General features: G+C 33.5%; 1 protein-coding gene and 1 pseudogene across 2 annotated transcripts; both read left to right on the top strand.

The window, feature by feature from the left end:
• Positions 1–21,711: 21,711 nt before the first annotated feature.
• Positions 21,712–36,548, top strand: LOC143228373 (alcohol dehydrogenase class-3-like; annotated as a pseudogene). The gene is made up of 9 exons (XR_013015322.1): positions 21,712–21,954; positions 23,298–23,353; positions 23,903–23,971; positions 24,404–24,624; positions 25,570–25,700; positions 26,256–26,391; positions 30,456–30,595; positions 34,398–34,497; positions 36,115–36,548. The product of XR_013015322.1 is annotated as an alcohol dehydrogenase class-3-like (transcript).
• Positions 36,549–66,623: 30,075 nt separating this feature from the next.
• On the top strand, positions 66,624–67,223 carry LOC143228374 (solute carrier family 35 member G1-like). Its single transcript, XM_076459640.1, has one exon. It carries the CDS (start codon positions 66,624–66,626, stop codon positions 67,221–67,223), a length of 600 nt encoding a protein of 199 aa, XP_076315755.1.
• Positions 67,224–72,089: the final 4,866 nt, after the last annotated feature.

The following is a 72,089-nucleotide window of genomic DNA, read 5'->3' on the forward strand; positions in this document are numbered from 1 at the left end:
AAAGATTTTGCATTAGTCCGCGAATGTCCGCGAAAAGATAAATTATCTTTTGTGTTGAATAACAATAAAGTGTATAATAAATGTTTACGTTTATCAGTCAGTGTCTTTTATCACATTAAACTCATAGTAATGATTCCTTCGTTGACCGAATACATATTTCTACTCCCAGAGTTCGTTGTCTCTTCGTTAAACGGACTGATGTAAATAGTCCATCACTTTACACGTATATGTTATATTGAACTTAAAGACCTTGTTGATAGCCACGTAAAATAAACAATTCCGAAGTGAAATACTATTAGACAGTTTTTCTACTGTGTATCAGTAGTTGGCCCGTAAAAAATGACGGGATTTACCAGTTTTATTGCATGAACGCACATACAAATACACACATTAATGAATGATACGACTTTTACGTTTGGTTAAAGTAACAGAATAAACATATATTAAAACTATGTGTTATGAATAACAAAATTCTAACAGTTTTGATTCTCATACAAATAGTACTTTCTTCATATAATTTGGAGGCCTGGCATGGCCTAACGCGTTAAGGCGTTCGCTTCCTGATCTAAAAGTCGCGGGTTCGCGCACGAATCGAACCAAACATGCGCGCCCTCCCAACCGTGGGAGCGTTATAATGTGAGGGTCAATCCCACTATTCGTTGGTAAAAGTATTGGCGGTGAGTTGTGATGACTAGCTGCATTCCCTCTAGTTGTACACTGCTAAATTAGGGATGGCTAGCACAGATAGCCCTCGAGTAGCTTTATGCGAAATTCCAAAACAAACAAACAAACAAAATTTCATTTAATTTGTTTTTTTAATTTTCGCTTTATTTAATGATATTTGTTGTGTTTATTTTTTTTCTGAAAACAATATTTAAAAGCACTATATTTTAGTGATATTTTTCAACGTTTTTAAGTCAATACAAGTTTCGGTTTTGTTAAATAGCTGTAATATGATGACATTTGTATCGTTTGATATGTTAAACTCGTTATGTGTTTTAAACAGCTTAATATAATTAAATGTAAAATAGAATAGACGAACATGGAATGCTAAATAATTTCTTAACAGAATATTACTATATTACTTACCCTCTTTGTCTGTGCGCAACCAGTATATTTCGGAATTTTTATTGTTACTGGTGTGGTAATTTAATGGTATCTCCCAAACGTAGCTGAAAAATTAAACATTTTGTGAAAACTAAAATGAAACTATTGTTATAATTTTGTTAGTTGTTTCGGTAATCATGAGTATTTCGCTATAAAGTACATTAAATAAAGTTTTATTTATTTTTGCCCAAAGCTTTTCAATGATTTTCCAATGACGTTGGACAAGTGTCATTGACGATGATGCTTCTGTCCTGCTTGACTGCATTTTTAGCTTTTCACGGGATATTGGCATTTTAAAATATCTTAATTTTTATTTGATTTTGGAGCATTATTTCGCTTTCTACTTTTCATAGGCTAACACTTTATTCTTTCTTAATCCCTTTTTTTGGTGCAGATATCCATATTGCTTTGCGCTTCTAAACTTCAACCAACCAGCACATAAGGATTACCTGTTCCTAGCTGTCCCTAATTTTAAACTTGCACACTAGAGAGAAAATAGCTAATAAACATAGCCTTCCACCATCTCTTGAATTACTCTTGTTTGATCGAATAGTTAAGTTTCATCATACATCTTACTGCAAATCGACAGCCCCAAAGCAAGATAAAAGGTTTTATGCAGTGACTGATCGCGAACCATGAAAACCCCAATCCACATCCAAGCACAGATACCAGTATGCCTAGTCTGGCTTTCTCTTTTTCTTTTTCTTTCAAGAGTAAGTGTCAAATATTTCAAAAGCATTTATTTTTGGTTTTTCCTTTAAATAGTTATAATATTTTGAGATTTTTAAATAAAAATTTTACTACACCTACCAAATGAAATAAGTAAAGATAAACTTATACCAATTACTTTGTACAAATAGGGTCGAAAGTGGTATAACGAATTTTCTTTTTTACACTGAGTGTAAATACAGACAAGGTGAATATATTTACATATTTTTGGCAAACACGTTTATTTTAATTTCAACAACAAGGAATAAATATTTTTGTCTTTGTTCGCTAATTACGTATGTTGTATATTTAATCATATTAGTAAAAACTGTGAAAGTTTCACTTAAGGTGTAAGAACCTCATCTTATTTAGCGATTGCCTAGTTGCTTAAGTACAGATGTTCGGTTTTCGGTGTAACAGATATAATCATAAACAATGACAAACAAGATATGTTTTTATGGTTAATTGTTAAAATGAATTTTTTTAAGTAGTCAAGAAAATAAATTATTCACTGATTTTCTTAAACGTTCTTCATAGAACATAACTGGTTTGTAGACCTATTCTTTCCCAAGCTTTATTTTGAACTTGAAAAAAGCTGTTTGGGTTCACGCACTGACTAGATGTTAGTGTATAGAAGCCCAAAGTTCTTGTAGAAAAAAAACAGTGACTAACGTGACGTCACGCTGTATCTAAAAGGTATTTTATATCCTGTGTACCGAAGATGGGTGATGTTTATTGCATTATCTACAATGAATGGACTATCTTAATTACCCTTCTTCGTAAACACGAAACACGGTAAATGAAACAACGCATCATTAAGTTAAGTCCTGTTACGTTACGTTATTTTGTACCGATAAATAACAAAGCAATATAATTTTAAAGTTAATATACCAGCTATTTTTGACAAAACTCTGTAAGTTTGGTGATTATAAAATCAATAACTGTATGAAAAATATAATTACCCAAAATAGCATAAAATAAAGCGTAATTAAAGGAACACAACCACTTAAAACTTCTCCATATTTCTTGTAAACTCAGGAATATTCGATCCCTTAAATTATATATGCAAAAACGGCTCGTTTGGGTTGAGAAAATATTTTACACAGAAGACCGAACAACGTTTCGACCTTCTTCGGTCATCGTCAGGTTCACAAGGAATGAGGTAACTGACCGGAAGCTGACCACATGTTTGAAAGGGGTTGTACAACTGAGTGTCGTACACCACAAATATACAGCATCCCAAAACCTCATAAACCAGATTGTCCATTACGACCAATAATGTTCACATATGAATCGTTTAGTTACAATCTTGGTAAATACATAGCATAGGCATTCTCCAAATATGTAACTTCAGCCAGCTCATTCATCAAAGACTCTTTTAATTTCAAGTCTAATCTAAATCAACTTAATCATAAAGCCTTAATGGTCAGTTTCGATGTTATATCCCTGTTTACAGAAGTTCCAACCACTGAAGCCTACACGATAGCCTTAGAACTCTATATCCGAGACCCTAACCCAACTATAGACATTCCCAGTATCCAATTAGCAACCCTCATAGAATTCACCACGATAGAGACAAACTTCATGTTCAAGAACCAAAACTATTTTCAAACAAATGGCCTAAGCATGGGCAACCCAGTATCACCAGTTCTAGCCAATATTTTTATGACACAAGTTGAAACACAAGCAATTAACACAGCATTACATCCACCACTATTCTGGTACAGATATGTGGATGACACGGTTGTGAGATCTTTACCTACAGAACACATATATAATTTTTTTTCAATCACATTAAATTTATACATCCCAACATTAACTTCACATCTGAACAGGAAGAAAGCAATCAAATATCATTTCTTAACCTCAAAATTACAAGAACCGACACACAATTCAAAACAGAAATCCACCGAAAAATCACCCATACTGGACTCTACATACCTTGGGACTCAACACACTAAGAAACAAAATAAACACAGCCATAAAATTATGCTCACCAGATAAAATTAGCGATGAATTAGACAAAATAAAACAATACTTCATCAACATCAATAAGTTTCCTCCACAAACCGTAGAAAACATTACACGCACACACCTAGACAGAAAGCAAAATCAACCAACGCTGTTTTCAGAACCCATATTGGTTGGCGAGAGGAGGTTGTTTGATTCGAGGAACCAAACAAGACGAACATTAACTATCATCTCTTAGGTCTTACAAATACAGCTCGTCAAAGCAATTGGACAGTAGTTTGAAGGAATCTTCAGATCCTCCACAGGCTTAGAGAAAGGTAGAACAATAACCTGGCGTCAGGCATCGGGAAAAACATTCTCCTCCCAGATCTGGTTAAAAACAATCAGAAGAATAGCATGAAAAGCAGGAGATAGATGGCGCAGCATTTCATAGTGTACATCATCAGGTCCATCCGATGTACTGCTAGACAGGTGTAGGGCCTGTTTGAGTTGTACAAGTGCAAAGGGAAAATTATAGTCATGGAGACAATCAACTTGAACGGAAAAGGAGGAGTGCTCTTCCAGATTCTTGATGGCTAACAAGGTGGATGAAGAAGCAGAAGTGCTAGATATTTAGAAAAAGCTTTCACCTCGAGTATCACTTACTCCTGGCCATCCGAGAGCAAGATCGAGAGGAGGACAAAATTATATTGCCCTCTGACTTTTCGAATCTTGTCCCATATGACTTTGAAACTGGTGGTAGAAGATATGCTAGTTGTGAACTTAATCCAAGATTCCTTCTGGCTTTGACGTCTTACCCACCGAGCATGTGCAAGGGCCTGCTAAAAAGTGTTGCGGTTTGAGAGTGTGAGATATCAAAGGAAAGTATCCCAGGCCCGTTTTTGAGCCTTCCGTGCCATATGACAGGTAGGATTCCACCACGGACGAAGTTATCGTGAAAAACGTGTCGAGGTTTTAGGAATACATTAAGCAATGCTTGTATAATACAGTCATTAACTGCTTCCACACAGACGTCTATTGATGGCTTACAGATGATGGATGGATCATGTTCTGCGAGAGCAGTGAAAGAGGGACAGCTTGCGTGATCCAGCTTCCCTGGGGACAAACGGGTCGAATGGTGTCAACCACAACAAGTCTCTCTCAAAATTATAGGAAAATGATTATTACCTCGTGAAATATTGTCAACCTTCCATGAAAAATCAGAGAATAGTGAAATGGAGCAGGATGAGAGATCAATAACAGTAAAGGACTGACTAGGTGCATAAATATAAGAAGAAGAACCGGTATTGAAAAGAGAAAGGTTGTGATGTCCATTAAAGTCCCTCAGGATTAAAAGGGGAGACGGCAACTGTTCAATGAGAGCATCAAGGTCTGATTGATCATAGGTCTCTCTAGGCGACAGGTAGAGATAATAAACAGTGATGGTATGACCCAAGAAAACACGGATGGCTACGGTCTCTAAGGGTGTGTCGAGTGGCAAAGACAGGGCGAGCGCATGCTGATCAACTAACAGTGCCACCCTTCCATGACTGTCGTTTCTGTACAAAGAAAACTGTCGATAGATGACTGTATTGACAAGTTTCAGAAATGTTTCCTATAAGGAAAGATAAACATGATGGTAGGAAGCAATCAGTGTTTTGATGTCATCCAGATTAGAGCGTAAACCTCGACAGTTCCATTGTATCAAGGTGTCCATTTTTACTTATATGTAGACGAATTGAGTGGGGAGTTATTCTGTTTACAATTACGTCTTTTTGCTTTACTGTCTTTATTCGAGGGAGGTCTATCGACCTTCATGGATCCTATTTTGGGTCGATTGGGCAGATCTTTGCTGTTGGAAGAGGATTCCGGTGTATGAGGACATGAACGAATGATCGTTTTGCATCTTAAGGTGGGAGAGAAGTTGTACCCCAGAAAAAGCCTGTATCCAGAACCAAAGGAAGTGGATCTTGGGATTTGTTGGAATGTATGGGTGTTGAAGTTGATTCATCACCTTTTATAACCATGGAGGTCGAAGACTTTTCATTTGTTTTGAGAACGATTCTTTTGGAGGCACAGAAAGATCTGTCTGCACTCCCACTGTAGTAGTGAAATGAAGTGCAGCAGCATACGTCCGAGATGAAGCGGTGGACAGCAACTTTCGAGCCTCAGGATAAGTAATGTTACGCATCTCTTTTTCTTCCAACCATTTAGGGCAAGAACGAAAGTAGGACAGGTGATAGCCATTGCAACTGACGCAATGAGGGTCCGTTTCACATCCATAGGGATATGATCCTTGCCACCACAACAAGCACACGTCAAAGAACCACGACATGATGTCTTTGAGTGACCAAACCGCTGACACTGGAAACATCGGAGAAGGTTTGTAATGTATGGCCATATCCTGCAATTAGGATAAACTGCCTTGATGGTGGCAGAAGGACGTGGTGATATAAATGTCAGAATTAGGATATTAGTCGGCATCATAATTTAATCTTTGCGAGTGGAGATATGCCTCACTGCATAAACTCCTTGAGTGGAAAAACCAGCGAGAATATCTAAGTCGGGGATGTTTTTCAAATCCTTCTCAACAATAACTCCTCGTGATGAATTCAAAGTAGTATGAGGTGTAAGCTCAATAGGTATATCCCCAATCGCCTTTGGATGCAAGAAGAGTTCATTTTGTTGAGATGTGGATGTTTCCACCAATATGTCATCAGATTGAAGCTTCTTTACTGATTTTGGAGAGCCAGCAAGTCCCTCTAGTCCATTCTGAATTACAAAGGGAGACATTTAACCTAAAGGTTTGTCTGAAAGAAAATGTAGGATAAGAAAATGAGGTACAACAGGCGTTACAGATGTTGAAGATTACTGCTCAGAATCTTCAAGATGTGGTCGTTTATCTATGAATTTTTTTCACTATTTTATTTAATTTTTATTTGGAAGATTCATAATAGAAAAGGAATATTTAGGTGCAATTATCCTACCCACCATGGAGCGAGCCCTACGAGGGGACGCACTATAATGCCAAACTAGGACACTGCAGCAACGCCAGGGTTTTGTAAACACTATACCGAAACACCAGCATCAGATACAATGTCCACAACTCCTGTTGAGAACATTCAACACTGGTACTTGATTGCCTCTAACCCAAGTGGACCAGCCGATTGACACAAGTAATTCAAGGCGAAAGTGATGTGTTAGGTCTGGACTCCACAACCACCACGATTCTCCCCTCCCCTTCACGGGTTGCCCTTCTGGGATGTCTAAATCCCAGAGGAGGTAAACTGAAAGAACAAAACCTTCCCTGGGAGGTCCCCTCACCACGTACAGAAATCCACACTGAAGGGCCTCTTTTTAGGATTCCACGTCGAATGAGGGAAGTAGGAACTGATTTTTTTTTCTGTTTTTATGGGCTTGGATTTCCTAAGTTAATCAAGAAGTTACATTCTAAAGAAATGTTGGTCAAAACATTTATGCCACAACACTTAAATTGATACCATTAAAGTTTATAAAGGTTTAACCTATTGAGGTTACCATGCCACATTGACTTTCTCACAACGAGTGATCAGTGAGATGGTTTTACTTAAAATCCCTGATTTGGAGAGTCTTACTGCTTTTCTCCTCAAAACCTGTTTGACATATTTTCACTCATATAGGTGAAATAATGCAACCTTCTACTGTTCTTATTCTAACATTTACACTTCCATGTCCACCTGCCATCAAGGTATGTTATCTCAACTATATGTTATAGATCTATATTCTTAATCTATTCCAATGTTTACAATGTGAGGGGATTGGGTACTCTAAGAATTATTTTCATGGTTTATTGATGTGTGCTTTATGATGTTTTGGTAGCAAATACTACGATAGTCATGAGTGTCAAATGGACCCACCGTGCATTAACTGTAATGGTTTTCACCCATCATACTTTCATTCTTGATCTAAATAAGTAAAGAATAATCAAATATAACAGTTACTGACTGTAAATAATATCTCCTATCCACAGTCATGTCTTCTGATTTACCTTAAACATATACTGTTGCATTCCACTCCACTAACGTGGTGAGGTCGAAGCAAATTTTTCTATATCTCCCTCAGAATATTTCCCTTGTCATGTTCAGTCTTCTTTACTCCATTGATTTAAGACTTTACAAGTCCATGTTTATGTTTCCTTCTTTTCCCAACGTAGCATCCAGCAACTACTCAGGATCCTCTCCATCAGTCCTGAGATGCAGAACTTTTATTTGATCATGCACTATTCACTGGAACATCCTTCATCTGGCACAGACTTGATCCACGCCCACTTCTCCTCCACCTAAATAATCTTGAACACTTGCATACAAAAGAACTGTCAAAGTTTTCATTCTAATTCACATGATATTAAAGCCTTTATAATTTTTTATTATCCTGTGAGTTTCTTCTTATAGAAAAAAATCCCATAGACTCATTGGTAATTTTCCTTAAAATGAGATAACAGATTGTATAGGACAATTTCATCTAGTTGTTGTGTTACTGGTTGAGTAGCATGCACTCACAATATTCATGGCATTCATTATACCACTGGAAGCACTTGCTATCCATATTTTTTGGGCCATACCATCACTGATTGTTCTCTTTACTTGTAACCTAGATGATCTTATTTAACAGTATTTAATCTTAATTCTTTATACTGGGAGATTTTAACGGACAAAATGTCCTATGAAAAGGATTGTTTTGTGGAGCACTTGCTTTCTCGCATCACACCCTCTCACTCTTTAATACTAGTTAATTTACTTATTTTTACCAATCAAGTGTCTCATTTAGTGGTCTGTCCACTTGTTCTCTTTCCGTTTTTCCTCGTATGTCTTGGAAAATGGAAACTGACCCATAACGTACTGGTCATTTCTGTCAGTAGTCTAGGAGAAGACAAGCTTTATGCCATGGTGGAAGTTAAACCAGAATGACTAGCTCTTCACACCTATCCCAAAACTAAATCCTGCTCTCTATAGTATTTCCATTATTAAAATCTGTTGGGAGAAAATTACAAATTGTATTGTCCAAATAGTTGTTTATTGATCCTCAATACTTTTGACTGTGAGTGACGACGATATTTTCATCATATTTTATCACAGGGTTTATCCCTGAAGTTGGACAGTATCATTGGTGATGGCGACATTGTTAGCCTCTTTCATTGTATTTTATTTTGGTGGTTAAACCTTTATTATCATATATTTAACTATCAACGTTATTTTTTGCCTTATCTTGCTGTTCGAGATAGCATCATAGAGTCCTGATATCTCGTCTGGATGGTTCACAGTTTGGACAATAGGGTGAGAAGTAATTATTGCATCAGTTTCCAATATTGGACGAATATCTTCTAACAAAAATTGATCCTCTTACAAATTTAGATATATAACAATAAGTATTAAAATATTTGCTTATAATAATAAAGCTTTTAGAGAATATATACAAGCATATCCAGAATTTTAAAATTATTAATGAAAATAAGCTAACATCCCATTTCACCAGTTTGGATCTAAAGCATGATTAAAACATAATAACGTTTGGAGAACAGTAGTCTATTGTATTATATTGTAAATCGTTGTCAACATAACTCCATAATACTTATCTTATATTAATTTTTTTTTAATTAAGCAGAATATGCAATGGTTTTTGGTTTTTAAACAAACTTTCAACAATTTTATTAGTGAATGCAAGTTACAGCTAAACTATTATTTATTTATAAACCTTAAGTTTTTCTAATCAATTTTTAAAACTATAACATACATGAGTGTTTTTAAGAGTTGGCATGAAAGACACATGATGTACAGGAGTGTTTATCAAAGATGACAACGTGAAAAGCACATTATGTACAGGAGTAGTTTACAAGCTGGCATGAAAAGCACATGATGTACAGGAATGTTTTATAGAGCTGATATGAAAGACACGTGGTGTACAAACTTACAATATTCTAGCTTGGCCTGGCAATATCAGTTCCTTTGTATTCAATATAACTAGAAAATCCTTCATTTAACCACAGGTCTGTCCACTATTCCATAGTTACTAGGTTACCAAACCACTGAAAAGATTGTAGTTTTATAAATATGTTTGTTATTGCTGCTGACCAGATAATAAAAATTTCAGTACACAATTATATTTGATTAATTATAGATAAATGGAGATATTTTTTGAATAAGAATACATATGTATATATATATACAATACTATAGTTTGAAACAGAGAATTAAAGACACTCACACAATCAAGAAAAAGGGCAAAAAATGATTACAATCAGACACACAGAGAAAGAGAATCAGATATTAAAGACAAACAAAGTTTATTATATCTTTAATTTGGATTGCAATCCATTTTTTATGACATATAAATTATAAAAAGAGCTTCATTTGGAATGTACTGTGACCCATCAGATAGAAAATTGTCCATATAACTTTTAACACCTAAATGTTAAGAATTAAGGAACTGTCTGTTGCAAAAAGTGGTTGCAAACAGCTTGACTAGCGACAAACAGGCCCATAATGCGACTGTCTATTTGTTAAAGGTAATAAAATAAAATTATAGCTCAAAGCAATAATAAATACATGAAAATCACTGCAACTAACAAACGATAAATTTTTGTGTACAAAACATTCGTATAACAGCACTTGCCAAACACAATATTTGCTCAACAAAGACTGAGAAACTCATCAATCCAAACGCCATCACCAGGTCACTTGAACAATGACATTTAAAACAGGATTCAATATCTATATGTGCGAAAATATGAAACCACAGTTTCTTTAATCATAAATGAATAAATGTGATCAGTTAATGTTTCTGAAATCTGAATTTAATGTGTAAAATAAAGCTCCGACATTTTAGAACAGTGTGATCTAAACAATAAACATAACTCTCCCATTGCACGGTAAAACTGACCATTGTTCTTGTTATATCCTGTCTGAAGAGTATCAGAACAGAAACAGTTGCTTCAAGTAAACACTATGAACCATTCCTTCAAAACTATGGGTCCATAATGCTAAAACTTGTCTTTTAGGCTAACAAAAACTAAGCGTTCAGTTCCAAGTTCAAAAAAATATTCGTCTTACTGTATATATTCTGGCTAGATACAATTAGCACAACCCTTACTGCCAGACACCCTTGACAATAGATATTTCTACTAGAATAATGAAAATTCCAGTTACGAACCATTAATTCTGTTTTACTATAAAAGTCCTTGTGAAATAGAATTAGCAACTAAAATAATAGTTATTAAAACAATACTATTGTGAACTGTACATTCTGTTTTAATATCAGATATCCCTGCTGGATGTCAGAAAAATCCTATTACAAATAACGTTCTGTTCTTAATATGATTATTCCCCAAAATCTGCTATTAAAAATATAATTTATATAAAGGATAGGAAAGAAGCAATACGTTGTGTTTTTCCAGAGCTTAAATAAGTAGACATATGTTAGGTCCTACCATGTGTGCTAATTCATGTGCGATAAACGCAACAATTCGTAACTGGTCGTGTGAAGAGTACTCTTGCAGACGATATAGGAGGTACTTCTCATTGAAAGTTATTAATCCCCAATTCTCCATACCACTTCTGATGTCAGGAAGAGCTATCATGTCTGTCATAGAAAAATCATGATTTCATTACTGTCTGGTTTCATATGCTCCCTAAAACAATTAAAAAGATTTCTTTATTATTGGTAGAGGATTTCCACTTCCAAATATGTTATTTTAAGTGTTAGATCGAATAATTGGGAATATTTAAAAACAGCATTTTAACAATTTGAATCATATTTTAAGCTTTTAACAATTACCTCGTATCACATGGAGAACAGATAACTTGTGACAAATGGAACACATAAACATAAGCCTATTATACCGATAAATAGGTGAAATAGCACTGGGATGTTGTGACAAAGATTTAATATTGTGTAATGAAAAACTCGTTGAAAGTAAGATTGATGGAAAAATGCAGAAGTGATCATAAAGCAATTTCTTATTATTAATCTTCCTACGAACGGATAACACAGATATTATATTTAAATAATTAATTAATATTATATATAAATAAGCATCATTGGATTCTATACATTTTCTGTAATTTTTGTGTACAACAAACATTTTGGAAAAACATAATTTGCACAAAAATCAATCTGAGCTGCAATCTATCATTTGATTTGCCAGTTTGAGTTATACAAGTTTGGGGAAATTCCAACCCTTATTAGTAATCTTGGACAACTATGAGGTTTAGTCTTTCTTTACACTCAAACACTAAACTTTTGATCAACACAAGATTATATATTTTTGAGTTGCCATTCGTTATAAGAATATCTGAGGGCTTTTATTCAAATCTCGATGAGTAACAAGCGAGTAAAAACAGACTTGCGCAGAAGACAAAATCCAATGTTAAATACAAAGGTACACAAGGGTATATCTGTGCTCTATCCACGGTGAGTATCGAAATCCGATGTTTTGTCTTATAAGCCCTCATATTTACCGCTGAGCCACCGTCAAGATAAATCTAGTTAAACAAAATTATACGTAGTTTGTTAAGCAAACTCGGAGTCACAGATGTTATCGGCTAAGTTCAATGAAAGAAGCAATATGACTTAAATAGGTTATCTCGAAAGTTTTGATTTACTATGCTGTTTAACAGTTGCTTAAGTCGTAAACAACAGCAAGTATATGTCGAACATCTCTCAACATCACTGCAACACATCTTCTTCATGTTCTAAAAACCACCAAGATATCCCACTTTTTTCTCCTTTTATGATTAGGATAATACGTAAACAACAGTTTTTATTTTAGTTTCGTTTGCAAATTGGTGTAAATTCTACGCATAAAAATTTGATCTTAATCCCAAATGTCTCTGTTTGTGTTGTGTGCGTATGCACACGTGTGTTAATATTTTTATCACAATGTAGTAATGTTGTGTTTTGAAAATGGATAATTTTGAGTATCTCGTTCAACACTTATGTAATATCGTTGTTTTCATCTCTAAAAGTAGGTAAGACGATTGGTTGTATATAAAACTTCCCTTGTTCTAATAATAAGTGAAATCAATTCCACGTGTGATATCTACAAATCATAAATGCCTATCTCTACGAATGCATTCCCTAATGTAGAGAGGAACGATATTTTAAAAAAATATTTAAGAACATTACTACAAAATGTTTATTAACTATTTTAAGGCCAGCACTTTCTCTGTCCTCAATATTTAGTTTTCGGGCATTTTCAACATCTTTGACAAAAACAATGTTCATGAGTACACACACAAAATAAAAAATATACATTGTAACAAGTACTCCACTAATGGTTCTATAAAGATCGTTAAAACTTACCAATTTTGGGTAGTGGATAGGATATATTAAAATACTTCTCAAAATAATTAAGGATTTTGACTCCCGCTTCCACGGCATAATCCAAGTGCTGATATCTATCAGGCGCAGCATACACGCCAAACTAAAATATAAAACAAACGTTTATTGAGTAATAATTATCTCTTACAGTGTAACCACCCAATAGCTTTGTGTTAAATAAAGTAAAGAAAAATCAGGGTCGTCAAAATCATTCTAATTACAATACTCAATTTGATCTACTATTGATCTACAAATCAAACAGTTATACTTTCAACTTTTGCTAATATTGCTAGCTATAAAGTAAGCATGTTATTAAACAAGATGATCACTGGAAGTGTTTCATTACCTCACCAAATATTGTACGAACGTGTTGTGTGGCTAAACACGGGGATCGCTGATTGTTTTGTGTAGCCTACTGGCTACTGTATGGGCTTTTCGCTGCTAAATATAACGATTACTGGTTGTTTTTCTGTGTCTGACTGAATACTTGGTGGACATGCTGCTAAACATGACACTGATTTTTTTTCTGTACATGACCGGATATTGTATGGGTATGATGCGAAACAAAAAGAATATTATGGTGTTTGTTTTTTTTAAGCTCCCTGGAAACTGCAGTGGTAAATTGCTAAACACGAATATTATTAATTGTTTTCTTTTCTGTAATTGAGTAGATACTGCATGGGAATGTTGCTAAACATGGGGAATGATGACTTTTTTTTTCTGAAGCTGACCGGATACTGGATCGGTGTGTTGCTAAACACGAATATAATTAATTGCTTTGTTTTTTGTGCTGTTTTTTGTGTGCTTGACTGGGTACTGTATGACAACAACAAACAAGTGAAAGCAGTTAGTATATGCCAACTGAAGTTTTTCTGTCAGTCGTTCAATATTCTGAAATGATTTAAACCTTTTAAATGCCAAAACGTATGTCATCAATATCAGTCACAATTAAAATGCACACTTATCTTCCTGAAAAATCACTTTTCACTGTCAGTATTGTACATATATTTGTGAATATAATCAGTTATTTTACAGTTTGTAAACAATCGTTTCAAATACATCGAGCTCTACACGAAGAGTGATTTTTTCCTTTTAAATTTCGAAACTGAAACCAAGATAATATTTTCAACTACCTCCAAGGTTAGTTTTTTTCCACTCATACATTTCATAACTTATTTCCTGTTTTCATTCGTCATTTGACTCTAGAAATAGGAACCTAAAAATCATTCATACCTCTGTACCTCCAGGCGTGATGGTTCTTTTGCTTTTGAAGTCACAAACAGTTACACATAACAGGTACGTTGGCATGTCTATGGTAGTTTGAAATTGGGTCTTTTTTAGTCCGTTGGTAATCATTCCTGTGTTCTAGAAAGAAGAAATACTTTCAGAACCAATAATTATGAGACAACGTAATACTTTATTAAGAAAAGGGGGTTAAAGTAAACAAAAGTTGTAAGTTTAAAACTCATGTTTCATAAGTAGTTGAAAGGATGGGAAGTAAGATTAACAATTATTAACCCTTCTGTTAATAATAGGTAAATATATTATATATTGTGGGATAAATAAAAGGAAGATTTTTTGCACATTTATTCAGAATAAAAAGGATTCCAAGTATGAAATCAAAATAAGCTTAAACTACACTCTCACGATTTGGAAAATGTGATAAAGTATCTAAACAGCAATAAAACAAAATTGTTTCGTTTTGTCTTTAAATTTGATGCCATTTCGTTCCTGACATGTTAGCTATAGTTATAAAGGATACAAACACACACACACACATACATATGTAAATATATGTGCACACAAAAAAGAACTTAGTCGCAGTCTGTAAAGTTGAATATTCAATATATCCCACTTAAACATGGTATTTCAGTTTTAACAATGTTCAATATGCCTATCAGACTGCATCATCTCAAGTATTTGAAGAAATCCACGTATATTCTATCTATACAGTCTCTTTTTTCCTTTATTTTTAAGTAGTTTCTCATTAAAGGTGTTTTCACTTCATTATGTACCAGTCTTTTTATTTTCTTTGCTTATTCCTTTAAATGTGTAGATCAGAGACCAACGAGAAAAAACGAATATTTAATTTGTTTGTTGTTACGTAATATTTCTCACAAAATCTTATTTTAAAGAAGTCTAGGAAGGGGTATGGGAGACAACTAGTGAAATTCATCCACCAATTATAATGAGTTAACAACTATGGGAAACTTTTTAGGATCTGATTGCATTCAAAACATCGTTTTTAACCAACTTCAAAAAGTGGTGTAATCCTGTCTGCCTTCCAAAATCAACAGAACGGTTTGTTTTCCTCAAAATCATACGCTTTGACTTAAAGTATAATACAACACAGTATCAAAAAAGGAATTTGGAATTGGTATCAAATAAGTCACTGATAATCAGTCTCGTGTTCAGTCCTAATTGTAGCCTGCAACCAAATTCTATGCGTTTTGAAATTATATTAAAGTAAAATTCTAGAAAGTGTAAAATAAACTTTCATTGCATAACTTATCATAATATTTTCTAATGTGCGATAAAGGGGTTTACAAATCCTTAAACATAAAATATTTTCACAAATATTTCTAGACTTACTTATAATTTTAAGAGATCCTAAATGAGAAAATTTCAATTATTCTAAATTAAAATTCCCTGTAACAAATTTTCCTGACTGAACGGCCCGGCAAGTTAAGGCGTGCGACACGAAATCTGAGTGTCGCGGGTTTGCATCCCCGTCGCGACAAACATTCTCGCCCTTTTAGCCGTGGGAGCGTTGTAATGTGAGGGTCAATCCCACTATTCTTTGGTAAAAGTGTAGCCCAAGAGTTGGTGGTGGGTGGTGATGAGTAGCTGCCTTCCATCTAGTCTTACACTGCTAAATTAGGGACGGCTTGCACAGATAGCCCTTGCGTAGCTTTGTGCAAAATTAAAAAAAAAAAAAAACAAGCCTGACTGAACACAAATCGCGATCTAAGAAGTTTGATTCTGACTTTACTCAAAAATGTAATTTTATATAACTTAAATACGATTTTATATAATACAAAAATTAAATTATTTTTACACAAAAATGAAGTACAAATGAACATTACATCAAACTTTCGCTCTTTACTTTACATAAATACTGTTCAAATTAAATGAACATTACATCAAACTTTCACTGTTTAATTTACATGAATATTGTTCAAATAAATTTCATTCGAACATTAGCATAAAACGTGTATAAAACTACATTCTCTCACATACAAACATGTACGAAAGTGTACACATTTTGGCCACCTGGTGGCACACCGGTGTGTCTTTGGAGGTAAAACGCTACAAACCGGGTTTTGATACAAGTGGTGGTGAGAGTACAGATAAACCATTATGTTTGAAGTTAAACATGGCTGTAAGTGCGGTGCGTTATAATATTCGGTCAATAGATAGCTCTTTTGTAGCAGCGAAATTAAAAAATCAACAACATTCACATTCAAGCATGTTTATGCCAATGAAAATAAAATATAAAGTACCATTACAATAAGATTCTTGCACTGACCTCATTCAACTGAGAATTCTAGCCAATTTTTCTTTCAGATACATCTTTATGTATTACCGTCTATATCATAGCTACATCTGATGAATAATTTCTGGAGCTGGTAGTAAATCTTTTTGTGGCCGAAGATTATCCTGCACATAAAGCCAATACCATCTACTGCTGAACTTGATAATACACAAGAACTATGAACAGGTAGCTACTGCTGTGAGGGAGAGGTAGAGAGTCTTCACCTATGCACCTGTGATACTTGTGCACACTTTGTATAAACATTTGTTATGTAATGCATCTAAACCATCAGCAGAATAGTTTTAATTCAAATGAGTAAGAGCCTTCTTGCCTGCATAAATTTTCATGTTTAGATGTGTCACTGGAAGACATTTCAGTCTGTTGTTTTTATATCAGGACCATTTTCTTTCCTTTTTCAATGCTAAAGAAGTATGATTTAGTATCACATATAGAAATTGCATTCATGAGTGACAAGAAGTAACACTTCTCTGGACCTAGTGTTTTCTGAAGCCAGTTAATGTTTCACATTCATTATACGCCTGTTTTCTCTTTTTTCTGTCTTGAGGAAAAAAGTTAAATGAGTTTGAGTCTGCATAAAAGAACAATAGCACTAAGAGCTCCACATCTTATTCTACGACAGTAGTAATGTATTTCCCTGCAAAATCGACTGCTATCTGTGCAGTCATCAGGCTGGCATTGCCTTCTGCATGGAATTTTTAAATCAATTTCTGTTCAGTCTCTCATAAAACATGAAGATGGATTTATGTTTATTTGAACTTTAACCAAGAAGTACTCTTTGTTCATATTTATGAACACTGTTCTAATAAAACTCATTTGGATACTTACAACACCTTTTGATTATCAAAGATATATAGTATGATTAACAGATGAACCGATTTTATAACTGTTAAAAACAAGATGGGCTATTCTATTTACATTGAACATAATATAAGTAGCTGTTACAAATGCAGTCAAATGTTGCTTCTCAGTTGGATGGAACAGATATGATGCATTGCTGCAGAGCTTGATTTGAATGTTTCTGTGACTTTAACTACAACAATTAACAAATGCTTGAACAAGATCTTGGTATCCATCAGGATGGACTCATCATTAACATTGGCAGAAACCTTATGTCCTATTGCGACTACATGATTTTTTTCTTATTGAACGTGTAATTCAGAATGTTAATCCCCTCCATGTTTCCAAAAATGTTGCTTCTCACTTCTTTTATTTCATGAGCGTTTGCACTGACATCAGCTGTAACACTGGTGGTAATGTTTTGTAAACATGGGTGTCGCAGTTAAAAAAAGATTTCAGTACTGAAAACCAGATCATCTTTGTCATCCTGGCCTTTGTCACATATTTATATTGTTATTTGTCAGATAGTTTGCATTTATAAGATCCTGCATGGTATCAGTTACACCAGTTCTGAGAATCGCGCATTCCCTGGCCATGTGTCATTTCACCTGTTTCGTGCTTTTCATCAAAACCTAATCTATTATCAAGTATGGTGACACTGATGGCCAGAAGTGATCATTATACCAAATAACATGGTACTCACTGTGAAAGAAAGCATTTACACTGATACCATATCTCAAGCTGAAACATTTGCTGTAAGTAAACATGCACTGCTTTGACACGAGTTATATCCCACAGCAGTAAAATATAATGCATTTCTTGGAGTGATTGTAAATGAATACTCCAGTTTTCCTATTCATTCTGCTTTGTTAAACTAGTGAAGCAGACCAACTGTTTTCACATACTGCAGTCACAGGTGTGCAATAGGTTGATTAGCCACTACATCTTTCTTATTTTTCTAATTTTTTGTGGACTTTATTAATCAGACTTTTCAATTTGACAGCATCTGCAGAAACTTTGTCATCAAGGTTTGTCATACAGTTGGATTGTGTTATGAGGTCTTCTGAATATCAGCCTACATTTAATTTGATCATGTACAAGCTCAGGATTTTTCATTTATGTTTACTTCATACTCTCAGGCATGTGGACTTTATGAAGGGGAACATTAAATGTCTATGCTGTAATAATTGCATTTAGAGTAGCATCCACAATAAAATATTTCTTAAGTGCATCTTTTTAATAAACATGTAGTCCATGGTATTTTGAGTATACACAACTTTAACCAATTCTTTGAGACCTGTTACTGACATCACAGTACCTATGAAATCAAAAAGCTCATTTCTGTTTGCAGGATGAAAAAATTGCAAGTTATTGTTTTGTAGTTTATTGACAAAAGTAATTGGGCCTTTCATCATAAAGCATGGTTAAATATGAGGATGAGCCTTAATTGGTGTCATTTAAAATCTGCTTCAACAGATTTTTGAACATGTTGTGTCACTGGTATTTATATTTATCATTAGCAAAACCATGATTGTTGGTTTTACTGGATGAGCACCCTAATAGACAGCCTAGATTACGACTAATTACTTTGGCCTAGGTGAATGGGTGATCGATACAACTTTCTACAGAAGATCTAGCTTCTGTGTAAGGTCATTTTTCAGAGATCCAGTAGTTTCGTGTTTTTTAAGAAAAAACTTCCACCACAGGTTTCCTTATAGAAGTGTATTCTAATTTTTCCTTCATGAAAAACACCTGCAGTTCTAGCATCACACCTTGACAATAATACTTCTCCTCTTCTTCTAGGTGTCATGATTACAATTATGACCATGAGATGAATTTAAAATATGACTGTTTAAGAAACCAATGAGTTAAATAGACCCAAACTGATGATGCATCTGGGCTGCTAGAACAATTGTGTGATGCTAAGAGGACTCTGAACCAGTGGTAGATATATTGATGCGATTTTCTGTTTTGTGTTCATCTTGCAGGATGTTGTCTGTAACTGTATATGCAGGGTCTCTCGTAGAAATACAGTTTTTTTCCAAAAAAATAAAACCTTGTGGGTGGGTATAGACATCTCTGAATGTTTGACAACATATGATATCATTCTTGATTAGTGTTGTAGCTAACTTAACAATGTTTTTCCCCTCTGTTTCATAGTCTGAGTTTGAGTGCTTCATGAAGGCTATGTAGGATATTTTATGTTGTGCTCCTGAATGTTAGTGCATCAACTTTTCCACTGGTGCTGGTAATAGTGATACTGTTAGCAAAGTGTTTCTCAAGGTTTCTCTTCATATCCTTAACACTATATATCTCAGTATTATGGTTGCAGAAATCTCAGATTTTCTGTTAGGTCACTGACAGTTGTTTGTTATTAAGCATTTTCTTTCAATTATTTAGCTATTGTCTTTGAGTTATCAGGAGGTATACTTGAGTTTAGTTATTTACCTTTTTATGTGTATGGATGTGTTAGTGGCAGTTGTTCCTCTGTTGATGCTACGAACATTCATATGAAGTAGCATCTACTGCATCTAAATCTTAAGTAAAATCAGTTTTGTTGTAAAAAAATCAGTGCCAAATTATCGTCACACTTTCTGCAAGCATGTTTAATTGTTGACTATAATTTTGCAGTTCTCACAGCAAAAATACCATTGTTCTTGTTCTCTCAATATTTGATAGGTTGAGTGCAAAATAGGTAGTGATCACTAAACCTGAAATTACACTATTGTGAATGAACGTTGTGATTGGTGTTGTTACTTTCTTAACTTTTCTTTTTTTTATTGTTAGCTCATGGCTATTAACAATCTATTTGCAATACCTCTATTGACATGCTTTATTATACTTTGTCCAACACATACGGATGCTATTTTCACATCATTAACTTCCTTTGTTAATGCCATTTTTGGAATATAATGACAGGAAAAAGATAAGCCTGTATTTGAAAAGTACCAAACTGTAGGTTGAGTGTTTACCCCATGCACAGTGGGTATAATTGCCTCTAACAGATTTAAATGCTTATGTAGGTTTAATTTTACTATATGTGTATTGTGTCTATCATTACAGTAATTTTAACAGATTTTCGAAGTTTCACTGTTTCAATTATATGCTGTAATAGTTTTCTTGTATAATGTGGAATGAGATTAACCTATCACTGAAAAGAGAAATATGATGTGTGTGCACCACGCAGGTGTTTTCTGGTTGTTAAGGTGAATGATATATTTCTTTTCACATCAGACATGAGGACATCACCGGTTTATGATAAATAACTCTGATGGAAAGCAAAAAGTTCAGTATTCTAGCTTAGATGAATATCATTATTTACTCACAATCACAATATAGATAAACTCGACTACAAATTACAGGCACAACAAAAAGAAAATATTGGTAAAGTATAGTTGGTTCATTGGTGTATTGAAAGAATTGTGGTTGACAGTATTTGTTTCAGCATGGCCAGAACAATAGAACTACATATCTAGATCACACTGTTTATATGATAAAAATGTATATTAGCAGGATGGTCTGTGGCCATCTTGGAAAATAGTAGCAACTTTGAATTCTTTTGTTGTTGGCTAACATCTTCTAACTTCATTAAGTAAGAATATTTATCTGAAGTTTTATGTTCCTGTGTCTTTGTTTAAAAATGCATGCCCCTATTTTAATATTCAATGAGATGTTTTGCCAAAAAAAGTCACTCAGATACCTTATTGGAGTTATGGAAATTGGCAGTTTTCCTCCTCTACATTCAGTTTTATTTATGTTATGTTGTTTGGGAGATATTTTTGAATTACTTGCAGCACACCCCATTTCTGTTACATTTTTTACTTTGTACTTAATCTTATTTATTACCTCAAAAATATTTTAAATTTAAGTTCCAGTACAAAATGTTTTGTTTTTTTTTCCAAAACGTACTTATCTTACACAGACAATATAGCTTTCTTTAACATATGCTTTGCCTGCTCCAGTCTTTTATACCCCACTTAAATGCCCATTGAAATATCTAAGTTGCAAATTTCTCTACCCTCATCAGTGTGCTCTCTATCCTGGTAGTGTATGTAACTGCCTCACTTAGATAATGTAATCACATTTTCGTGACATATCATGGTCTTTTCTGATGTTATAGACTGTAATTTTATTTTTGTGCTACCTTGTGAATATCCATGTAATTATAATTTCCCAAAGAAAACAAAAACAAAGTAGACATGATACTTGCAGCTATGAATTCCCATATTACTGTTATTGACAAGGCATCTAATCTGACATTCTCTACTCCTTTATCTAGCGTCTTCTCTACATGGCTGAATGGGGACACTTTCAGATGGGGCTATCCATGTTTTTATCCACCAAGGATAAAGACCAATAAAGACATTCATCTGGCCCATGATGTTTTTCCTAGAACTTTTGAATTTGCCTTTTTTGTTGATCCTGGAGATAATTTAGGTTCTGTTTTCTGACTTTTTTTATTTTTACTAAGTTTGCTTCTCACAAATCCAGTTCGAATCTTATTCCTTTTTTCAGTTAATCATTTGGATTTGGAAGCTTTTTGGGACTTTTCTTTGTCCCCTTTCAGTCTTCTCCTCCCTTGTTGGTGGCAGTGGGGGGATTATTTAATTTTTCCTGAGTTTCTGTTTCAGACTGGGAGATGTATTGTTATATTATGTAATGGGATAGATTGATCTTACACACTCCTTTGTCTCTTTGCTTGCCTTGGGTTTCTGCCCCCTGGTGGAAGTATATTTTTTGGCTGCTGACATGTCATAAGTTAGCATGTTTGTAGGACTTTCTCTTTCCCCCTTATGTTCTGTTTTATCCTGATAAATTATTTCTTTCCACGTTTTTGGCAATTAGGGAAGGGGATACATCCATCTGTGTAATTCTTTTGCCATCTGTGTCTCACCTCTGCAGTCAGTCGTAATCTGATAATTTGTTCTGACCTGTCAGGCCTAGGAATATTATGTTGACCCTCTTTACCTTCTGTTGTGGCGATTGCCTCGACTGTGTATTTATTGAGATTCTTCAGTTTTCCTTACTTTTCTCCATTTCCTTATAGGTGGATTCCCAAATATCAATTTTGCATATTTTGGTCTGTACTGGTGAGGTATCTACTGAGTTACATCTCATCACATTCGACACCTTTGCATTTTGCTCCCCGTGTCATTTATCCAGTGGGGGACATTTTTACATGCTGGTATTAATTTTCTCCCAGTGCTTTCTCTTACGTTCTTTACATGCTTTGGTGTTTTCCTCTGAATGTTTTCTAATAATGGAGGAGGGGGATATTTTTGTCAAAATCTTGTCTCTTTATTTTACAGAATCCCTTCCATCTTGCTTTGACTGGATCCCACTTTGCAATAATTACTGTCCAGATAGGTGTGCATCTCTCAGTCCAAATTCACACGAACAACTAATTTGATTGCTACTTATTGCAAAAGGCTCTGTAGAAATGAGGTGTTCCATAAGACAATCTAAACACTTACCAGATGTTATTACTGTATTTTGATGAACTGCTTCTTATGGACTATCATGAGTAAAGATAAAGGGGATTTTGTCTGTTCCAGCTGATAATTAGATTGAATAAATTGTGGTTGGTTTATTTAAAAGAAAATTAGGAAACTTTTGCACTCTTTTCGGAGCATTGTTCTTTCAATGTCCCTTACTATACTAAGATTCCAGTCACTAGGGTGGTGAACAGGGACTTTTTATGTATAATGTTAAAGTGTTTCTTCACTCTTGGAGAATAGGTGAAGTTGGGGGCCTTACTATTTGATTTTCTGGATGTTTTTTCCAGATGCCAGTAAGAGTAGCAACAGACTTCACTGAAACCTACTTGTACTTCCAGCTCAGGTGTGATGCTATACTATCCAGTTGAGGTGTAAATTGCTTTTTTTTTATCAGTGTTGGTTTTTTGTATTGATCATGGAAGGAAGTCCACTATTTCTTCATAATTTCAAATGTTTGGTGGTTCCATCGTAGGCTCTTGGTTGAGCACAGGTTCTATGCCGTCTCCATAATTCCAGAGGCAAGTGGAATACTCCTCGCACACTTGGTTGTAGAGTGAGGATGAATGTTCATAATTTCAAACCTGATTAGTTCTTATCGTTTCAAGCTTAGTATGTTGTCTTTTGAACTTTTTCAGATGGAGGAGAAAGTCTGTTCTTTTCTGTGTTGCATACTTTTTGTCATGATTCTAATGGTGCAAAATGCATCACTTTATGTCCACAGGTTAGGATCCTATCAAAAGTGTGTAGATGACATTGTGATCATAGATATCAAGACTCCCTTAATTTAAACCTAAAATTATGGAACATCAGCTGTCTGTTTGGGGCTGGCCTATTATGATGAATACTCGTATTCTACTCCACCCTTGATACAAGAACTAGGTTTCAGGTGAAGAACATACTTCCTCTTATGTACCACTTTTATCTTAATACAACACTGTGTTATGGAAATACTGTCTGTATGGATTATGCCCACTCCAGCCCCTTTATCTTCTCAATGTGGAATGCTAGCTTTGTTTTCAGCAGATAGTAAATATGTTTTGAAAGTTAACAATTCCTAAACTAAAAATATTTTTGATAATACTTGTGTGTGCTGACGCTTTTTGCCTGTCTCCCCACTAATAGCTGGTGTAAGTCTTGAATAAATGATTACATTATCTAAGTGAAGTTATTGTATAAAGTATCAGGACAGAAGGTGCATTAAATAGTTTGGAAAAATTGCATATTAGGTATGGCCAACTTTATAAAAAACTGGAGCATGCAAGACCAGTGCTTATATAGTCAAAGCCAATATTGAAGAATAGCTGTATTGTCAGTGGGGGTACGTATTATTGAAAATAAATTTTTAGTTAGTAAATGTTAAATTTTTAGAGCTTTTAATATTTTGTTTTACTATCCAGGTTAACTCCAAGGCTCCAGCTGATAAGATTTGCTTGTTAGGTTGCGGGATTCCTACTGGTTATGGTGCTGCTCTTAACACTGCTAAAGTTGAACCAGAATCGAACGTAGCTATTTGGGGGTTGGGTACAGTAGGATTAGCTCTGGCCATGGGCTGTAAACAGAGAGGTGCAAAACGCATCATTGGAATTGATATCAACTTAGAGAAGTTTGAAATAGGTATAGTAACTTGTAACTGTGATGTTATAAAACTCCCCTCGCATATTTAAGTTGTAAGTTTTAATTATTGTTAATTATAAGTAGTTGTATTTAATTTTTTTCAGAGGTTGTTGAATTCCGTGAATTTCATGGTTTAATTAGTATAATTGCTGTTGTTTTTATGTTGTTTTGCAATACTTATTGAAAGTCAAGATCGTAAATCTTATTGAAGCTCTTGCACAGTTAATATAAGTTAGCCTTAAAGATATTTCTTCTGATGAATCAAGTGAATAATAACTTTCTCAGGCCCTTTGTGCATTCTTTAACACATGTTGGTACTTAACATCAATGATTTGAGAAAGATATATAGAACCACTTTTAAGTATATTTATTATGTGTTAATTGTAAGAGATGTGAATTTGTATTTAATTGACTTTCAATGATAGACAACAATACTTTACATTTTGAAAAGTGTGTGATTTATGCTTATAGCTCCTTGTTTATATATAAAGTGAGTGTGTGTGAAGAAAATCGTTATAAATAAATTGTTGGATGTGTATTTTGTTGGGAGGGTTAGAAACTGTATGATAGGTACGACGACCTCTATTATTTTAAACATTGGATAAAAATGAATTGGTAAATTGAAACTTTAATTACCGATGGATTTTTGAAAGATTGCATGGAAAAAGGAATATCAGAAAGTATGAATTTTATTATGCATACTTTAGTCCTTGAGTAAAAGCTGTTGTGTGTAACCTATTTATAAATCAACTTTGTTAAGAAGTTTCTAATATTTTCTTTCATTTTTTTTATTTTTGGTTTAAATGTGTGACCTAATTCATCAAAGATAGAATGCAATACGTATTTTCTAAGTACATGTTAGTCATTACTGATATCTTTCAAACACAATGTGTGTGTATGAATCAGATTAGTAAAAAATATCAAACTTCAACTTACAATTTTTAGCTAAGAAGTTTGGATTCTCAGAATTTGTCAACCCCAAAGACCATAATAAGCCAATACAACAGGTCCTAATCGATATGACTGATGGAGGCTTAGACTACACCTTTGAATGTATTGGAAATGTTGCTACAATAGTAAGTGCCAAATAATGTCGCAAATCATTGTATTGAAATATCATGCTTAGTTGCTTACCAAAAAATTCTGATTTAATACATATTACAAATTATATATTTAATACTTTTGGGGTATAAACAATTTGTACCATTATAAAGGTATCTTATGAGTTTTCCAAACAGCCTAAAGGGTTAAAACTACAATGGAAAATGAAAACTAGTAAAACTTCAGAACAATAATATTTTTTGTAACATAATTTTGTTATATATCCTTCTTAAGGGGTTCACAAGAATAATATTTTTGATGCTGTAAACTCTTAAGAAGTCTGCTATAACATTGGTTTAAGTAATGTTGAAGATACTGGAGTTGTATTAGTGATCATTCCTAGGTATCTCCTAATGTTTGGAACTACTAGTACATGTTTTTGTGGTCTATAACAAACTTACACTTTCTAAATTGTGGTTCACTTATTTCAAATTGAATAACTTACTGAATAAATTAAATACATTAAGGCTCAAGGTTTAATTAAGGAGGGGACCTTGCTTTTTGTTTATTTCGATTTTTTTTTAATCCAGAGAGCTGCATTAGAAGCATGCCACAAGGGTTGGGGAGAGTCCGTGATCATTGGTGTAGCAGGAGCTGGACAAGAAATTTCTACTCGTCCATTTCAGTTAGTAACTGGAAGAGTGTGAAAAGGAAGTGCTTTTGGAGGTAAGCTAACAATTTAATCAGAGTGTGAAATAACTTTAGTGATTTGCTTTAAAGTGGAAATAGTTAATCCTAAAATTACTATATTGGCTTTTTAAACCAGTTATTCACTAATTGTATTTAATTTTAAAACCATTTGGTTACATGGCCCCTTGTAACTACCTCAGGTTTCACTTCATTGTATGTGTCTTTTATTATTTTTTTGCTGAAAGTGTGAGAATCCTGAAAACTAACGTGAAAAAATACCATAGGAAACCGCTTCTGATAAAATATACAGTTATATATACTGCTGAAGTATGGATCACAATATACCATAAAACCATGCATCTGAACAGTGAAAAAGCAAGTCAATAATTTGAGGGTGAAATTCCAAACGCTTGCATTGAATAGCTGACTTTTTCGTCTTTACTTTAAGATTTTTTTTCTCTGCACTTTTGATCTTGATCAAAAATTTGCCCAAGCAACTTTATACAATGATTTATGTGGTTCATACTAGCTTATTTCAAGATACTAGAAACTAATTGTTCAATCATTGAAATCCCTCTATTTACCATAACTTGTTTCCCATCACCCTAGTGAGATGGCTTTGGAAATCGATTCATGTGGCCTATAATAGATTATAGTTACAGGAGAGGAATCTTTTGCATATCATATTTCACAAGCTTCATCATATCTTTCTGTCATTCGACACCTGATTCAGTTTCCCTTTGAAAGGCACTGCATGGGTTAGCATTTGGACTACTACTAATACTTTCCTATCTCATTACAAGAATAATCTGACAGATTCCTCTTCTGGTAATTTTCAACTACACTCAGCAGCTATTTTGACCACATCTGTTAAACAATAACCTGGGGTGAATATTTTTCTGAATGATATACTTTTTTTTTCAGGGTTACTTTATTTTTCATTGATCCCACTCTCTGTCAAGTGTTGCCCAGGCAGGTATGCTTTTTCTTCTCAGTTCTGCACTAGCAACCACTTTAACTATAATTACTACAGATTACAACAGGCTCTGTTCAAGTAGGGTGTTCCTTAAGACCATCTAGGTATCTACTAGATGGTATTATTTTTATTATGGACTGCTACTCATGGACTGTCATGAGTAAAGCTAAAGGGCTCCTGCCCTTTGCCAATCTTCAGGTTGAATAAACTGGGATCAGTTTGCTTTGAAAGATGCATGTAACTTGGTTCACCTATTACAGTTTCCATTGCACTGTTCCTTGGGACTCCCCAACATGTATTATTCCTCAGACTATTAGTAGAGTTCAGGAGTCCTTACAACCTTGCAGTTCCTTGTTGTTGGGATGGGAAAAGAGAGTAAATCCTACATGAGTCCCTGGATGTTTCTACTAGATGTCAGTAAGAGTGGCACCAGCCTCTGTGGGACCTACTAGTAATTCGAATTCAGACTTCAAAGCAATACAGTTGAGGGTTGCATGGCCTTTCCTTTTAATCGATTGGATTTTGTATATTGTTCATGGAAAGAGGTCCACTATCACTTCATAATTCTGAACACAAAGTGGTCCCATCTTAGGTTTTCAGCTGAGCACAGGTTCCATGTCCTCTCCACAATTCTAGGGAAAAAGCAGAATACTTCTTGACCACTTGGTTGTGGAGTGAGGGTGAATGTTCGTAATTACAAACCATATGAGTTCTGTTCCTTTAGTTGAGTATGGCATACATGATACTGTCATTCTGGGTCTAGAATGTTGCCTTTTGGACTTCTTCAGGTAGAGAATTGTTTGTTCATTTGGATGCTGCTTATTTTCTTTTTGTAATTTAGGTGGTGTGGTACAAATTACTTTTTGGCTACAGGTTGGGATCCAATCAAAAGTATATATATCTAAGACATTGCAGTCCAATAACCCTAGCCACTAGTGTGGAATGTAGCAATCAAGACCTCTTAATTCGAACCATGAGTTGTGAAATCTCTGATATCCTAAACTGAAAATGTATTTCTGATAATACTTATCTCCACTGACACTCTTGTGCTCTGTCTTCCCAGTAAAAGCTGGTTTATGTTTTGAAAAGTGATTACATGATATAAATGAAATGCTTACATGCAGTACCTAAATAAAGAGCGCATTCAAGTGATGGAGAATTTTGGAAATTATAGATTGCTTAAGGCATTTAAGTTAGTTATAAAAAAACAACTAAACTGGAGCAAGTATTTTCAATGCTTGATGGCAAAAGAGTGAAAAATGTTACAGATCGAGAAATAAGTATGTCATCAGTGGAGAAGTATTATTTGAAATACACTTTCAGTTTAGGAAAATAATGTGTGTATGTTGTGTGTATGTATGTATGTACATATATACTCTTCAAAACAAGAAACCTAAAAGGGATATTTTTTATATTAAAGAGAAATATATGTAATAACGTTACAAGCTCAGCGTTTGTGATGTTACACGTGTTAAGGCACTGATTGTCATACCAAAATAACTATAAAAGTTGTGCACTTTGAAAACGGAGGAAAACATCGGATCTTTCGCCAAAACGCATGCGTGTACAATAAATTTGTTTGAGAGATCTGCATGTTCTGCAAGTGCAACATGCGCAAAGTCCATATTAAAGTGACGGGTTCACGGTTTCCATAGCTCAGTGTTAAGCCACCGACACGCAATACAGTTACGTCAAGACTGACTGAAGCACAACGCAACAACGCCATTAGTCGCTTGGAAGCAAACGAATCTCGATCAGTTGTTGCCAGAACTGTGAATGTCCACTCAAGCACCATCACAAGGCTATGGAATCGTCACTAACAACATCGATCAACTCGTGACCGTCCACGATCTGGCAGACCTCGTGTGACCACGCTCGCACATGATCGCTACATCCGGTTACGTCACCTTCGGGATAGGACCATCACTGCGACGTCTACTGCCTCAACCATACCAGGGCTGCGTAGGATTTCCGATCAAACGGTACGCATCCGTCTACGAGATGCAGGAATCCAACCTCAACATCCAGTCAGAGGCGTCATCCTCACCCAGCAACATCGTCAAGCACGGCTGCAGTGGAATCGGGCACATCGGATATGGCCTCATCGACGATGGAGGCATGTTTGGTTGAGCGATGAATCACGTTTTATGCTTCGTAGGCAGGATGGAAGGACCCGTGTTTACCGTCGCCGAGGTGAACGTTTTGCAGCAAACTATGTGCAAGATGTTGACAGATATGGTGGTGGCAGCGTCATGATGTGGGCTGCCATCGCCTACAATGCCAGAACAGATCTTTTGCACATTCGAGGGACTCTTACGGCTCAACGATACGTCGACGAGATTTTTAGGTCCCATGTGCAACCCATCATGGTGAACGTCAACGACGTTTTTCAACATGACAACGCCTGACCTTACACAGCCCGACTCACCACTGTCTTCTTGAGACACCACAACATAAACCTTTTTCCCTGGCCCTTCAGATCACCAGATTTAAACCCCATCGAACATCTTTGGGACGAGTTGGACCGACGTCTGCGACGGCGACAACCACAACTGCAGACTCTACCTCAGCTTGCAGCAGCTTTGCTGGCTGAGTGGACAGCCATTCCACAGGATGTGATTCGTCATCTCATCGCTTCCATGGGCAGGAGATGCCAAGCAGTTTTTGATACTCACAGGGGGCATACTTGTTAATGACGTTGAGTGACGTTAAACTTCATTTAGTGAGCGTGGACTTCGCCATTGCATACTTTGGATGTTCAGCAGTGAATGTGCAAAGTTTCATACATGTCATGCAGAACTACCCGGAATAAACTTGTTAACAATTTGTCTCATACTTTGCCTTTTGCGTTTCTTTTTTTGAAGAGTATGTATATATGTGTGTGTGTGTTTAGAATTTTCATTTTAAGAAAAAAAGGAAAGCTTTTCAGTTATGGTATTCATTATTTTGTGTAAGTGGGCCACTTAAAATTAGTCACTAATTTTAGTATAGGCCTATTATAGTTTTTTTTTTTACATTAAATGACTCATGAAATGTTTAAATATTGAAAGTACAAAAAATATACTGTTTTTAAAGACATGTTGATATTTCAACTCCTTAATTTATTACTTTTAATATTGATTAGGATGGAAAAGTCGAGATGGGGTCCCAAATATGGTGGAACAGTATCTGGAAGGAAAGTTAATGGTTGATGTGTGTATGACACATACATTAATATTTGAGAAGATTAACGAGGCTTTTGACTTGATGCAATGGGGGGAATTCGTAAGTAGATTACGCTATTTCAAAAATTGTTACATTTTTATTAATCATTTTAACTGTGGAAGTTAGAAATAGTTTAAAACAGAAGCTCTTGTCAAATTCATTGATTTAATTATAATTACCAAATAACAACAAAATTCATAATTAGAAATATTTAACATAAAATATTGGCAAATTATATTGAAACACAATCTGACAAAAACTTTGAGAATAAATGGAATTAGATTATAGTTTCAAGTGATGAGATGACTATTACAGTTGTTTTTCTAGTTTTGTTTGAAGACTAGTTTTTCTAACTAGTACCACTTCTGTTGAACATCTTAAACACTTACTTCACATGACAACAACATTAATAATAACACAATAAAAAATAAAATGAATCTGATTTATGTAACAGCCCTATTAAACAGTAAAATTAAATTTTATCAACCATTTTAAGATCAATTTTCTATACTGATCACTGACTGAAGGTAAAATTTGACATTAAATTGAATGACTAAATATTTGCCCTCCTGTAAACAGTTCTGCAAATGAATGTGAAATTCTCTCTGGCTTTTGCAATTCTTCCATAAAAAAACTGATTCTTCTGATCTCCAAACTACACCCACCTTCAAATAATAATCTTGGACACCTTACTGAATTTCTTTACTACAAAAAACCTTATGTGTTTTACATCGATGAAAAAAAATAATAATATGGGACTGTTTCCTCCTAACAGCTTTCTCTGTTTGATAGACATTTCTTCTTTTTAAACATATGCTCATTATGATGAAGGTATTAACTTTAGATGCAGCACTTGAATCTAATTAGAATATCAAACTCATTGAGTTATGCAAACTTATCAGGAATTTTGAATTCAACAGTGAGGATTACATTCAAATTAGTGATGGCTCCTGATTGTAGTAACATCCAAATCTTAACATGCCAAAGTGTTATATTTGCTTCTTTTTCTTTTTTCTTTGGACTCTCTGGTTATGAATCTTTGCAAAACTGCTTCTTACAAATTAATTCCTTCTTAAAAAAAAGTATTACACTTTACTACTCCATCTTCCATAAACACATCCAAATTTCTTGAGGTAATAGTTTTTGTAAAAGATAGCCTTTTTGAACCTGTATAGAAATTTAGCAGCTTAGACCACAATGTCTTCATTATTTTAGTTTCCATCTATTTATATGAAATATCTACAACCAAGCTTTGTGCATAAGGAAAATTTGTGCTGATGAAAATATTTGGAAGAATTAACCAAACCATCACACAGAAATATTTTAGAATGACTTTGAGATTTAAAGATTAAAAAAGCCAGCAACATTCTAGAATGACCACAGACAAGCATACATGTATACTTTTTATCCTTACAGCCAGATCTGGGTACATTTAATTTTAGTGATTTACATTTACATTTAAATTTTCTCAGAGTATGATGTAAACAATTTGTCACAGGATAGCTTTGTGTAAACAAATAAACAAGTTACCAGCACCTATTTAAAGATGCACGATCATGCCTTTCAGTATGTGTGCACTATCACAAGTAATTTTTTTAATCAACTGTTTTCCATTAAAGTCATTTTCTTTAACCTCATAAATTTCTGTTTTTACATTTTAGTTGCATTTATGATAGTAGAAGATATACATGTAAAGAAAAAACAATTAGTGCTTAATCTGGACTGTTTGTCTTTTTATTATTTGGAAGATGACAAATTATAAAAAATACTATTTTGTAACATGGAATAATGTTGGTGTTTCATAATATAATTAATTTTATTTTAAACTTGTGTCTTACGTGACAAAACATTATCACACTTGTAAAATATAGTGTTCTAAAATTACTCTGGTTTAACTGACTTTTCTAACTAAGCTATAATTAGGTTAAATATTCCATTAGCTATTCAAATTGCATACCACAATGGCAAATATGGGTTAAATGTTTTCATATATATTGCCTGAATGAACAAGTCTCATAAGGAATCTCTTAAAACAAGGTCTTTTACTGTTGTTTGTAAATAATCCAGTAGCAAATGTCAAAAGGGATTAATGACTTTCATGAAAGACAGGATATGAGCAGGGTAGCATGTGGGTTTTACTTGTTTATATCTCAGTGAAGTAATATTGCTTATAAATAAAGATATTATAAATTAAACCAACCTAGCCATTTTATCAATGATCTGATTTGCTTTGGTATTGAAACAGTATTAAAACTAGGTTCTATTCAAAAGCAGACAGAGATAAAAGTAACTTACCAGGTCTTCAGTCTTAATGTGTATGGTATTTAACCGTGTTCTTTACACAAATGACTTTTGATCTTTTTTTTTTCATTCTTTAACATTTTGTTCTATTGGTTTTAGTTGCTGTCTTTAACTTACTGTAAATCTTGTATTCAGTAATAGTTTGTGGTAATTTATTTGCTTATTTTGAAGAATCATTTGATGGTTAGATGTTTAAAAAATTATTATGAATTCTTTAGTGCTTTATATTTACATTGAATGAAAAAAAACAAAAACTGGAAAGATTTCAGTGTTTTTTGTTTTGTTTTTAAATCTTCAGGCATTTCAAGTTTATCTTTGTATCCCATTACATGAGAAAGTAATTAAGACATGTCTTGGTTTAAATCCATCTAATACTTCTAATTTTTCAGTTTAGGTTCACAATCTAAACTGCATTTCTTTATCTTTCCTTTGTTCCAGTAAAAAAAGATTCACTGGTCACAATTGTTATTTTTATTGTGTTTCTTACAATGTTCTTGTTATAATTTATTTATCAGAACTATTACTTCTCTTCAAAGCATTCAGAATATTTTTTTTATGCTCAGTAAATGTGACGAAATCAATTTTCATCTGCATATTTTTTGTGCATTTTTTTGTAACTTGTATGTTATGGATTTAAAATCAGAAGTTTGTTAAAAAATAATAGCACTTCAGATGTTTCTCACCTATCTACCAAAGAAGGAAATAATAAGTAAGTAGTGAGAAATAAGAGGTTATGCAAATTTATATACATATAAATTAGCCGTCTCAAATATTCAAGGAAATTAACACCATGCAATTTTTTTTGTGATCTTATTTTAGGGACAACAGGAAATGTAAGGATAATTGTCAAACTATGTTTGATATTATAGTCAACAGATATTTAAAGTAAGTAATAAAAATATCCTGAAAGTATGATATATTTAACAGATAATGAAATGACAATGGCTGAATACTAGTCTTTACATTTGATGCTGCAATTTGAAATTCTTTGGCCCTTTCTAAGTGGTTAGGGTGCTCGACTTACCATCTGAAGGTAGCAGGTGGATGACTAACTGCCTTCCCTTTAGTCATTCATTGCTAAATTGGGGATGGCTAATGCAGACAACCCTCATGTAGGTTTGTGCAAAAATTTGAACCAAGCTTAACTTGAAAACATTTTTTTCTGAAATAGAAGAGGCACTAAATTTTTCTTCTTTGGTGGATTAAAAACTGCAATTTTTCGATAGTGCATCAAAAATAAAAGGAAACCTTAATTTAATGACAATGATTATAATAGATGCTTCATTTTGTAATGAAATCATAATTTCTTTATTATTTAACATCCAAACTAAGATTACCAGTTACAATAAAAATATTCTTAGACCACTTTACTGTAAAAGCATCAGCCATGACTTGTAGCAAGAAAGATCTGGTTGTTTTTACCCCTACTTTTTTTCGAACTGTAATAAACAAATAGAAGACATGATGGAAGAATTTAGTTTGTCTCATCGAATAATAGATAAGTACCTTTATGTTAGAAACCACTTCATATGCATGTGATCATTTAATGCTTGTTTTACAGATTGCACAGTATCATCACTTTTTGAGGTGGAAATCTTAGATGCAAGACAGTGGAAGAAGAAATTCTTACCATTCAACTAATTGAACTTTCTGAAATTAAAGTGAGTTAAAGATTAAATATTAGTCAGGTATTGTTGTAAGAATATCTGGATTTCAGGCTTTTCTTACATATGCTCTTTGTATTTCTTTGCATTTGTAAGTAAAAAAAATATTTTTGCAGTAACTTTTGTAATTTTCATTATTATCTGATGAGAGAAAAAAACCAAAATCATCAGCTAATTATTATCTCTATAATATTTGAAATTTCAAGTTTTATTTGGAAATGTTTCACAAAAACCTTGATCTTCATAATGTATTATTTTCATCAGCTAATTGTAAACCTTTATTAAGTTTTCTGGTATTCCTATTAAGCAATGCTCTTGGGAAAAACAATTATTGAAAAGGTGAATTTTATTTTTTTACCCTTGAGTGATATTATTTTGTTGTATTTTTGTCATAATAAATGAAACAGAAATAAATTCTTTACTGTTTTGTTGGAGTTAAAAAAACAAACATTTCAGTGTGAGTGTGGTGATGATGATACCTTTTCAACCTTTTTCAGTTTTTTATATTTTTGTTTTAACTGACAAAACATCTAAGTAATGGAATTTTTTTAGTTATTCTGCTCTGTAATATTAACTTCATAGTATGTATAGCTGTTATCGTATTTGATAAATTTTGACAAGTAAACACGTTAAGAGTATGAACTATGTGTGCTTAAAAGTTTAATAAGACTTGTAATCCCAAAAAATGCATCTTTAAAGTGACATTCAAAACATTCCGTCCTTGTTGAATTATTCAAAATAGTTTAAATGCAATAGTTAAATACTTCTAATGTGGACACTTAGATATTTTTAATTCATTTTTCATGTGATATAAGATGACTTATCAAATGTAATGCCTACCATTTTTCTTAAAATACTCAAATATCACTATTACAGCTAAACCTTTAAATATCATTGCTCATGCTTTCTCTGTGTCAAACTTCACAAATGCAGTCATAATGTAAATAAGGAAATCAACTATTCACAAAATTTTCATATTTTTACTGCTTTCTCTTTTGACTTTGGTTCACTTTCACGAAAATAAGAAATGGATTAATTTCCATTATTTTTGTTTCTTCTGATATAAAAGGAATTACCGTCCTTATCCTTAGTTTGAAACTAAATTCTGATTTGAAATTTGGATTCAGGTAATGATTATTTAATAATTTCTGACATAGCAGAAGAATAACACAAAATATTAGTAAAAATTATTGATTTGAGGTTAACTGTTTCATTCCATCTTTTCTGTCCTTTACATGTGAATCAACAATACTCTTATCTTCCTGCCAGTTCAGTAACATTTTCAAATTGATTACCCAGAAGAAGTTAAATACAAAATCAATTGTTTTGTTAGTCTTATGTAGCTGCACAGATGGATGATAATGAAAAGCTTGTATAAAATATTAGATGAGAAATTTAAGGGGAATTGTGGCTAGAGATGGCTTTGTTATGTTTTAATGTAAGTGTTATAATATTTTGAAAAGTTGCAACATTGTACATATTTATATCTACAGTTGAAAATAGCATTTATGTCAGTAACTTAGATTTACTGTTGTTTGTTGAATATGAGGTTCATTGAGTGGCAGCTTTGAATGATTTTCAACCTACTCACTGGGTTGTGCTTTTTGTTTATAGATGGTTTGCTCTTCATACATTTGGCCTTTGTATCTTAGCACATTCAACTGAATTGGGTCTAACATTGGATGATATTGCTGAATCTGATAATTAGTCCCTCCCTGCATGTCTCACTACCATTTCCTCTTATGACCCTACTTTGGTTCTTCTAAAGGATTATGTTCTACAGCTTGGAGGTACCATTTTTACTTTAATGACTTGTTTTTTTCATTTTTAGTAGTATTTTGTTTATTATCATTGAAATGTATGTTTTATTATATCAGAGTACTGTTCTGTATACATACAGAGTAAGTATTAAGTTATATTTTTTATTTAAACAATTATAAAACTCTATATTAGCTATTTCAATCATTTACTGTCATGTATGTATATATGTGTGTGTGTGTATATATAAATATATATATGTGTGGATTAGTAAAATAATATGATTATGCTCCATTCTTCTGAGGTGATTTTTCCATAAATAACTTGCATACAGTTTCAATGTTGATAGCAGTGTCATAATTATTGTGTATAAAAGCTAAAACACTCTTGCTTTCTTCAGTTTCTATGCACATTATGTAATTATTTATATAGCAGAGAGCAATTGCTGAATGTTTACATGAACATCAACTTAGTGGCAGTGTACCAAAACGTTTCATTAACGTGTTGATATAAGTGATTCTTGAAAGCATTGGTACAAAAACTTCATTTATTGATGGCCATGATTCACCAGTACCTGATTATATCTTTAGTGGTGAAACTATGGTTGTTATTAAATGAAGTTTTAGTGAAAACAAACAGTTGTTTTTGGTTTTTCCGTAATTTTGTAATAGATATTTGGCACACTGATTCACACTTTTAAGCAATTAGCCAGTACCTGGGTCTGTCTTGGAGAATAGAGAAAGCCATCTTTTCTTCCATCGATGAAAGTTTTAGTAATTGTTATGAGTTAGGAAATGTTTTTGTTCCTTCATATTATTAAAACTTTCTGAATTTTTCTCGTTGTTTTAATTGAGTATTGTTGCATCAAAATACCTAGTACTGTGTGGAATGTCCTGGTAGATGATTAAATATTATTTAGATCTAAGCTGTACGAAAGTGTTTGATTAGTGAAGTGTGTATAGTGGTAATTTTTACGTGAAATTATCGGAGACTACTGTAATAACAGAGTAACAAAAAAAAAAATCTTTTATTTCGTCAGTTGTGTTCTCAAGTAACTGAACTATATATATTTGACTTGTTTTAATATATTATTTTAAATGAAATGGACTACGTTACTCTGTTTATTGTTGAAGTTTATCACCAACAAACCACAAACACCTACTGTAAAAAAATCTACCCTATATAAAACATCGCAGAAGCAATACAACTGTAGATCCCACTTACAAAATTGATAACAGAAGTCATTTGTGTACGAGTATTTCAAGCCAAGAAATGTCAATGCTTTATCAGAAGAATGTACACTATGCATAAGACGTTGTATAGAATAAGGAACTATGCTATAACTACGAAAGCATAATCCTTTTACAACCCAAAAATAGGGGGTTCGAGCGTACCTCCTCCCTCCCTCTGCATAGTACGTGATTGATATCATTAATGTAAAAAAGAAAAAGCCACGCCTTAAGTACTGACTCGTGAAATATTTTACAAGTATCAAAGGTCCAGTTTGACTGGTTTCTGTTAATAACAACCTTCTCCTTTTTTACATCCAACCACGATATAGTGTAATCATTTCATGTTTTATACCCCCTCCTAATTTTATTTTCTTTGTTTACCTTCTGTGTGACACCTATCAAAAAAAGCCTTTTGAAAATTCAATTGCACAAAGCCTAGAATATCCATTATCCAGATGAATAACGTGCTAAAAAAATAACAGATTACTAAGGCGAAATATCCTTCTGGTGAATCCGTATTGACTTTCTTATTACGATATCGTATTTTACTAACTGAATTTGAAAAGTTTTGAAAACAAACAACTCGAACATATTTGTCTTTCACTACATAAGTAACAGTAACTGGCCTGTTATTTGTAGGGTAACTCTTACCACCCTTTTTGAAAATAAGAATGTCATTCGAAACTATTTTTTCAGGAGCTTGTGTACTGTCTATTGACTTGGACGATAATTTCCAGCAAGAGACAGACAAGACTACAGTTTTATTTTTGTAACAGGGTTCACTTGACTGTAGTAGAAGGCAGCATTTTAGAGCACATTATTTAAGAAGAGAATTGACTGCTGAGAAATTAGTGTTTGCAATGTTTTGATAATAAGTCTGACAAATAATTCATCATAAATACGATGCTTTGTTAGTAAAATTTATTACTATATTAATACATTGTTTCAATTAATAAACTTTAAAGATAAAAATGATACAATTTGAAACAAAGTGAATTCATAAATTATACGACACACAATGTATATAAATACAGGGTGTCCGGAAAGTCACTATGTACTTTTGTAACCATCTTTTATTCAGTCTATTTCAAGCCAGCAACTGATAAAAGTGTTTAGAAACAAAATAAGAAGGATCCAGGCTTGTATTGATGCAAACGGGAGTCACTTTCAACATTGTTTATAATTGTCATTCATAGTTACCTCCTTTATTCTATATTGAAACATGTTTGTTAATAAATAAATAAGTGCACAGTGACTTTCCGAACACCCTGTATAATAATTACGACCGTACTAGTACTGTAGCTGAAACATACTGTTGGTGTGGACATGTTCACAATTACTGATGAGTGGATTTCTCTGAAACCAGTGAAGCCCAATTACACGTGTTGATCAAAATGTATCTTGAAATATACTTCCCTTGAACTATAATTTCAAAATTAAGAACTTTTATTAAGAAGTTTATTATATTAGTATTACAGTTACGTGGACTTTACAGTCTTACCAGATATTTGCAGTCAATTTATTTTAATTTAATAATGTGTATTGAACCTGTTTTGTTTGAGCATACAAGAAATACGGTATCGTATAACTTGCATAAATGGTATAATCCGTATAAATCTTTCACACTTTATTTAAATGGTTGATACTGAAGATTACCCTTCTCCGTAACGAGAAGAAACACTGGTGTATTCTGCATAACGACTAAAACATGGAAAGACTTTCAATTGGTGATTATATACAACAAGTTAATATGTGATTAACAGGCCAGTTATGTATGATAAGATCAATATGGGAGCATGGTTCTGTATGTGTGAACACGTGGAAATAAGTGGAAAATCAATGGAAATGCCATATGAAACTATACATGAGATGAATAACGCTGCGAGAAATATAGTGAAAAAGTCTCTATTTGTTTATGTAGTGCGTTTAGAAATCTCTAGATGGCAGGACGATATAATTATAGTTGAGTTGCTCTTTGTGGTTGTCTAAGATGGTAAATTTATTTTCACTCTTGAATATTTTTCTACTTTACACCACTGTAGTGAAAAGCATGATTGCTGATTCAGATTAGGTTATTCGTGCCTTAAAAGTCTTTGAGCTACGTCTTCCATGTAGCTATTATAATATAAAAAGAATCGACTTGATTGGTTTATAAATAGTATCAGTATCGAGTGTTTCTGCTGTGAATATGGTTGATGTAATAAATTTGTGATAACATAACTGTGTGAGTGTGAAGACAGTGTTACGTTCATATACTGAAATGAATTTCGTCTTATATGGTGTGTTAAGTACATGTATTAAAAAACACAAAAAGCACAATCGTCAGGTGACAAGAAAAAGTTTCATCAGAATATTAATTCTGTTACGAATGACGGATCATGCGAATCCACTTTCATGCTTAACTTTTAGAATTCTCGTCGCTCCATACATGTTCGCCCTTTCAGCCATGAGGTCGTTATAATGTGACGGTTAATGTCACTATTTGTTGGTAAAAAAGAGTAGCCCAAGAGTTGGCGGTGGGTGCTGATGACTAACTGCCTTCCCTCTAGTGTTACACTACTAAATTTGGGGCTTCTACCGTAAATAGCCTTTGTGTAGCTTCGTGCGAAATTAAAAAAAACCAAACCAAAACATTAGCTTAATGATGTAATTTTATTTCAAAAGTTGCCTATTTAAATATCTTGCAATACTGTTAGTTTTAGCATTATAAAATAAATACCTGTGCATATTAGTTTATAAATAAATGTTTAAATGTTCACGTCTGTCGTGAATATAAATGTCTGGTATAATCATTGTCGCATTTCTTGCTATTAATATTTTCCTAGTTTTTAATATTGTACTTATTCCTTCCAACCTGATTTCGCCGAAAATGGTTGGCTTGACGGTTATTTTATGCTTCGACGCCTTTTAATCGCCCAACTTTGAATTGCTTGATCGAACCGATATTTATGGTTACACCCCTAGAGGTATTGAAAACTTTGAATGTGCTTGGGAGGCACAAATATTGATGCTGTGCAATTATTTATTCAAAGAGTTTTGAGTGCAAATTCCTTGCAGTTTTGAAAATGATGGGTTGCAGTCGCATGCTAATGAAGAAACCTCAAGCTTAAAATGTGAAATATTTCCCAGTATGTTTTTAGTTTATAATGATATTTGGTTCACTTCTAGTAATGTTTTGTGCTATTTTGTGTTTGTTTGAAAGCTACATGAATATTTTTCTGTGACAAAACATGAGGTAAAAATACCGAGGTATATCGGAAGAACGGTAAAATGTGTCCTTTGCTGTGGTAAATAGATTAAAAATATCTTTGTTTTTGTTGTTGAATATGAATTGTTAATTTTATTGTGTTCAAATCATACATCTACAAATGCAATAATTTATTATTTATTGAGAAAAAGAGCTATAATTATTAGATATATGGTCATCACCACCCACCATCAACTCTTCGGCTAGTATTTTACCAAATAATAGTGGGATTGACCATCATTATAACGCCCCCACGGTTGAAAAGAATAGCCTAAGAGTTTGCGGTGGGTGATGATGACTACTGCCTTCCCTCATGTTTTACATTGCTAAATTAGGGACGGCTAGCGGAGATAGCCTTCGTGTATCTTTGCACAAAATTCGAAAACAAACAAAAAATACCGAAGTTAAATTAGCATATGACCTTAACAGGACATATTGTATGTTCAGTAAAATCTAAAAAAACATTCAAAACTTTAGAAATAGGAAATACATACTACGTAAGTCGAGATACAAAAATAAATGTCTGGTGTTTTCACTACGTATCTGATATAGAAGGTTAGACCCACACTTAGTATTGACATTTCATTTAACCTGAAACCTTACCATTTTATATCATTTGAAAATGATACAAACTCGTTGTATATTAATTTTTTTCATGTTCTAAAAGTTTTATAAATTTATGTTCAACTCTTCGATATATTTTATCTATCTTAACCTTTATTCATTTATCTATTAATAATAATTTAACATTTCATAATAATTTGGCCAAAGTCACAACAAATAAATCAGTAGAGCATTTTGATTTCTTTCATAAACAATTTCCACTAATAAACAAATAGATCTGTTTGAGTGTTGTTAAGAACAAACCTACATAGAAGATTATGTGTGCTGTGCTTATCATAGCTATCGAAGCCTGCGTTTTGCCGTTTTTAACATCTTGAGGATAATGAGGTGACAAGAAACAAACAAACAAATGTTTGTCGCATAAAAAAATTTACTTCAGCTACAAAATAACAAACTTTACAAACTATAATGAAAATAGATATTATTCACAGAAAGAGTGGTCCTATTCAGATTTGAAAACGTCACAATAGCAAAGTGGTGAGACAAGAGGTGAATTAACGGAGAGTTTAACTAATTGGTGGAATAAAAGATCTCTTTGTGTGCTACACATAAACGAATTGATAGTATAATTTGGAATTGTTCTTGTGACATTTTGAATAAATGAGTTGAACAAGTAGGGCACAAAATATATTAAGTATGTTTATAAATCAGGATTGTAACCGCAAAGGATCCTTATGTTTACTATATAAAACCGTTGAAAGAACACTTTGGAAATTGTGTACTATAATACAATTAATGGATGTCTTGTTTTGTTTTTCTGAATTTCGAGCAAAGCTACTCTAGGGTTATTTGCGCTAGCCGTCCCTAATTTTTCAGTGTAAGACTAGAGGGAAGGCAGCTTGTCACAATTACCCACCGCCAACTTGTACTCTCTAGTGCGATGTTTCTTGTCATTCGTTTTTAAATATTTAACATTAAACGTTATTTTGTTCAAATTATTAATTTAGGAAATTAAAATTGTTTCTTTTTCTGGAGCTGGATTCATCTACTACAGTGGTGCACAAACCTTTTGAGTCAGGGGCCACAAACAAACTTCTCGTAACCGTTGGGGCCACAAAAAAAGTGAAGAATAAATCGTCCAACAGTTGTTTCACACAAGATGGACAACACATTTAAAAACGCACAAATAACGATTACATCAAAGAGTTTGCACATTATCCTAAGAGATGTTATGATACGTCAACTGTCAAAAAGTCAGTGCGATGGATGGTGCTGCATGTCATCTACGAGCTTAGAAATGTACGGCGTGATGTTTGACGTCGAAAGACTGCTTCCAGATGATCATTATTCAGCTGATTGCGAGTGTTGTTTTTGTTCAGTTTCATATGCGAGAAATGCCGTTCGTAGCAGTATGTGCTGCCAAACATGCTGGTGTGGACAAGTGCGTTCTCTTTCAGATTAACAAATGTATCAGGCAACGTTTTGTAGAAGTCAAGCAAACTGTTTTGTCGGTAAATAGCAAGCAGTTCAGCAGATGCCTGGAGATCAGTAAGTTCGAGCTAATATTCTGCTCACAAGTGATCCACTGACACACCGAACGGATCAACAAAAAGTTTCATCAACAATCTGCATTGGTCAAAGTCATTAAACCGTGAGTTGAAGGATTTAATCAAGTGTCCATGTCCTGATTCTTTTATAGCTGTGACTGAAAAGTGGGAAAGTGCACAAAGTAGCCTGATGTTGCTTGCTCCCAGAACAACTGCAACTTTGTTCTGAAAGCTGAGACATGATTTGCAAGCTGACAGACAAGCTGCGTTTTGCCTTGTAACTTTAAATTCAGATTACTCAAGTATTGTGTCATGTCGACCAGAAAGGTCAAATCAGCTTTCCATGCTGGATCAGTCATGTAAATCACTTCTATGTCTTTGTTCTTGCTTCTGAGGAATGCTATCACCTCATCAATCAACTCCCAGAATCTTCTGAGCATCATTTCTCGACTCAGCCAACGTACTTCACAGTGATACACAAGGTCACCATTGTCTGAATCGATTTCTTCAAGAAGACTTTGAAACTGACGGTGATTGAGCCCTCGTGATTTGATGAAATTAATGGTTTTCGTCACTAATCCCATCAGTGCCTGAAAACCAAGTTATTTACTGCACAGGTTCTGTTGGTGAATAATACAGTGCAATTTCACCTATTCTTTGTTCTGCTTTCCTCGATGCTTCATAAACAGTGCTACCAGCTCGCTACTTTCTCCGAGCATGGCTGGTGCTCCATCAGTTGTCACACATACCAGTTTCGTGAAATCCAATGCAACATTACTACACAGTCGTACTTTCTCCTCGAATAGAGCAGACCCAGTTGTCACACCCTTCATGGAACCCATGCCGATTATTTCCTTTGTGATATAAAACGATGACGACACACCACGAACAAAATCTTGTAGCTATGCTGTTGAACTGATGTCAGTCGACTCGTCTGCTGCCAAAGAGAAGTAGACAAAACTGGCTGCTTTATTTGTAAGCTGCCTTGTCACATCTGCTGAGAGGTGTGAAATTCTTCGTTGAACTGTAAAACGATTCAAAGCCAACGTCTGTAGCTTGCGAACTGCTTCCGGACACAACTTTTCCGAGGCAATTACTGAATCATACATTGCTTGACAAATCACCATCAGTGAATGGTCGGCCAGATTTCGCTGTCATCAACAAAATATCGTAACTGACCTCACATGCTGCACATAAATCTGCTGATTGCTTTGAGAAAACGTTCTGGTGGTGATTCAGCGACCGCCGCAGAGCTTCAATTCGAGCTGTTTATTCATCACCGACAACGTTGTGGAAATCTTTATACTTCGACTCATAATGACGCTTTATATTGGATACCTTTGCCACTGTTACTGTCGAATGACACATAAGACAAATCACGTTCTTCTGTTGTTAAACAAAATAGTATTGCGCAGTCCAATCATCATGAAACTGCCGGTTTTCGTTTTCAGCTTTGCTTTTACGATTAGCTGCCCTTTTTGTTACGAAATAATATCAAAATAGGGCTCGTAAGTAAATCTCGAAGAACAATTGGAACGCGTGAGATTTCGTAATTATGGAAATATTACGTCATTGCGCCAATGATTAAATGCCTATGCATTAACGAGATTTTCTTATTAAATTTCCTTTATTGCTCGACACAAATATGAAACCATCCATTATCTAATCTAATGCATATTCTTCTATAGAGCTTAATCTTCGCGCAGGCGCGAACTCTCCATGTTTGACTTCTCCTTGGACATCGCGGGCCACTCGGCGATTTGTCGCGGGCCGGACTTTGTGCACCAATGATCTACTATAAATCGTTTCTTAAAATATTTATACAATATAAACCGCAATTTCCGTTCTGCTTAATATTTTACGCAAAAATCAAACATCGCAATCAGAAAACAATAAGAAAGAAAATGAAGGTCGAATGTAGGAAAGATTTTTAGGAATGAAAATGATACAGTGAGACCTAATGTACATATGGATGTAACAGTCATGTATTTAACACTGTCCACCCTGAATAAAGAATTCTTAGTACGTTTTTGATCGGGGTTCCATGTTCTTTCTTTTCTAGTGATTTTAGTTGCCATCTCTGATACGTGCACAATAGGCTGTCATTTTTGACATTTGTTATATAATATAAATAATATCTTATTGGTTGATAGTAGGCAGATAAGAACATTAACTTTGTTTTTTGTTGTTGTTTGGAGCAAAGCTACTTTGAGCTATCTCTTATTTCCAATGCGGATAATCGAGCCTCAGATTTTAGCGTTGTAACTCCGTAGATTTATCACTGTTTCATCAGGAGACACGAGATTCACAGAAAATTACATTATTAACCGTACGGTTTTTACTGTCATTATATACTGTAATCACCTTTCAAATTGATCATATGCTGCTTACATAAGTATAGTGAAACTTGCCTATCTTAACTCATTTCAACACCATAACATTAGCAAGAGTAGTTGCACCCATTGGTTGAAAACTAACCGATTAATTACAGAAGTCTGAGCTTTAATTTAGTGATCCTACGAATTTTATGGAATTGAATTAAACTTAGAAGTATGGACTCTGATTATCGGAGTCTAAATAGTAATTCTATAACTATGAACAATGGACCAGGAAGTTTGAGCATTTCGTAATAAAACATCAAACTTGTTTATCTGAACATTCATCCTAGAAGGTAATAATTTTAGAAGAGTAAACATTGATTTTAATTAACAAGACAGTAAGAAGTCCAAGAGTGGAACTGGAATATAAATTTTTATACGAAGCTTGGGCTTCAGGACATTGAATCTACGAACCTGAAGAATGATTCTACAGGACAAAAGGAACAGTTTATAATAGTTGGAATAATAGGCTCTTGAATCTGAATAGCGGTTTTACACGTCCGAATACTACATTTACGAATCTGAACACTAATTAGTAGGCAGAATACTGAATCACGGAGGGAGGCTAGGAGAATGACAATATTTGAACGGGAAGTCCAACAAGTATTAAGAATATTTATGTAACTCTTTACTTATTTACTAATATAAATATATATAAAGCCTAGCTTTGAGCAAAAATATCTTTTACTTTCTAACACATCTGTAACAAACGAGTGTTGATTCGTTTCTTACAATGATACATTGCTTAAGTGCGTTCGTCTTGCTCCTGTGCGAAAATGGAGAAAAATATTGTACAATCATGATAAATGCGACTTGAGCACTGTTCTCTGCAAACACATTTCACGTCATTTGGTTGGAAATACGCAAATAACAATTAATATATAACTCTGCATAAACGCAAAAGCTGTTAACTAAAGTTTTAGCTGACTGTATACAAATTTTGAAAATGCTAAGGTAAAACAATTATTTTTTATCATAAAATTAAACCTTTTTGAAATATACATGTTAAATGGTTGTTTCAAAATGCATTTCGAATTCAAATTTACAACACAATGCATGAAATAAAAAAATAATATCTCAACTGACATCCGTCAGAACTGAACTCAGAAATCAGAAGAATAATTTGAATTGTTCTCAGGTTCTTTGGCTACTCTTTTATCAATGAATTGTGGGATTGACCGTCACATTATAACTACCCCACGGCTGAAAGGGATAGCATGTTTGTTGAGTCAGGGATTGGAACCAGCAACCATAGAATTACGAATCTAGTGCCTTACCCACCTGGCCATTCCGAACCAATATATGTATTACATGAACCCGTGTAGAAATTGAAGTATTAAACATGGAAGCTATACTGCAACTTCCCTAAATTACTACTGCCACATTATCTTCATACTGTTAATTGAAAGAGCGAATATGTTTGGTGGGACAGAGATTCCAACCTGAAACCCTCGGATTGCATGTATATGTATGTCCTTAACCACCTGGTCATGCCAGGATCTATTACACTGGTGAATTTTTATTTGTTGAAAATACAATAGATCACTAAAATAAAAAAATAAAATCACAACTTTATGAGAATTGAGAGAAATGTTAAGAAAATAGGCTTCATATAACCATCTACCTCAGAAGTGAGGACTCTCAACTAAAGTTTCTTTTTAAATGAAAGGTCTCCTATAATACATAAAGTAAAAATATTAGGAAGTGCATAAAATTAATAAACTAGATATAACATATAATCTGAACGTAAAAGTAAATAAAAATGAGAAATGCCTCAGTGTTACAACGCTAATGAACATTTCGTTTGCATGATCAGTATCGAGAGTTGAAACTTTACTTGTTTTCTTTAAGAAATGAAATGAAAGAGTGAAATTGTATTCATAAAATGATATAACTTTGTTAACAAGCTATATGAAATCCTTGGAAGTCCTCTTTTAGAGTTTACTTTGAATTTCGCGCAAAGCTACTCGAGGGCTATCTGCGCTAGCCGTCCCTAATTTAGCAGTGTAAGACTAGAGGGAAGGCATCTAGTCATTACCACCCACTGCCAACTTTTGGGCTACTCTTTTACCAACGAATAGTTGAATTAACCATTACATTATATTGCCCCAACGGCTGAAAGGGCGAGCATATTTGGTGCGACGGGGATTCGGATCTGCTATCTCCAGATTACAAGTCGAACGCCTTAACCCACATGGCCATACGGGGCCATCTTTTAAGAGAGAGTTCAAAACGAGACAAAATACAGCTGAAAATAAAAAATGAATTATTACCATAGGTAAATGATGGAAGGAATTAAGTTTCCTTTTTAAAACTTATAATCAACTTGTTATTTTGATGTATGAAATAAGACATAATTCTGGAAATAAACAGGTGATAACAATACTGTTGGTTTAAAATTCTATTTATTCATTATTTTACATATAAGCAAAGAGGATTTTAACAACAGTCTACGATGAAGCACGAAAACACATTAACAATCACTAGTATATATAGATGTATGTGTTTATATTTTGTGAACTACCAAGTATTTATGGTATTGTGGTGGCTAAAATTTACAACATACTAACATACTTACATTACGAAACGTATGAATTACAAGTATAATTCTGTCACGAATCTGTGTTTGTGTTTATCCTAGTTTCCAGCTGGTGCAGTGGTAAGTCTACGGATTAACAACGCTAAAATCAGCGGTTCGATTCATCCCGGTGGACTCACCAGATAGCCCGATGTTGCTTTATTATAAGGAAACATAAAACACATTTATCCTATCTTATGTTAAAGAATAACATGAATTATAAAATTTAATGTTTTACATTTACATTCAAAACACTTTTACGCGAGGATTCATTAACAAAGAGAAAATGTTGTGATAGGATGTACGACCTACTAATAATGTAGTGCGTAGAAAGTACTTCACTTTATATACCATAGAAATAAACATGGATTTAGAATGTCCTTCAAAACGATGGCTATAACCTTTTGTCGCACACAAACATGGTTTAAAACATTATATATATATATTTATATATTTTTGAACCAGCATACAAGAGTTTTAATATATGTATAAAGTATTCATCTAAGGTTTAAAAGCTATTCAAAGAGAATTTAATATTTATGATATATATTATTTATTCAACCAGAGCTAATTATCAATTACATGTAATATTTATTAAGTTCGAGTTCAGTAAGCATTATAAGTTTTACTTATTCAGCCATGATTCAGTGCTTCTTGTTTGTACATGTATTAGTTATTCAATCAGGGTACCATATTGTAATTACTTGAAGTAAAGTAACTGATATAATTTAAAACAAGCTAACGAAAAGCATAGAGATAGTTTATAAATTTATCCATTCTAGTTACTTGTAGAAAACCTCCAGCTTGTACAGCGGTATGTATTCGGATCTACAACGCTAAAATCAGGGGTTCGATTTCCTCAGGTGAGCTCAGCAAATAGCCCGATGTGGTTTTGCTATAAGAAAACACACACACACTTATGCTTCTAAAATATAGGCATAGTAATTAATTGTTATGTTTAATGTGAATTACGGTAAGTAAAAGTTTAAATGAATCAATAATATAATTTAATTAAAGTTTATAAATTTTAATGTTGATTAAAATTCTGGAAATAAAGGAAGATGAAAAGAATGGTTTGTTAATTTCTTATTAAGCAAAACGATATACCCAAGGATGTTTGTGCTCTGCTTACTACGGGTATCGAAATCTAGATTCTAGTGGTGTAAGTCAGCAAACATACCACTGTGCCACAATGATAACGAAAAGAATAACTAAACATACGCGTTTCATTTTATCATACAAAGAGATCAGGAAATTTTCCATGTTCGTACATATACGAAACAATAATGTATAATTCATACTTTTAATACTGTTTAATTAACAACAACTGTAAATGTTAAATAATTTGCAATGTCTTAAATATATATATATAATTAATGAAATATTCAACTTGCTTTTATACATCATTTAAACATGGACAGATTTATTCTTAATTGGCTTTATTTGAGCCACACATGTATTCGAAGACCGTTAAGATTATAGTTTTGAGATATTTTAGCTTTTCGTGGCATAAAGAGTTGTTATTCTTGGTATCACAGCAAAGTGTATGCTTTGTTGCCAAGTAATACCTATCCTTAGTCAACGGAAATTGTATTGCAGGCCAGCAGTGGTTATGATTTATCTGATAACACCGTGTTGTATTGTTAAGCAGCAAGAAACATATATTTTTTCAGCAACAAATATCTTTAGTCTGAGGTTATTTTTAATCTGGTAGCACTGTGATTGAATTGTTAGTCACTAATTGTTATGCTTAGTCTGAGAGCACTATAATTATATTATTGCTTAATCCTGCTTTCAGTATTATGTGGCTCGATTTATTTCACACTCGTATGCTTCTTGAAAGCTGCTTGCAGTGCGTTATGTGTGAGATTACCATTATTCACATAAAAATATCAAAGACTCACAAATATGTTTTCATGGAATATCTTTATAGATGGACAAATCATTTTTCGTTTCGTTTCAGTAATCTGTTCTCTTGTGGCAGTCCGCTTGCACCATACAGTTATACCTTTCCAAAATAACAATTTAATGGCATTAGACTGGTAACACGCCAAGCCAACGATAATGTATTTTTGATAGATTTATGGTCGTCAAGTTGCCAATGTAGCTGTAATGGTCATTAAAAAAGTTGAATCTGTACCCAATAATGATCATAAGAAAGTTGGAAACTTTCACTAATTTATAGTTTCTGTTCTCAAATATTTACTTCCGCATTGATCTGTAATAAATTATGCGATGCTTGTAAAATAGTAAAGTTAGATTTGAACACTGACAAGTGAAGCACCATGTAGAACTCTTTGCAATCAATACTTTGTTCCTGAACGTATGTCTTGGGAAACTTATGAAATAATTCATTGTTTCTCTTCGTGATGCCAAGTTCTTTATGGATTATGCGTTATTCGTTGTGCATTTGGTATTTATTCAAGCATGTATTGAGAATTTGACCAAGCGACAGTTTATTGTTACTTTTCTTCATTTTTCACTAAAGTTTTACAATACTTTTGAGATTCTATTCTTAAAAACATTGATATTGCTATCTTCGCTTGACTCCATAAAATTACAATGCAAGAATGTTATAGCAAAAATGTTGTCCTTTCGCGTTTTGTAAACTTTACTGTGATGTTTGTTTTGAGGTATTAAGGAGTGTTTATCATTCAATAATTATCAACAGATACTTTTTTTTTGGAAAATCACACCACAGTAAAAGTGGAGGAAATTGTAAAATTGTATCTAGAAGCTGTTATCAAGTTTTCATACTCATTTTGATAGAGTTGCTGAAAAAGCATTCTAGTAAAATGTGGATTTAATGCCAATAATTAAGGTAAGATGTTTTATACATAATCGTACATAAGAGGTTAAAAGTTGGAGACAATTTCCAAATAAATCAGTTTGTTACTCTATCTCTCTCTATTTGTTTGATAGTTTTATTATTATAAACAACTGATAAACCTGGAAGACTTTATTACTATTAAACTACTATTGCTTTAGTGTGGGTAAAGTTTAGTTATTATTAGAATTAAGTTATACATGTTAAAAATTTATCTTTCGAACAGGAAATGAAAAAATCTTGTTGATGAGAATGAAAGATAAAGGTAATTCATAAAACTTAAGAAAGGTATTACGATTTGGATAGGGAGACTTTTACACAAAATATTACGCGGAAAGATAAGAAAAACCTTGATGAAGAATCCAAAAATTTTAGTTGTTATGTTTATTATGTACTGTACAGCCGTGTAAAGTCATGTAAAATTATTTTAAGTATCAACGTGTGTCCAACTTTTAACGTATTAATTAGAAATTGACACGTTGACGATTCATCATTTTTGAGTTCGACGTTGCACTTTTTCTCTACATGGTTTATTAGAACTATTTCAGTTAGTTTTCTAAAACTGGAGGGGCGTTTTATACTAATGATTTTAATACTTCGTTTTAAAAATGTGTGTTTACCGAAGCCTCAAACACAAAACCATGTGGTTCAGTAAATAATGATTTCGTGGAAAAAAAACAAACAAAACAAACCGAATGCACTAGTAACTATTGAAAAGCATTTAACATTCAACTGGATACTCGTGCAGGTGTAAAGCTTAACATTTATTCTCCATAAATGGATATAAGAATTTAATAAACAAAATAACTAAAAATTACGGTTTAAATAAGAGAATGGGGATCATCAAAAAATGCAGAAACAACTTGAATCAAACCTACAATCAGGGACTTGAAACAAAAGCAAACAATTAAAACTCGAAATACTGTTTACGTTATTTTCTCAAACTACAAATCTTTATTTTGACTGCATTAAAACTGATAGCTACTGTGGAAATAGAATCAAAATACAATATTTGAATGTGGATTCATTGTTTCTGTAATTTTTGACGATCCCTATTCCCTTTTTCTAAATTAAAAATATTTAATTATTTTGTCTTAAACGTATCTATATAACTTCTTATTGATTATAGTCATTTGTTAATCTTTACTTCAAAAATAGGTATTTTACAGAAACAATCCTTTACAATTGATATCCTTTATTATTAATTTTGAGATCTTTTCATTGGTTTGGAATTAAATGTTATAAATGTCTTATTTATTTTAACCCTAATTTGAAAATTTTCAAGTAGTACTGTTGTAGTAACTGGGTTGAAAAGAAATAATGCAATACATGTAATAACTGCATAATTTTTTGTGGTATCAAACTCATTAATCTAATTATGTTCAGTACACAACATTTTACTTACATTATCAGGAGTTCTATCAGCAAATGTTTGTGTTCTTTTGTTCAGAAGCTATTTGTAATTGATTAAAAATCCCATTTGAAGGCTTTTAAAATTAGGTATGTTAGCAATTTAAGCAACTTTGAAGCAGCCTCTGCTTTTTGTTGATTTTACAAAAGCAGAAAGTATCTTAAATAGCACTTAACTTTTAGACGTTCTTTCCATGCGCCTGAGATTTCAGAGTTTTCTGATTAACCACTAGACTGGGAAAATGTGGCGTACGTTCGATTGGTTGCTTAGTTCTAGAAGTGAGTTTATCTATGATGTAATAATTAGTTTTACTTTATCTTGAACAAAGTTATGCTTAAAGTGCTTAATATTTCTAGTTAGAAATGCCTGCGTGTTTTGCAATGGATAACCAACTTATTTTTCTTTACTCTATAGAGATTTGTTTTACTAGAAATATAATGATATTCAGACATTTTATGTAAGTTATGTATTTTAAAAATATGCATTTTTAACTTAATAAATTTTGCATCTCTTTCTCTTCATGACCAGATTGATGGTGTAGCTAGGTTGGCTCCTTCATTAACAATTTTTTTCTTTTGTTTTAATGCCCGAAATATTTTTCTCACTTTTAGGAATACGTGAAAGTTAAACGTAAGAGTATTTATTTACTATTGAACATCAACATATAATAAATTTACACGCATGGATACATTATCGCATAACAATTATTATAATTTTGAATGAAAAACTCACGATAAGAAAATATTTGCTGCCCTTTAATTTTACAAGTTATTTTCAACTCTATTTAATAACAAAACCAAAAGATGATTGTAATTTACTGTGCACATAAACTTTTAAATATTTAGGTATTTTTATATAAAGAACCTTTCAACATCAGAATTTGTTTTCAAAAATCACTTTTTTATTTATATTAATGATCAAATAATCATGAATTATTTGAGCAATCATAACTCTAGAAAATGTCCACTGTAGTAGGGAAATACTAAATATCCAGCTTGGAAAGTATTTATTGGATCTCAGAAAAAACAAAAAAAGAATCTTAAGATATTTGGTTATTCTTTCACAAACGAAGCTAAACCTCAATCAGCTTAATTCAAGAATTAGATTTTCTCTTAACTTATGGCTGGTGTATTTGTGTTAATGTCTGTCAGATATTTGTTCATATTTTATCTAAACGCACCAGTGTAGGTAGCTTGTTACGACAGTTTATTTAATACCTTTATCGTCTTCTTAATTTGGTCTTAGATCAGATTTTATAAAAAATAAAGATTTCTTTAAGGTTTCTAGTAAATATTTCATGTTATAAGTTTGTTTTTATTTATTAGAGTTGTTTGAAACGGCCGAGTAAAAATAATATAATAATATTTTATTTCTAACTGTAGCTTGATCAGATGTCCTCTAAAATAAAACTTGAGTGCCTGTTTGAAAGGAACATATACTGCTGACCAAAATCTCAAGGCCATGAAACACAAAGAAAAAATATGCATTTTGCGTTGTTAGACTCAACCATTTATTTGAGTGGAGCTTCGAAAGATGAAAATAAGAAAAGGAAAATTAAAAATAAAAAACTTTTTAGCATTTAATAGGGAAAACGAGAACACTATGAAATTAGCCCTAAATACTAGCTGTTCAAAAGTTTAAGACCATACTGAAACGAAGTAAACACGTAACGATATTCAGTCATTTGTGTTCAAGCATTAGTGTTGTCAAAATTTCCTACTGATATCTCTTGTGTTACGTTGGGTAAATACATGGCAAAGGCTAAACAGTTAGCTTCGAACGTTACTGGTACGATAAGGAGACATTTACTACACGACGCAGTGGATGAGGTTCCATTATGAACTGGGGTGCTTTCTCCTTCCATAGAACAATGGAGCTTCAGTTTATACAGGGGCGCCAAGTAGTAGCTGGCTACATTGGCATGTTGGAAAGACCATCCTTATTGACTGAAGGCTCTCGCTCGTGTGGAAGTAAATGGATCTTTCAGTAAAACAACGCTGCAATCCACAGTGCTCTTAGGACAAATGACTTTTTTCATGGTCAATAACGTGATTTTTTTAACCATTCTGTCGCTCGAACTGAACCCCATTAAAAATGTGTGGGGTGGATGACAAGGGAAGTCTATAGAAATGGACGTCATTTTCAAACAATGCATGAACTTTGTGAAGCCATCTTCACTACCTGGAATACCATTCCAGCCAGCCTTCTGAAAACGCTTATATCGACTTTGCAATGACGGCCGTGAAACTCACTACTGAGACCTCTTGTTGGGCATTTCCTACCCTGTTTAGGACTTCTTTTTGGTATGGTCTTAAACTTTTGACCAGCTAGTACTTAAGGCTAATTTCATAGGTTTCAAATTTTCTCTATTAAATGCATAAAAAAGTTTTATTTTTATTTTTCCTTTTCTTATTTTCATCTTTCGAAGCTCTATTCAAATTAGTGGTTGAGTTTAACAACTCAAAATGCATATTATTTCTTCATGTTCATTGGCCTTAGGAATTTGTCCAGCAGTGTATATTGTGCAGCTCGCGAAAATATGTTGGCTTAGCTCCTTTTTCCTTCACAATTAGTATAAAAGGTAAATAAAAATATTTCAAGCTTTATAATTATTTAACGGATGTAAACTGAGAGTCCACTGGATTAAACGTAGGTGTTTGTTCATTGTGAGTAAATATATTTAAGAATTTAAATTCTAATTTTAATGCTAGATTCGTGTCGGAATTGTGCTGGAGAATCAGTAATCTCACAAGCCATGCTGATAATATTAGTTTTAGTGGGCGTTGCTTGTGATCGCGTGGTTATCGCATGTGTGGCTGTGTTGCGGGCAGTGAAATTAACGGAGTGTTAGTGTGTAACTGGGCGCTGTAGTTTGGTTGCAATGCGCATGTTGGAGCTTATTCTTTCTTTTCACTTTAATGTTTTAGCAATGTCTGTGAAAATTTTGTGAAGGAAGATGGCGTCATAAATTTGTAAGAAGCGAAAGTATGAAGATGAAAACAGAAATTTTGCATTCACTGTTAAAGGAGATAAACATTTGTGTCTTATCTGCAATGTGCCACTCAGTCATTACAAAGCCAGTAACTTGAAACGCTATTATTAAACAAATAACAAAAACGTTTCGTCTGATTATCCAACTTAATCATAGTTACGGAAAAACAAGTTACCTGTGTTAAAATCATCACTAAATAGCGCCCCCCGCTAGTACAGCGGTATGTCTCCGGATTTACAACGCTAAAATCAGGGGTTCGATTCTCCTCGGTGGGCTGAGCAGATAGCCCGATGTGGCTTTGCTATAAGAAATACACAAATACACACTAAATAGCCAGCAGACACTGTTGGCAACGTTCAATAATGAAGTTGATACAACGACTGAAGCTAGTTTTACTATATCATGGAATATTGCTCGTGCTAAACGTCCATATTCTGATGGTGAATTTATTAAGAAGAATACATCTGAAGTTGTTGCAGGGTTAGATCCAAATAACACAAAACTTCAGCAATTAATAGCACAAACACCAGCTTCACGCCACACTACAGAGAGACATATCTCCCAGATCAGTGATGATGTTGCAGGCAAAATGCAAAATGATTTAAAGAATTCCCGTGCATTCAGATTAGTCCTTGACGAATCTACAGACATACAAGTCAACGCACAACTGGCGGTATTTATTTATTATGATTTCTCTGATGTATCTGTGAAAGAAGATATGTTGGACTTTGTGGCACTGAAATAAACAACTTGTGGTGTTGACATTAAAAATGCGCTTGACAGAGCATTAACAAATTGTGATGTTCCACTGGATAAACTCTTCAGAGGTGCAACAAATGGATGACCTGCAATGGTAGGGAAAACTGCAGGATTAATTGCATTTATGAAAAGTGATCCCAGCTTTTCAGAATTTCTCCCTATTCATTGCATTATCTAACGTGAACACCTGGCAACCAGATACTTCACGTATGAAGATGTTATGAAATTTGTTCTTGAAATTATGAATATCATATGCTTATATCGGAAGATCCCCTGACAGCTCAAAAATTTTATTGAAGAACTGGAGCTTGAAGGTAAACCCACTGATGTCTCTTTCTACTGCACTGTGAGGTGGCTGTCAACCCCCAATGTCTTAAATATGTTTGTGGATCTGTTGGAGCCTATTATTACTTTTCTTGAAGAAAAGAAAATATTCTATCCTCAACTGGGAAATGATGAATGGATGCAAGATCTAATGATTTTTAATGATGTAATGAATCATCTAGAAACACTCAACTTGACACTCCAGTGGAATAATATTTTTTTTCTGAACTTACTCAGACAATTTTCAGCTTTCAGAACAAAATAAGACTTTTTCAAAGAGACATATTGTCAAGAAACTTCAGTTAGTTTACCAATCTCAAAAGGAGAGTAAATACATTTCCTGATATTGAAATAAAAGCCTACAAACGAGAAGAATACAAAGATAAATTACAATGACCGCTTGATAATTTCCTAGACATGTTTGAGGACTTGCAGTAGCTGAAGCCCTGCTACGCCTTTCTTGTTAATCCATTCATGCTTGATGTGATCAATGATGGTTCTCCAGTTCTCGAACTTCTGGTTACAGAATCATCTGCTGTGGAAATGGAACTAATAGAATTACAAGAAGACCTGGGTCTAAAGATGATCCATAAGTCCGATATTACAATTGAGTTCTGGAAGCAAGTTCCAGAAATAAAATATTCTGAACTGAAGAAAACCTGTGTGCGAGTCATCTTAATTTTCATCACAACATACTGCTGTGAATGACTGAAATATAGCTTTGCTATAATCAGTGAGCAATATACTGTTAGTGTTGTATATGTGAATGGTGCTATGGGAGACACACAGAGTGAGTGATCAGCATTGATACTCCTAAAGTTCAGGCATAGCGGTTCCTAATTTTGAGCCACTTACAAGGAAATGCATCTAGTCAGCAACACCGAGAGATTTATTTAGCTTTGAACACATACCTCTCTAAAAATGCGAAGCGTTTTCAGCGGCATTGCACCGAAAATTCTTTGATATTTCGGTCCACAAGCTCGGCTTATTAATCGCTAGGGAACTTCTGTAGTTAACGTTTATTCGCTTTATGTAATTTGTAAGGTAATATGATTATAAATAGGAATTTAATCCATAAATTAGACAGCGAAATCTATGGTGAAACTGATTTGACTAAGTTACAAACTTTACCTATAAAGAAGTAAACTCTCTTTTACACAAAGATCCTTTTCATCATCACCCAGAATCAGAATCTTAAGATATTGTGAATAGGCGACAGTCACACTTAATTAAGATGTATTACAATACGTGTAATTGATTTAGTGTGCTTATAGTTTTATTCAGTATTACATGTGTCTACTGTCTCGTCATGGATCAGGTATAGTCTCGTTTATAACAAGACGGTGGAACTGATAAACTACATTTTATGTCTGCAATGATGATAATCTATTTTTATATGTGAAATAGTTTTACAGACAACATCCTGATTTAAACTACATCCTAATTATACGTATACATACGTTTTGTGAAGAAGGATACACAGTTGTATTGTAACAAGCGAAACGTGTTTGTCAGTACAGGACAAACTTGTGGATATTGAATATTTCAAAACTCTGTGTATTGGAGTTTTTTATGAATCTATAAACCTCGGATTATTTTACCTATCAAGTAGCTGGAAAACACTTTATTACGTAATATTTCTTTAAGGTACTAAATTCTACATGCAAATATGCGTAAGTTTGTAAAGTGCAAATAAAGCCAGTGTTTTTTGCTTTGTTTTTTTCCATCGTAACAATGTACGAGAGTACTGGAAAAACAACAACAACAAGTTGTGCTTGTGCAGGTACTTTAGAGTAAATTAAATACTACTGTGTTTATTCTTTGGATACTTACATAACTGAAGAAGAGTATTAAGATTATAGTAAATACTATTTATTACATACTTTCTTTCATGCAGATATTCCCCTGATTGCCGTCTTTTATTAAAACAAAGTACTTGATTGGTTAAAAAGAAACCTTTCTACAGATAGGCCTGGCATGGCCTAGCGTGTTAAGGCGTGCTCTTCGCAATCTGAGGGTCGCGGGTTCGCGCCCGAGTCGCGCCAAAACATGCTCGCCCTCCCAGCCGTGTGAGCGTTATAATGTGACGGTCAATCCCACTTTTCGTTGGTAAAAGAGTAGCCCAAGAGTTGGCGGTGAGTGGTGATAACTAGCTGCCTTCCCTCTAGTCTTACACTGCTAAATTAGGGACGGCTAGCGCAGATAGCCCTCGGGTAGCTTTGTGCGAAATTCCAAAACAAACAAACAAACAATCTACAGATTACAGCAAAATTATTTAATTGAACAGAAACTAAAATTATTCGATAACAAATATCTTTAATTTAAAAAAAAGTTAAAGTACGCAGTCCATTTTAATTGTTGTTATAAATCAATTCAACACTTTTAGTCGTGTTGTTTCTTATAAAGGAATGAATATTCTGAGCCATCAAATACCCACCTAAAGGAAGTATTTTCTTGTATTTGATTTGAAAAGACATTGTTTTTCATTTTCTTAAACTTTCCTGGAATATTATAACAAATTAAACTAACAAATCCAGTCAAGCTAACATGCGAAGTGGAAGTATTTATTGAAGGTAGGTCAAAACGAAAGTTTTAAAATTGAGAGTTTGAATATTTAATTTATATAATTGTTTGTTACTGAATTAGTAATTAAAGATACATTATACCAACAGTCTTCTTAATACTTATTAAATCAGCTGTCCTAAATACTTCTTAATTCAACAGCCTTTCTAAACACTTGTTAAAGATTATTAATATTATTAATAAAATTATTAGTATTAAATGAATACATGGTTACCGAATCCAAATGAGGTAGCTTGCGCTTTATCAAACAACACAGCTGTTCCATCTTACACACATACCGTATTTTCCGGTTAATAAGCCGAATCGCCGAATAAGCCGAGGCCAATTTTCAGCTCTGAAAATGAGGGTTTTTTGCTTATTACCGCCCAATAAGCCGAAGCCATTTTTAAGAAGTGACAAGTTTCTTCAAAATGATTTCTTAGTCTCGTTTCAGCGTCAGCATGCATGTTGTGTTGATCATTGGCGTTCTGTAGTAAAGCAGAACGTGTCGTATTGAGACAGAGATGGAATCAATGTGTCATTCGTTATTGGCTCCACTCACTGTAATTAGGTAACCAATGAAATTCCAGAAACAACGTTTCACTGTAGTCTGAACGTGCTTTGCTGTTGGGACAAAATTACCGCCTATGGTAATTTTCAAAAGAAAAACATTTCCTAAGAAGAAGAAATTTCCGAAAGGAGTGATTGGCCAATAAGCCGACCCCCCAAAAATCAGGTCCAAAAGTTAAGGCCAGAAATTCGGCTTATTAGGCGGAAAATACGGTACTTACTTTTCTAGTGACAGTGTCAAAACTAAACTCTGCATACCACGGATATCGAAACTCGGTTTATATCGGTATGAGTCCGAAGACATATCGATGTGCCTTTGGGGTGCTTTCCTTTTGGAAAGCTAACTGCTCCCAACTAAATAATCTTAGATGACCACAAAACATGCAGCACAGAAAGAGAAATGTTACACTATTTTCCTTTTACTAATACTCAAAACTCTTATTTTGAAACCAATATATGGGAAAGTTTGCTGATAAACTATGTCGATAACTCAGTTGGTCAGGAAAGTGAGGAAGTAGTTTTCCCTGTAAACATTTATCGTGTTGTCTTATATTGAGATGTATTTAAGGTTTGTAATCCAACTGAGAGAAAAAAATGTATTCATAAAGTCTATATTGTTTACTACATAATTGGTAACACTGAGTCATATTTAATCCAGCTGGATAGTATCTCTTATATCCTTCAAGCTTTAATATAAGTATATGAGTGTTGATACATATATAGATATGGATGAAAAGATTCTTAAGTCTCTGATACTTTCCTCTGAACATAGAAGAAAACATCTTGTAAAATAATATCATTTTAATAACTGTCTGGAAACAATCAATTCCGGTATGATACTGGGTTGAGGGAAAGACGGTTACTATAGTTTTCAGTCGGGGAAAGTATGATATTTTTACATGGTGACCTTCAGTTGTGCTAGAATAGTTATCGCAAAGTATGAAGGTAGAAAAATAAGTAACGGAATTATTTTTGATTTACTATCAGAGTCGTCAAATACCCACCTAAATGAATTACAATCTAGCGTTTGATTTCAAAAGACATTGTTTTTCATTTTCTTAAACTTTCTTGGAATATTATAACTAATTAAACTAACAAATGCAGTCAAGCTAACATACGAAGTGGAAGTATTTATTTAAGGTAGGTCAAAACAAAAGTTTTAAAATAGAAAGTTTGAATATTTAATTTATATAACTGAGTTAGTAATCAAAGATACATCACACACTTACGCTTTTTAGTGTATTTTAAGCATTGTAACCGAAATGTTTTCAATAAATTACGTGCAATGGAAGTCGTTCGCTCATTGCTACAAAATTATGAATTTTTTTAACTTTTTCGTCTTCTTCTCCAGAATGTGAACATGTTTATATTTACAAAAATGTGTTTTTCGTTCAAAAGGAAATGAGATAAAATTACGAATATATACCATGTAACATATTAGTGATATGGGGTTTAATAAAATTTTCTTTGCCGTTTGCATAGTCCTTGTTATTCAACACTGTTATGCAATAAAACCAGAAAAAAGTTCACTCTATGATAGTTGCAGTCGTTACCGCAGATTTACTACAAGAGGGTGTTACCTTAGCATTTGAGTTCATCATTAATTATCAGTTATACTACTTACAAACATCCACATCTAAAAATGTTTTGGAAATAACAAGATTGCTTAGGGAATGTGAAGAAAGATTAACTGCAATCAAACTGCATTCAAACTCCTGCTACGTCTGAAAAGCCTTACTATTACACTAACTTAGGCGTTTTAAACTAATGCTTTAAGTATTTTAATATATTCACAATTATGCTTTGTGCTTCATTCCTTAACGCTTACAATAACGAATCTTGCTTAATACTCAATACGGAAAAAAAATTATCATTCTACTTATTATCTGGGCTAGGTTTTACATTTTGTATCATTATAAGGCCTTCAATTGAGCAAATTTGGAGTAGGATGCGCTTTAAATTTGAATCCAAAGTCAAAGGTTTGGCAATATTACTAAGAATGGTTTATTCTGTTGAGAATGGTTTCGCAATCAATCTGAAACAGTGAAGTGTTATAGGAACTAAAACAAATGTGATTTTAATCTCAACCAGCACCGTTGGAGATCTATAACAACATGATGGCATGCTGACTGTTGACAGATGCAAACAGATTCTTATCCATCATGTCCTTTCAGGAAAAACACCTGCTGGACATCTTCATGGTCCCAAGCATATAGTTGTGGTGAAACAATACCTGAAAGAAAAAGAAACTAATCAAAGACTTACGATAATAGCTTGGTCTGCAAAAAGTCCAAATATAAGTACTACTAAGGATGTTATATGGAGACTGAGAAGGTAAAAATGAAACGAAACAACGATTGGGACAATACTTCAAAATATACGTTGACAAACTTACGGTAGCATAACAGAAAGGTATACTGTTCTATGTGAAACAAGTACAAAATATTAGCGCATTGTACAATATATTTATTTGCATTTTGTGTAATAATGTGTTGTATTAGCGATAAAATGACCATTTAGTTACAATTACTCATTGTTTATGATCCATGTAGTGCGTAACTAGTATATTTGTAAAAGTATTTATAATACTCTGTATCATATTACACACATGAGATTTTTCAATAAATAAATTTTTTATAAAAATATCTATGCTATTGTTTGGTTTGCAAATGAAATTTAACAACTAGATGAATATGTTCCTAATAACATTTTTATCTTTACTTCAGATAAGTCCATTTTTGACATTTGCAACACAGTGACTATGCGTGTCGTTTCTAGTATTGACAGGTCCTTTATATTTAACAGTTTAAAGTTTATTTTTATTCAAAAAGAAAAATCACCCATAATAAACAAAATAAACAATAATCTTTGTTATTGTCGTGAATAATCGATGTAGTTGTTCACATAGTTGTTGTTTTTCTTGTTTTTTACTGGACTCGTGATATGGTCGTGTGTGTGAGTGCGGGAGGGGGTTGACATCAAGGCAGAATACATACTGAAAACTGATTTCATGGAGGGACATTGATGTAAGATTTGGCTAGCTTCAAATAGCTTCATAGTCTATGACTAGGAAATTCTTGTGCTCCACTAGAACTTCGTAGGCCTTCGTAGCTTAATGCTATAGATCAGATGTATTGCTGGTGGAGTTTCAAGATATCTTCTCCAGTGGACCTCAGGACTTAGGCCAAATAAATTATATTTCTTACAGAATTGACAGAGGAAATGCAGTCCCAATATGTCATTTAACCAGACGACTCTCACTTGTGAAATAAGCCGACATATTCAAAGCAGTAAAAGCCATGGAAAAACAAAGGGTGTACCGAGTTCTAAAACTTGGTCACAATTATAGCATTAGTGAAGCAAAAGAATGGCTCTACAAGATTCTGTATTTATTACCAGGAGGTGAATGATGCCACAGGAAAAGGTGCTCATCTTCTGCCAAGGAATGACTTTATTTTCGATGGCTTATATAGATGAAATGGTTTTCACCATTTAATTTTAAAAGTGGACATTTCCAGTTATACTTTAACAAAGCTAGTACGGGGAAATTGTCTTCATTGCAGAAAATGCGTTGTTACAATTTGAGTTACCCATTAGATTACGGAATGCACGTGCTACATTTCACAAACTAACAGAGTGTGTTGTCTTTGAACTGTCCTGGAACATCTTACTTGTGTGTTTGGATGATATAATCATTAATGGAAATGCTTATGATGGGCTAAGGATAGTTCTCGATTGGCTTAGAAAAAATAACCTAAAGTAGAATCCAAAAAGGTGTGGATTGTTCCATCAACAAGTGAGGTTTCTGAGACATAGTCAGCAGGGTCGAAGTGTCTATATACTGTGTAATAATTAGCCAACACTAAATAAGTTTCATCAAGCAAGAGAATTTCATGAATTGCACTCTTAATATTGTCGTTTTGTAAAATTATTATCTGACATAGTATATCCTCTTCACGAATTAATTGAAAAACTAAAGACATTTTGTTGGACCACAGTTTGTAGACAGGCTATAAAAAACGTAAGAAAAACTAACCACTATTCCTGTATTAGCATACCAAAGTCTAGAAGATCCATTCATATTAAATAAATATACCAGTGACTTTTTTAGGGCGTAGCAGTGTTATCACAATTATAATAAGGAAAAAAAAATGATTACATAGAAATCAGTGCTGCAAAGAGGAGGTATTGTACCATTTAGAAAGAGCTACTAAAAGTTGTTTCTTTCTTATGTGATCTAAGTGATTACCTGTATCATCAAAAGATTTGCACATCATGCTTGTCTTAAAATATTGATGTAGCTGCGGAAGTTTCGAAATCGAGATGGCCAGGTAACAAGATGACGTTAAGAAACATTAAGAGCATTAGTTATCATTGTACATTATCCTGGGTAAAACCATATAAATTATCATGCATTATTTTGTAGATGAAGTGCAAAGAAAGAAGTATGAGGTAGTAAAGATGACCAGTCTAAAATAGAATGTTTAATATGAGATAAGACGTCTGAAAGTAATGAGAAACAATTAATGTAGTCCAACACTCAACTGGAAATGTTCAGTCAAAAAAAGACGATCTAGAAATCAGTTGTTCTTTGGAGACAGAAAAGGTGCAGACATATCCTTATGATAGACAATAACTACATACAGCCCGAAAACAATGGTGTATTGGATAAAAGATTCTAAACAAAAAACCAACATGGTCAAGTACAATAGTACTGTATTGGAGACGTGCTTGAAAGAGTTGCTGTTTATGTTCTTGGTTCTCTGTCACAGAATAACAGTGTGAATAAATAAATCATGGTAGTGTTAAATTGTTTAACCAAACAGCCAGAATCAAATGTTTTTTATAGCCAGTAAGCTGAACCTTTAGCAAAGAAACACGTTAATGATTTTGTTTGAAGATTTAAAATGCCTATGGAACTTTACTTAGGTTAGGGACGAAACTTTGTATCAGCGTTATTTGCAGAAATAAATCAAATCCTTGGAATCACAAAGACCAGAACAACAACATTTCATCTATTTTTTGGAGAAATACAACTATACACTTTAAAATAAATCAAACATTTACGTGGATGAATATCAGAAAACGTGTCCATAAAATATTCCACTGCTACACCTTAGTTACTAAAACGCACCACATGAAGCTACAGGGAATACATCTGATGTTTGAAAGAGAACTTAAAACACAAGTAGACATTTTGTACTCACATTGAGAGGATTGGTATTCAGAAAATACTTACAATCAATATTCAGAAATAATACAGAACTCCGCTGATGTCATACATGACTTTATCTCGATAAGACAATACTAAAATTGACGAAGGATAAAATAAAAATGGATATAATGTGCTATGTTTGTGCAATTCCCGCTAGAAGAGATAAGAAATTGCAAGGAATTTATTGTTCAACTTGTTGATTTAATAGTTGGGTTATGGAATGCATTTGCTATATTTCACTGACTAATAGCATGTGATATCTCTGGACTCTCCTGGAGTATGTGTGTGTGTGGGATACATTTCTATTAAAACCTTTAATAACAGACCTTGAAAACCATAATTAAATGCATTGCATAGCTTAATAAACTACTACAAGTTCATTTTTGCACACACAATTCTGTAATATAATTTTAATAATGGAGAAAGGATTTAAAAAAATTAAACTATAGTTTAGTGTATATTCAAGGAGAAGAAGAAATTGAAACTATATCATCTAAATAAATACTTAAACTTTTTAAAAAGAAATTGAGCGAATGGAAAAGTACATCAACGTAATTCAAAACAAAGGAAAGAAAACACAATGATCTTCTTTTTTATGCAGATCTGAACCAATGGTGAAAGCAAAATAGAAGGAAATGAAGAATATATGAGCTTAACATTTAAGTGACGCAAAACAAGCTTCCCGCTATTACAGCGGTATGTCTTAGATTTACAACGCTAAAATCAAGGGTTCAATTTCCCGCGGTGGGCTCGGCAGATAACCTAAAGTGGTTTTGATATAAGAAAACACACACACACACTAAACTACAGAAAAAAAATTATCAGGAGAAAACGTTAAATAAACCCAGTCACTGTTTTTTAAGAATTAACTGATTAATTTGTGTTAAGAGTCCTTTTGAGGTCAAATTATTAATAAATGATTTAATAAATGACAGTTAAGCATCCACAGAAGTTTCATGAAACAGTATACACACACACACACACAGATATGCTACGTTAATTTCGTATATATATATATATAGGTCGGCCCGGCATGGCTAAGTGGTTAGGATGCTCTGCTCGTAATCTGAGGGTCGTGGGTTTAAATCTCCATCACACCAAACATTCTCGTCCTTACAGCCGTGGGGCGATATAAAGTAACTGTCAATCCTACTATTCGTTGGTAAAAGAGTAGCGCAAGAGTTGGTGGTGGGTGGTGATGACTAGCTGCCAATCCTCTAATTTTACACCGCTAAATTAAAGACGGCTAGCGCAGATAGCTCTAGTGTAGCCTTGCGCAAAATTCAAAACAAACCATTATATGAGATACTATCGTGAAAAACTTTAAAAAAGCAAAATTTTGTGAGTTAATAGTTATTACAGGGTAAGAAACAATGTTATTTTATTCGTATTTGGTTTGTGTTTATATAAACCCGTGGTGAGCAGAGCACAAGATAGCCTTTTGTGTAGATTTGTGCTACAAATGTTCATATAATTTAAAATCATGTTCTTGCTTTCTTTATAATATACTTTTATTAACTGGGATCTTGCAGTTTTTCTTCGTTAAAAAACAAATTTCAAATTATATTCGAGTTTTTTTTATCAAAAATATAATTAAAATGAACCAACTATTGTATATGTTCTTATCTCAGTTTGTTTGGTCAACCATTAAAAGGGTAACCACGCGTGCGAACAAAGTTAAACTAATGTAAGAAAACGAACATATTATTTGAAAGGTACAAGTACATGCACTGGTGACAAGTAGGAGCAGACCTCTATCTAATTACTCTATGCATACGGACTTTGCCATTTTAGAGAGTGTAATATTGATTATTTCTATGCTGTTGATGCCTGCTTATGTGTTGAATTTTTTTTTTGTATATAATATCTTTGTGATTAACGTACCTCTCTTTTGCCCCTGTAGGGGTCTAGTTTAAATATCTGAGCACTGCCCTAAATAAGGTACATGTGTGACATTGGGTTCTGATAGATAAATTGTTGAAACTTATATAAACAATTTTCTTCTACGAAAGATCAGAACCACTACGCCACGCTGTAGTAAACGTTCTGTTTCATTATACGGAAATCTGATAAAGACCGAGTTTTTACTCGTACGACGTCCATTTCATGAAACGTGTTCGTAACTCATTTTCTACGGACGGTTCGTTGACTCGGTGTCTATGTGTGAAAGGTCTCAGGATGAAATTAAGAATGTTCCAATAAAAGTGGAAAGTCGAGAATGCTGTTTATCGCGTATCAGCCCTACGTCCAAAAAATATATTGGAATAGGTTTAGCAATTTTCACGACAGTAATATCCGCTATAAATGATCTGCTTCTTAACATTACTGATGGAGTTTCACCAACCATGATATCTGGAATAGCTGCCTTGGGACCAAGTGTCACAGCACTGCCATTGTTAATCTATAGAAGGGAACCTATTCTCTTCTCAAAAAAGAAAATGTCAGTAATAGTTTCTAGATCTCTCTTTGGGACTTTTGGTGATGTTGCTCGATTCATCTCTTTCACCTGTCTTCCTCTTGGAGAAGCATCTGTATTGTGCTACTCCCTTCTTGTTTATAGTTTGATTTTTGGATACTTTATATATCAGGAACCTTGTGGACTATGGGAAGTGGGTTTGATTGTGCTAGATTTTACTGGTGTATTCCTAGTTGCATCCCCGTCCTTGTCAACGGCGTTTTTGACTTTAGCAATTACATCGGGAAGAAAAGAATTATTGGAATTGTTTTTGCCATCCTTGGCGGTGTATTTGATGCAGTAAGTATTTCCATGCTCCAAATGGTTCGTGATGTACCATGGACATCTGTTCAGGTATGGAGAGGTCCTACTGGAGCTTTCAGTGGTTTTATATGTGCCTGGTTCCTCAACGAATTTTACTTTATTCCCTGTGGGACTGAATCATTAATTATTTTAGCTTTTCTATGTCTCTCTATTTGTCATCAACTTAGCATTTTCTTTGCAACATATTTCATAGGCGCAAGTCACGTTACAATTTTTCTTACCTTAGAAATTGTGGTCGCTTTTGTACTTGAAATTGCATTCCTTGGAGATATACCGAGTGCAACATCTTTATTCGGGGCTGTTTTAGTAATGGTCGCTGCAATTATGTTCAACATGAAAGACAAAATTTTGTCATCAATCCAGGAATTTTCCATAAAGAAAACCAAGAAATTAGACGAAAAACCTGCGCAAGATGAAAGCACATCTTATTGATTATTATCAGAGTTAGTTCTTGTTTCTCAAGCAGTAACTAAATAAATAGAAATTTTCTTCAAGTAACGAATCTTCACAAATAGGACTTTTGTTGAAGATTATTTGTATGTATATCAAACTCAAGTCAAAGTCATGCATATTAAGAAAGAAATACATCAATGTTATAAAACATAAACCAACTTAGATTTTAATATTATAGTACAATTGTCTGAATGAGAAAATGCGTTTTAATTTGGGTATATAAGATAAAATATTTACACTTTTATGACTTTGTGATTATGTCATATGAGCAAATTTAATAAGGTACATATTTATTGGAAAGATTTGTTACAGCTTTTTAATAAATTTTGATATGACCATAACTGTTGCTCTTATGCCTGAGTATGGTATTCATATGTAGTATAAGTTATAAATAACATCTAGTTGTGAAAATATTTAGATATAATCACACAATATTTTTCTGTGGATAGCTTATTATCAGAACCCGTTGATTTGGCATGACACATAGTTCTGAGCAACGTTTTCAAGTCACCATAAAAGTTTCCTGTAGAAGTTAATAATATTTTAGGATTCTAAGAGCTAATTTTACGTTTTCTTGAAAAAGAATAAAAAACTACAGAAAAATGAGTTTAAGCACAGCATTTAATTTCGTGTATATCACTTCTTTGGATATCATTTTTTAAGATAATCACGTATTTATCACTTCTATATGTTGATGTAGTAGAACAAACGAAGATCAGAATATCTGATAATGCACAGATAGCTATATGTTTAATTACTACCGTGTAATACAGAAAACACGTGTATATCTCTGTCATGTTTAATTATGAGAACATGCTGATATTTCTGGTAGTTATGATAAGAAAAAGAACAACATAAAAATGTTTACTTTATTGTACAGTTACGATTTGTTCGATAGAGGTACTTAAATTTTAGAGTTAAAAATTGTAAGTCAGTCAATATAGTGCTGGTCTAACGGGGAAGACCATAAAGATGGAATACTCTGAAAGATTTATATCTGTTCCTATTCGGCCCAGCATGGCCAGGTGGTAAAGGCGCTCGACTAGCACTCCGTGAGTTCGAATCCTAGTCACACCAAACATGCTCGCTCTTTCAGCCGTGGGGGCGTTATTAAGTGAATGTCAATCCCAATATTCTTTGGCAAAAGAATAGCCCAAGAGTTGGCGGTGGATGATGATGACTAGCTGCCTTCCCTCTAGTCTTACACTGCGAAATTAGGGACGGCTAACGTAAATAGCCCCTTGAGTAGCTTTGTGCGTAATTATAAACAAACCAAACTGTCCTATCCGATAATGTAAAGTTATTTGTTTCTAGTTTGGTTTGTTTATTTCTTTGTTTGAAGTTGAAAAGAAAGCTACACAATAGGTTGTCTGTGCTTTGCCCACCAAACGTATCCAACACACCCTTGGTTCAGGCATATCAGTTATGCCACTGGAGGATTATCAATTGGTTATATTTTGATCAAATTAATTCACTATGATAAATTTAATTTTTGTTTTAAGTTATTAAAAACTTATATTTTAAATAAAATTTATTTCTATATTCGAATGAAAATTACCTCCATTATGAGCGATACGTCCGTGAACGTAGTCTGAGATCATTTGAATTTGTTTCTAGTTGCATATGATTGCATTTTTCTAAATAGAAAAGCCGAAAGCGATTTGTATACGATTTTTAGTTTTGAAATTAAATACAAATAAATATTTTAGAAACTGTTAGAACTTGTTTATCGAAGGTGAAAACTCCATACGATACAATATGTGCTTTTTTCTTATAGCAAAGCCACATCAGGCTATCTGCTATGTCCATCGAAGTGAATCGAGTTCCTGGTTTTAGCATTTAAAATCTATAGATTTGTCGCTGTACCAGCGGGGGACGTATATCAATATGAAAGATAAACATCATCTATTATATATAAATACTGTATATGTTATTGATGGTTAAACTTGTTATAAAACAAATGTATGCCTAGATATGTTCATAAAAGTTTTTTTCTGTATATATTTATGTATAGCTAGGTACAAAGAAAAATTAAATCTAACTTTTTGATTATTAGTGTATTTTTATTTACTACAAACATCAGCTTATTACCGTAAATTGAAGTTAACCTCATGCACATTATATATCTAATAAAAATGATTTTGATTAAATTATTGTTATGATAAACTCATTTTTAATTTCATTAAATTTTCCATCAACTAATAATCTGATAATCTAGTCGTTAACTGTGCTTATTTCTGATTAGGATAATCTAATAATCCGCTAAGTACTCGAAATTTGAGGAGCTTCGATATGAAGTAAATTGTGTACACATGGTTTACGTTGCTTTTCCACATAAAGACCTTTCTTGAAAATGCTGTATACTGTTGCAAAAGGCTTTTGCCACTTAATTTCGCGTTCGGAGATTTTCACTTGTCATATGCATGAGGTCGCAATTTTTTAACAATTATTTTAGTCATTGACCCAATTTCACATAGAAATGCGTTAATAATATTATTGTTATTCAGAAACGTGAAAGAGGAGAATATATTAACATTTTCACTTTTGTCATTTGATGTACTCATAATATCCCGTAAAGTTAAACAAATCATAGAATGAATATATATATATATATAAAACTATACTGACGTTGACTTAATAAAATTAGGTTATTTGATAATCTAAATTTAATTTGATAATAAAAATATATTTTTAAGAAAATAACCTTGGCTTAATAGATTAGCAGATGGGTCTCAGAATAATGTTTAGGGAAAAATATATATGTAAAAACGGCTGGTATGGAGAGAGAAAATCATATTTACAAGAGCGATCAACGTTTCGACCTTCTTCGGTCATCGTCAGGTTCACAAAGAAAGAAAGAGGTAACTAACTAATAGCTGACCACATGTTTGAAGGGGGTTGTGTAACTAAGTGTAGGAATGTAGAAGACGTGCTTAGATGTTTGATTATATTTATTTTGTTTGTTTGTTTGTTTTGGAATTTCGCACAAAACAACTCGAGGGCTATCTGTGCTAGCAGTCTCTAATTTAGCAGTGTAAGACTAGAGAGAAGGCAGCTAGTCATCACCACCCACCGCCAACTCTTGGGCTATTCTTTTACCAACGAATAGTGGGATTGACCTTCACATTATAACGCCCCCCACGGCAGGGAGGGCGCGAACCCGCAACCCTCAGATTACGAAGCGCACGCCTTAACGCGCTAGGCCATGCCAGGAGCAATTATATTTATTAATATAGGTATAAAGGTGTTCCGTTGTATTGGTTTATTATGGGCTTGAGTTGTTGTAAAAAGTAAGGATTCTTTAATTTTGCGTTTGTTTATGTTTATTTCTTTATTTAGTATTATCTAGGGTAATGTTGTGTTTATTTGATTTGCAGTGTTTGAAAACGTGTGAAGGTGATTTTTTTGTGTTCTTTGAGGTTTAATTTTTGTGAAATATGTATACAACCTCATAATCAGACAGCTTTGGGTTTTTCGAAAGAGATTCGCACTATGTGATTTTACAGAAATGTAATACATTATCCTACCAAAAGTCATGGGACAACGACTTTGATCGCAGGAAAATGGGTGTTACGTTAAAACACGCAAGTAATTTGGCCTACATATGTGATCAGCAGTGCACTCTAATGTCACTTGAACGGTGAGTATACGGAATGAGCTAACATACTGTCGGAGGAGAAGAATGATTGGATGTCATTTTGGAAAAAAAAATGTCTACTTGCTAATGTGCAACAATCAAACAATTTCAGGTCGATAATTGGCAACATGGTGAAGAAATGGAAGTTCACAAGTGAAAATAAGACCAATAAACGATCAAATAAGCATGAAATAGTAGGAGCCGACGCACCTTGGGAAGGCTGGTTACCTGATCTCATAACATAAGACAATAAGGTTCAGGGAAGACAAAGGACCTATTGGTCCATCTCGAGTGTCACATTCACTAAGCCATACTAAAGCTATTAGATAAATAAATTTAAAAAATTAAAGTCAGCCCTTATCATTCATATACCTGTCAATCTTTCTTTTAGATTCACTTAAATTTACTGCCTTCACAATATCCGAAGGCAACCCATTCCGTAGGCCAACAACCCTCTTTGAAACAAAGTCTCAGCTGAAAATGGTTTCTACGTTACCTAAATCTACATTAGTGTCTCCTAGTTCTAGTAAATTTACTGTTAAATATGTAAAAATGTGATGAACAAAGACTTCAATCAGATCTCTTCTAACTCATCTTTTTTCAAGAGCAAATAATTTAAAGGATCTTAAACTCTCCTCATATAACAATCCCTCCATACCAGTTATCATTTCAGTAACCCTCCTCTGAATTATTTCCAATTATTTAACATCTTTCTTGAAGTAAGGGATGCAACACTAAGCACAATATTCTGAATAT

Source organism: Tachypleus tridentatus, chromosome 10, assembly GCF_004210375.1.
Source record: "Tachypleus tridentatus isolate NWPU-2018 chromosome 10, ASM421037v1, whole genome shotgun sequence".
Lineage (NCBI taxonomy): Eukaryota > Metazoa > Arthropoda > Merostomata > Xiphosura > Limulidae > Tachypleus > Tachypleus tridentatus.

What these genes read in the sequence shown, in the direction of transcription:
- LOC143228374 (XM_076459640.1), top strand. Translation starts at nt 66,624, where the DNA reads ATGTGTGAAAGGTCTCAGGATGAAATTAAGAATGTTCCAATAAAAGTG.